Consider the following 71,876-nt stretch of genomic DNA (forward strand, 5'->3'; position numbering starts at 1 on the left):
GACATCTGAAAAAGTGTTAAAACCTTAATTTAGAACTTTTAAGATCAACTGAATAAGTAGTAGTAATTCTAGGGAAGGTAGTAGAGTGTGTGCATTCTCTGCTCTCCCAAGTGTCAAATAAATGATAAATATATCAGCTCAACAACGCAGTGCAGTGCAGAAAAATGTAAACATTTGTCTGAGCAGACACATGGACAAAAAGCCGAGCTTTGAAGCCATGGTCTTACCAGAGTTTCACATCACACATACTGTAGCTTTCCCAACTGAGCTTTAGAAACAAGACCATGTATCAGTGTGAGCAATAAGCTACCAGCCAAACTCTGACATAGGAAATGTGAGGCTTTTGAGGGATGGCTAACATACCACAAGTCATGGGAAGAGGATGAATGGAAAAATGGATTGTCGGAAACCATGCTGGTGCCCCTTATGGAGGAAGCCCCAGGGGACCTGCAAAAGAAGGGCTCAGTGTTGCAACCATCAGAGCCTCAATTATCAGCTCTTTAGCACTTGTCTTTTGTATTCTAGTCTTTTTTCACAGTTACTCCTACTCTTGCTGACATGTTGCTGTAAAGATGTGGTTGCTATTCCTGGACAGAGTCACTGGAGTCACTGTCTTACATATTCTGTTGGAAAATGGGCTCCATATGGATGATGTTAGGGCAGTGAAGCATGAAGTGCTGTAAATATCCACTTGTATGCAAATGAGTGTGTGTGCTCATGAGAATGTGGATCAGCATAACCGCCTTAGAGAAAAAGAGGAAGGACACCTGGCCTATTTATGGTGTAGTTCGAAAACGAAAAATACCACATGATCTTAAGCTTGGATTTTATACAATTAAGGATCTTAAATGTACAGTCTTATTCCGTAAATTAGTAAGCTGAACAACAAAAATCATTGTTTATTAACATATTAACATATAGATGGGCAGAAGTGGTCTTCTAGCAACTAACTAAGATTAGAAAACAGAGTGAAGGAGTGAAATTGTCTACACAAGTGGTTATCACCTGTGGATGAGTGTGCCTTGCTTATTAAAGCTTCTGATTTGATGAATGCACAATGCTGCAGCTGGAACTGAGTGTTTTTTTTTGTTTTGTTTTTTATTTCTCTTGCAGCGTTGGGCAGACCTGACCAAACCAGTATGGGGTGCCCATCACCTTGAGTACATGGCTCCTGATGCTGATATCAAAAGCCTGGCCTCACCTCTTTCCCCTGGCTCGGAGGAGAACAAGGTCATCATCTTTGAAAGTGTCATGTAGACAAAGGTCTGCAAAAGGAGGACGCCTCCAGAGACAAGCTGCAGAGAAAGCTACTCTTCCTTTATGTTTTTTTTTTTCTATTTAAATCAAATTATTTGAAAGCCAAAGTGTCTTCAAAGTCTCCAAATCACAATCACTTCCATATTTTGAATACCAAATTAGACCTTTTTGCATTTCACAGATGTGACCTCTCTTTTATTATGCAAACTCATTCTTAATATCTGGTCCATCTATTGCACACCATAAAACCAGTGATTTCACAATTCAAATCATTTCTAATAAGTTCTCTGATGTTTCCCTGGTGATTGACATCTATTCTCATCATAACCATCAGTGACATTTCCTTATATAAAAAATCCACCCTTTTTTTTTACCCAATCATTGATTTTGCTCCAGTTTTTCCAGTGTTTGTTTAAATTCATACCAGTATTTGTCCACCGTGAGTAGCCGACATGGCAGCTTGTCTCAGGAGGCCATAGGTGTGGCACAGGCCTGTGTACCTGGCATCAGGCCGGAGCCCAGCAGGGGTGTGGTGCGGCCTCCACCTCCCTGACCACTGCAGAATTCCCACAGGCCAGCTCTGTCTAGCAGCGCAGTCCGCTGGGGGCCTCCTTAATACCCCGCACTTCATAGCCAGCGTATAGGGGACGGGCAAAAGGAAGGGCAGAGGGAGGGAAACGGGGGAGTGCTGAACAGGCTGAGTGGACTGGACTGGATGCTCTGTCTGAGGTGCGTGTGCACATCTTAGGGGAGAGACAGGGACTTTCTTGACCTTTCACCTCCTCACGCAGGAAACCGCACCACCCTTGGTCACTGTCCCGGAGAGTTAGTCAGAATGCATCACCCATCCAAAAAACACTAAAATCCTTGTCCAAGTCCTTGTGCTCGAAAATAAGACGCCATTTGGTAAATGAGCACAGAATACCAGAATTCTCGTTTGAAATTTAGTTGATTATACTGTAATGCTAGTTCTGATTTGATAATCACAGTCTGTTTAATAGACGCACAGATTGCACATGCATCTGATTTGATCAAGGCCAGCTCTTCTAAAAAGTGATGGGATGTTTAGTCTGACTTATGCTGGTCCCTGACACGACAACACAGTTGCCAAACTGTCAGAGCCAATGCTTTGTCTGACGAGCACACGTTTTGTTTAATGTGTCTTTCATGATTACAGTGAACCTCAGTATTCTGTTGTAGATGTAATGATAAACACACTTTAAGTTAATTAAGTGCCAAAGGGAGCATGTTGTCTATCTCTGGCTGATTGACAGAGACTGGTTTTGGTTGCCATAAAAAATACACAAACACACACACTAAAATACAGATACAATGAACAGCAGCTGTAAAACTGTTTGCCAATGAGTAGTGCAGATTGTGCAATAACCACAAGCAGATGGATCCACACACACACACACACACACACACACTACACCATGTTTGTGTTCCTTGAGTTCCATATAACGTTTGTGCTGCAGTTGCAGTTTAGAGGGTGGACAATTAGTTGCCAAATTTTGCCTTTTTTATTAAAGAAAGATTTGTCTTAAGTCTAGCGCCCATTGTCAAATAGCCAAGTCAAACGCCAGGTCTCCCAGCTCACTGCCCTAAGAGTTCACCTGTGGGAATTCTGCTCTGTACATTAACATCATATCATTGTTACTATACAATTGAATTAGAATGTAAAATAAATTAAATAATGTATGGCTCCAGAACTACATTTGCACATTGTTGTATAATAATCTTGCTAGCACTTTACAATCGTGTTAGAATAAGATTCTCTTTGTTTTTGTTTTACATCTTGTCAAATAAATCAGAGATTTATTTTGTGAAGGCTTTTATTTTGCTTAAAACATACAAATACATATTAAATATCTTTGTGTGCTATATTTTGAAAGTTTGATGCAGTATGCGATTTTGAAAAGCATAAGTGTATCCCCCTGAATTGCTGCAATGCAGCATCAGAATGGATAGAGAGAAGGATAGCACATTGAATGGATTTTAATTTCATTTTCAAGTGCTACCGTGTTTGAAAGTGTTAGATTCTGTCTTTGTGTGCTTAAACATCAGTATTGTCCTGACCACCCAGAGCTCCACAATGGTTTTATATGTATAATAACAAGTTTCATTTATTGGTGATATTGGGAACGGTGATGTGTAGGTGTGTGAGGCAACACTCGCATCATTCAACTTCCAGCATAGCCTCACGCCTACTTTACCCATTTTAAAAGGGACAGCGTTGATTGATTAATGCTCAGAATATTCACTCTGTGATGTTCTTTTTGACCTTTTTTTTTCTTTTTGTCTACTTAAACTCATTTACCTGAAGTCTCAATAACAGACAACCTCCAATGTCAAACACATTCTCCCTTGCCATTAGCAGTCTACAATAACTGCTGTAAAGATTCTGCCGTATGTCATTCACCAATGTGTGACAGGACCAAAAACTTTTCCCCAAATTGAAAAGAAAAAAATCCTCCAACAAGCATTTCAGCTGCCAATGCCTTCCTTACTCTCTGTAGTGAGAAAGTGCCCGGAAGTGCAAGTCAGTGGACGCACAAGCAACACCAGTTTACCTGATAGTGGTGGTACAACCGTCCAACCTTATTGGAAGATATAGTCAGTGTAACTAGAATGTCTTTTTAACCTATGCCATCTATATAGTTAATTTCATAGCCTGGGTGGATCAGTTGATTTAGAATTCTAATATAGTAGTATATGTAGGACAAAAAATGAAAAATTACATTACCAAAAAAATAATAAATGTAACTATTGTCATTTATGTGCTCTGCCAAATTGTTCTTGACAGTATTTTTTCTCCAAAGGTTTATTCAGAAATTACTGCATTTATAAATAATAAAATGCAGTTGAATATAGATGAATGGCTCACTGACTGGATTCAGATTTTTCCAACTAAAGATATATCACTTGGATGGACAAGCACAATGCACAAAAAGGGACTACTCTATTATAGAAATGATAAACATCCAGTAATAAATCAGCCTTGCTTGAGCTAATTAGATTAGAGTTTATTGGAATGGATACATGGATTCTGATTTGTGAATGGAGTATTAGCATCATTTGTCAGCAGATGTATAGTCTTCATATCATACTGAGCTTTGGAGAATGATACTGTCTTGAAAATTCACATTAGCACTGTTGGCTCGCAACTTAACAGATTTTTAACCCTCATTATTGTGCTTTGTAACAAAACTGTGAGATGTAACATTGGTCTTCCATGGTCTTTCATGATCTGATGTACAGTAGTATTGCAGAGATAAATGTACTGTGCGTGTGTATAGATATATATACACTGTATACTTCTGTATGTATATGTTTGCTAACATCACAAAGGAGTTCCATCTGTCTTGCAGTTTCCCTCACCGATGAAGGGCTTCATGCTTGTGACACCACTGTGATTTTGTGCTAAAACAAGTCCACTGGCCTGAATCAAAATAACAAATGGCAATAAAACTAACTGAAAAATACTCTCACTTCTTTGTTTGTTCATGACTTTGACACAGCAAGGAGGATAGATATATATTTCCCCCCTACTATGTGTAGAAAACAAGCATGTAAAAAAAAGAACTTTTGATAAACATACCAGCTTTCCATTTCCAAGAAGTGCACAACCTTCAAGTATTTTGAAGTAAACACATTAATTTAAATCTCCTAAAACACACACGCACACACCATGGTTACATGTGACCTTACAAAAGGTAAAAAACAAACACAGCAATATCATCTCTCTCTCTCTCTCTATCTACCAACCACCTATTAAATCATCTGCTCATCTCACTCTCAGTTTGTGCCGGGAGGAGTGGGACGAGGAGGCCAGAGAACACCACCAGTGCAGTTCAAACTGGTTTTTAATGACAAATGCCCAGTCTGTCCGACGCGTCACAGATGCCATATTAAGCCAAGGCCGCTGTGCTGTTTGCCGCTGCAGAAGTTTTTTGGCTATGTTTAGCTAGTGCCCTCGGAGCTGCCACAGCTCTATTTCTGGCAGAGGAGCTGGAGGCTGCTTGGCCCTCAGTAGTGTTTGCTGGATCTCCCCACAGCAGCTGCCCCGGCTCAGTCTGGCCTGAAGCAGCACAACACAAGGCCTGGCTGTGTCCAGCAGGACAGTCGCTCGGGCTCTTAATGCGGTACAAGATCTGACTCTAATGTTTAAGACCAAATTGGCTAAAAAACAAACAAACAAACAAATAAACGCCTGTCCCCGGTATACCTGTTGTATCCTTCTCCATCAAGATTTTTTTTAATCTCACTCTAAAATTCTAGCATTTTTAGGATTTTTTTAAATTATTTTTTTAAAGAAAATGCATGATCAATGTGCAAACATTTCTTATTACAAAAACTTTATTTACTATTGCACTGCAATGTGGCTGTCTTAAACTTAAGTCTCATGACTTGGACATAAAAAACTCATCTGTCTGTGTGTGTGGCCTTCACAGTGAGGGGGGTGGTGTGTGTATGTGTACGTGTAAACTATATTTGCAGTTGTCAGACAGAGGGGTCTAAGAGTACTGAGCAGGGCTGTGGTGCTTATGACAGATTGCCATTTGTTACGATTCCATTATGAAACTAATGTCCTCGTTACACCAAACAACTTTGACAAGATTTGGGAAAGATTCTTGAAACATTGTAGTCTTTCGAGTAAAGCTTGAATGTGGGGCATTAGTTAAAAGACTCCAATCTTTCAAGAGACTTTCAAGTTGTTTGGTGTAAGGAGGCCAAGCTGCCAAAATGGATGCCTCAGATGACTTCCACCATTTCCTTGGTCTCATGATGTCCTTACTTAACCCCAACATTATGAGTCATCATTAAATTGCTTATAAATAAGTGCACATTTTACATGGTGTCATTATTGTTACGCTCAGCTCACAATTATGTCAAGTCAAGTGCTTCAAAGTTGTATGTCTGTGTGTGTGTGTGTCTGAGGGTGCTTATGTAATGTATGCTACTTAATGTTTACTTTAGACATTTTCATGCTACTGTAGGCCTCCTTTATCAGTTCTTTTGCAAGTGCCAAATACAAGAGATAAGATGAATTAATTGAATTTAAACTGGCCAAAGTTCATGTGTAAGCAGGCCTACGATACACTGCTCACGTCTGTTCTGCTTAGATCACGCGGCAGAGTCATTTTAAGATTCCGCCGTTAATATTTGATGTAATGTTCTCGGTGACATTGTTATCTGTGATGACTCGCCTACCTCCAACACGTACATATGAATTATTCACAACGTATAGTGCAGCACTTTGGACATCTTTATCATAAACGTTTGACTGCCATCTCTTCCTTGTAAATCTGATTCAGCAAAAAGTGACGCTACCAAAAAAAAAAGTTCTCAAAAAGGCCATGATACATAGCCCATGCCAACTTCCTGAATGGGATACCAACATGAACTAATTTCCCTATGCAAGCTGATCTTTGTAGGAGACAAAGAGTAAAGCTTCTCTTCTGGCCCCTCACATTCATGTTCTCACCTGGCAAGCCTCAAGCAGATGATTTTGAGATGAGTGCTGCTCAAGGAAGGGTTTCTTTTCTCGCCACCGGTGCTTCAGTTCTTTTGTTTACATTTTTCCATTCACAGACACTTTTATCCAAAGCGATTTACACCGTCAATTATATTACAGGGCCATTGTCCCCAGAGCAACTAGGGGTTAAGTGCTTTGCTCAAGGGCACAAAGGTGGAAGCTGGGAATTGAACCTACAACTTTTCTGGCTACTGCATGCTAGCCCAACTCCTTAACCACTACGCTACCACTGTCCATTCTCTAGGGTTAGTCTCTGGGTTCTGTAAAGAGTATTGAGACAATTAGTTGTTATACTACAGTATAGTATAGAATAGTATACAGAGTTGCATTATAACATTTGATTGAAAATATGAATGACACATGACATTTGTTTTTTTTTTTTTTTTACTTTATTGACTTGCAAATTACAAATGTTACAGCCAGAAAACCCTTTCACACCAACACACATCGTGACAATCCCTAACGTCCCATTCCAGAAAGATAATCCTAACAACAGCACTATGGCCATCGCCTGAAGCTACAGAGCAGGGAGTCTTCTTCCCAGGCCCATTCTTAAAAGCCCTAACCATATGCCATCGTTACATCACACAAAATAATCTAGCGTCGTCCCAGGGGGACTAACGCTTCCTTAGACCCTGTGGTGGTCAACAGCTGCCCTCATGCCCATACCACTGGGGGGGGGCTTTTCTGCAGGTGCCTATTTTTACCAGGTGCCACAATTCATGATACGAAGCAGAGGGCACTGCTGGCCGCAGCGAATGCCGGACGTGAGCTGACAGGCCGTGCTCAGAGATCACCTGCTGAAAAGGCAGAGTGACAGGTGTCAAGTCCTGCCACTCTTGGGAGTCACGCCTGGGGAAGATTTATCTGTACAGCATCCACTAGACCAGCTACCAGCTAAAAAGACAGGAACAGCGCTGCAAAGCACTGAACAAACTTAACGGCCAGCTTCTTACCAGTGATACTGTACACACAACTCGGTCACAAAAACTGGGTGCAGAGCAGTACAGAGCATACGTTGGCCCAGTCAGCCTTAAACAGAGAGCGATATGAGGCAATATAAGGAAGGGAAATAGCCTTTCACATTTTTAACAATGATTAGCAACACGGACTGAATTTTAGCAGAGTCTACCACTTTTAGGTTCGGGTTTGAGACATGGGCATGTAGGACTGGCCCCCAGCATGTTTTGAAACCCAATCTGTGGCTGTGCCCCTAAAGGCACGTTGCCCACCACTGCGAGGGCACTACACTTCGCCTGTAAATTACAGTACATGGGGCAGAGGATCAGATTATGCAGGCTCCGCACGGGGCTTGGGATCCAGCCTTAACTGGCTGCAGCCAAGTCAAATCATGTGCCTCACACTGCCATCAAACCGACCGTGAGAACACTGAAGGGGAATGATTCAGTAGACCACGGACTCGAGGCATGATGCACTTGATGATGATACACTTCCAATGCCAACATACATACATACATACATACATACAAGACCATCCATGTCTTTTGAAAACACAAGAGCGTTATGACTCAGATATCAAACTTAGGTTATATCTATAGATGTTGACAGATATGGAACTGTTTAAACATTCACCTGTAGCCACTCCTGAAGAGCAGCTAGTTTTGGTCCTATTGGACGACACTGATCACCACGTGAAAGCTGTGGAATGAGCACTCGTCCCACAGTACAGTGAGGGGAATAAAATAATCAAAGAAGCGGGTTAGCATGAAAAAGGGAATGTAAACAAACAATAATAGTAAATATAAAAAGAATGTGTACGAACTGTGTGTATATGTATATGTACACACACACGTGCATATAACAAAACCAAATCAACTGCAAAGCAGAAGGGAACCATTGGGCCAGCAGGCCATTGAATATTTGCCTTGCGTCTCCCAGATGTGTGCAGGTGGGGAGGTTTCACAGGTAGAGTAATGGACAGTGCTTTCACCTAGCGGCATAAAGCACTCACGTCCTTTATGAGCAAACAGGTGGAGGAAGAGGAGGAAGAGGAGGTCTGTGAGGTGATGAGGAGCAAAACACCTTCAGCTGATCAATTGGACTTCTTATCCTGGGAGTCGGCACTTGCCTGCAGAACACAAGATGTTTTATATTAAATATAACTAATAGTGGGTAAAGAAAACAAAACATAATGTAGAGAAAACAGTGGTGGGCGATTCTATATTAGGTTTTTGCCTCGTGTGGACTTTTAAACCCATGGCATTACTCCTAACTTCTAGTGATGGAACACAATTGAAAATGGTATTGTTCTTTGGTCGGTGTCCATCTCCAGTCAGCTCTTTAGTGATCAGGAAGCTATGGGTTGCTGTGGTGACAGCATAGCACTGCAGTAAACTGACCAATGAAACGTCAACGTCATACAGTTGGGACAGTGAAAGGGCTCTAAATTTAGAACCAGGCACACTTATTTATTTACACTTCAATCCAGAAGAGGAGACATCCAACCGTGCGCGTACGCACAGGCACACACAGGTTGGATCATTAAGTAGTCTTATTCTGGAGGTTGCAGCGAGTTCAAGGAAACCGGGGGGCCAACGAAAGCCCACGTGAGATGGTGGCGCGCACCGGCATACGTGCCCTCCTGCCACCTATTGACTGCATACCTACAGCCTTGGGGGCGTGCAGCGATCCCAACACGTAGATGATTTGCACACAGGCAAGGATGCAGTTACAGATGCAGACAGCAAAGCCCTCGGTTACTGAGACCACACACACAGCATATAGACTTACTCAGTCATCAATCTCTACTGACAAAGGTCACATAACATGAAGACACATTTGTGACGAGTACCGCAATAAGACCGATCATTACTGTCCATCATCGCTGTTTACAATCTCCAAAAATGAGACCTGTTTATGATTAGAGGGCAGATAAACAGACATAAAGAGGCCTAGCTGCTTTTCAGACATAATCTAGTGATGAGCTGCCAATGAGCTGCCGGTGGAGCTGTGGACTAATACCACAGTACTTCCTCATCTGGCCTGTTTTTGTTTTTCTCATCTTATTTCATATTAATATCTTTATTTTAATTATAAAATGTGCTGGTCCAGGAGAGGCCGACATGTCTGCTCTTGCTTTCTGGTGCACCTGATGGTATGCAAGTTGTGCAGTACCATATTAAGACATGCAGTGAATGCAGTTATTTTTACAGCAGTGGATGAGTAATACTGACTGTACTTGTGTGTATGTGTGTGTGTGTGTGTGGGGGGGTTACTTATCAGATATCTGTTGGGAAACAGTGAGTCACTCCAGTAATGACTTAAAACATCTGACCACACCTGACCAAATCCCTCAGAGGTCATACACCACCCTCTGAGTGGTAAAGTGAGTAGGATTTAGAAGACCCTTTTATCCAAAGTAAGTTCAGTTAGCGATCCCAGGGCCATCTTACCATCACTAACACTACTTCTCCCTGCCCCTTAAACTGATAAGTACAGTATGCCATTATGCAGCGGTCTGCCACCAGATAATGAATACTGTAAGTAAAAGGTTTTGTGCACCTACAGGTAGATTTATGAACCTCAAAGTTGCACTCGGTCAAAAAAATACAGTTGCCTTAGACCAGTGGTTTTAAACTGATCTGGCTTTGGGACCCCCAATTTCCCATGTTCATGAAGTTGCGACCCATATATTTTTTTTTAGCGATCAAGCCAACGGATACGGTGAGCTACATGTTAAGATACGTACACATGCAAAGTGCCTGTAGGCCTTCTTGTTTGGAACATGCTGATGTTTGGCATTACATTTGTGAAGTCTTCAATTCCTGATGTCACCTTTCAAAGTCAGGTGAGCTTTACTTCCATGTGGCATTTTTTCTCATATGCCAGCAATTCAGTGAACACTGCACACTGGGGTTTCTGTCCCATTTTGTCTCAATTTAAGTAAATCCATATCCTACCTCAAATATTTAGGGTCACAGCTTAATTGCGTTTACCACTAAAAATGACATCTAACATGACCAGTCACATAAACATTGTCTATGTCCATGACAATGACTGACATACAAATAAAGTCTATCAAAATAAAGGTCCAATATTAGATCTGATAAGGTAGCATTTTAAATGGGCGATATTTTTATTTTTCCACGACCCACCCAGAACGGTTCCACGACCCACTTTTGGGTCCCGACCCACCAGTTAAGAAACACTGCCCTAGACCAGTAATGATACAATATATGCAGTCATAAAGGACATGAACAAATGGTTCATTAACACCTGAAAAATCATTACCTTTTTCCATCCACACAGAAAGCCATACATGTATGGATAACAGTAAATCCCATTTGAGCATCTGCCTTACCTACACATCTGATTAATAAAGATGAGCCTCTCACAACATACACTGAAACCTTTTATATGGGTCAAGTTAATCACAGGCTACTAGCAAAAGACTAGCAAAAGGATGTTATTATGGACGGAAAAAGGTAATGATCTCAAAGTCTAGATATCTCTCAGTCACTCACACACACACACACACGCAATATGCAAGATGCTAAAGGACTATGTATTTATGTATCATTACTGGTCTCTAGGGTAACTATTGTTTGACGGTAGAGTGCAACTTTGAGGGTCATAAACCTTTGAGATTCATAAACCTACAGTACCTACGTGCACAACATCACATTGGGATGTAAGGCAATTTCCTCATTCATTTCATCACACAATCCAGAAACAAAGTTCACCAGAAGGCCAGTATGAACTATGAAAAAGGTCAAGACCTGACTCACTAAAGACACGTATGAAATAAATATTGGATACTAAAGCACAGTTGTGCACCTTTTCCATTCTTTACATGCAGAAACCTGTATGTTTCAAAATCCAAACAATTTGCTGTATAAGTGCAGTAGTATATCTATGTTATGAGTTAAGGCTTGCAAGTTTCACCGTTTTTATAACATATATTTACACTAGGGCTGTCAATCGATTAAAAAAAATTATCTAATTAGATTAATTAATCACAGAGTATGTAATTAAATTAATCGCATTTATATTTTTTGCTGTGAAAGTATTTTAGATATTTAAATTCTAATGAATCATTGAATAATCAGCATTAGTGACATTAAAGTTCAAAAACTCTTTTATTATTATTTTCACTGTTCAAATAATTGACATAATAATCTATGATATGACCTAATATGCTAAGGAAATAAATTCAAAAGTGCTCCGGGAAGAAGTTTTTTTTTTCACATACAAGGCATTTCATTGCAGAGGACTTTATTTTCAACACTTTATTTTTTATCAACACCATCAGGCCGTTTTTTAAAAGTAAATGTTCCAATCAATGATCCAGGCAGCACGTTTTCTTCTCTCTCCTTCATATTACAGTCTAAATTTTACTGACTAGAACGGCTCGGGGTCAGAGGTCATACGGAATCGATTAATCTGCACTAATTTTTTTTAATCAGTTATTTTTTTTTCTCAAATTAATTAATCGAAATTAATCAGTTATTTTGACAGCCCTAATTTACACCATTCCAGACAGTATCGGATTACATCTTGATACTAATTTCACCTTCACCTAATTTGCATTGAGCTCAATGAGCAACAAACCAGCAAATAGGCTAACTGAAATAACACCATGCCAATCTCTAGGTATGGTGAAGGGTATGTGATGATGTGGGGCTATTTTAATTCCAAAGGCCAAGGTAACTTTATCAGGATGCACAGTATTCTGGATCCATGAAATAACTGGCCTTTAAAAATAAAAATCTGCCTGTCTCTATAGGAATTTAACATAGGGGTGGCAATACTTATGACCCCTGTATTTTAAGGAAGAACATTTATTTATTTATGATACATTATTCATTCACTAAGAAAATGGGTGTCCTTAAAGGTTAGATATTTCCTCATTTTTCACTTAAGGCATTAAGATCAATTTCCAAAAGATGATTTTATATTCCTCTTTTCAGTCAACTTTAGCATGGGTGCCAACACTTTTGGCCATCACTGTAACATCGCTTTAAGGGCAAGCTCATTACAAAGTCAATCACTACTTTAAGCCCCTGACAAGGCTCAAATATCATTACACTTCTATGCTATTGTAGAGAGGGTCCCTGTAGACAAAACAAAGCATTTTACCTTTGTATGTATAAAGAATAAATAAATAAGGTATAAAAAAGGTCCATCTTTACAGTCAGCCTTACTGTACCTCCAACTCCTCGCAAGATGACAGCAACCGGAAGAATAGTCAGTGAATTACCAACTTCCTCCAGTTGCCGCCATCTTGTGCGGAATCGTAGTAAGATGGTGACGAATAGGTAATTAATCAACTAAGAAAATAAGCGTTAGTTGCACTTGCAGCCCTTATATTCTTTATAATCAACAGGCAGCAGATCAGTTTTAGTTTGTCATTTTGACAAGGGCTGCACAATTATCGCAATCACAATATGAACCAACGCAATTACCCAATCGCAAAAGCTACAAATAATCGTAGCTTTCGTCAAATTTCTGATTTTTATATTCATTTCATCCTTACTGACTATGCCACTTCTGATTGGTGAGCTTTACAGTCGATCGCGGATGCAGTGCTTCTTGTGCATCAATCAAATTAAAGACATTTGGAATATTTAACTGAATCAATTGATTAACATTCAAAAATAATTGCAAATCGCAATATTAAAAGTGAATGAACTAAACTAATAATGCTGCTCCATTGCTGAGGTCAAATGAAGCACCCCAAGAAAACTGTACATGGCATTTTGCAATAATATTATGAAACCTATAGTTGTTTTTTCAGATGAATAAAATATGGTAAAACACATCACAACAGGCCCCTACATGCGTGTGTTTTATTGTGATGGAGCTGCAGAAGCGTTGGCGCCTGAAGACTTATTGGCTCATAAGTCTCAGTACCTGAACCTCAAGCTATAAGTCTGCAATGCTTGTGGATTTAAAAAAAAAAAAAAAAAATCTGCTAAACATCAACCACCTTTACCTTTAATAATCTACGTGAATGATGTTTGGGGGAACAAATCAAATCACTGAGTGTCAAGCCAATACTGGATGATCAAAATGCAAACATATCCAGTTCATAGAAGCAAACTATAGCTCTGACATTTCAGGACAAATATGATTAACACAGTTGATTTCATAATTATTAAAATCACCAATGGCAAAACAACCATCAAAGAACTACATATGCAAAGCTTGACATCTTGACAGGATGTGACTGCCGGTGCATTCAAACATAGCTGCAAACATTCGCAAACAGTTTTTTTCTTTTTTGCCTTGAGTTTGACGCCAACGTTTCAAAATAATCGCAGTCTGAGAAGGTAGTTCTCTGTGTCCAGGGACACTGGATGGAGAGTTGCCCATGAAATAGAGAGTGCTCACCCAAAATCTTTCAAATCTCACAGTTATAAGACATGTTTGTCGCAAATATTCGCCTCTGTTAAAAGAATCTGAAAGCACCTCATTTTCATGACACTTGGTGAAGGGAGTGAAACAATGGGGCGTATTTCGCAACTGAGTGTGTTTGTGTGTACATACCTGTAGCTTTGCATGCTCCTCCAACAGGCGGTCATACTCAATGGTGAGGTTCTCCGCTTGCTTCTTCATGGCCTTCACATCACCGTCAGATTTCTGAAGGGCTGCAGACAGACACAATCAGAGAGAGAACATTTAAATCTATATACAGAATGAAAAGCAAAGCACTTACCATTAATTTTGTAGTGGTCTACAGAAAATCCTCATACAATGACCAGACACCAGGAACAGGACTCGGAACAGGACACCAATCCCATGAAGGCCTAAACATTAAAGGCCTCGGAACAGGACACCAATCCCATGAAGACATGAACAATAAAGGCCTCGGAACAGGAAACCAATCCCATGAAGGTCTAAACATTAAAGGCCTCGGAACAGGACACCAATCCCATGAAGACATGAACAATAAAGGCCTCGGAACAGGAAACCAATCCCATGAAGGCCTAAACATTAAAGGACTCAGAACAGGACACCAATCCCATGAAGACATGAACAATAAAGGCCTCGGAACAGGAAACCAATCCCATGAAGGCCTAAACATTAAAGGACTCAGAACAGGAAACCAATCCCATGAAGGCCTAAACATTAAAGGCCTCGGAACAGGACACCAATCCCATGAAGACATGAACAATAAAGGCCTCAGAACAGGAAACCAATCCCATGAAGGCCTAAACATTAAAGGACTCGGAACAGGACACCAATTGGTCGGTCAGTACCTTTTTTGGTGTTGTCGAGCTCATCCTTCAGCTTCTTCACCTCCCCCTTGAGGGTCTTGTTCTCCTCCTGCACGCTGGGTCCGGGCTTGGCGCCCACCTCTGGGATCTCGATCCCGGCCTCCCGAAGTTTCTGTCAAAGGAGACATGAGTGTTTGTGAGATTACATGATGCTGAAGTCTGCAGTCCTTACTGACCGTGCATGGGGTGTGTGTGTGTGTGTGTGTGTGTGTGTGTATGCGCGTGCGTGTGCGTGTGTAGTATCCGGATATATATAAATGCTTTGTATTAACTCAGTCTATCAGATTGCTTATCAGTCTCACTGTTCATAAGGATCCTGTTTAGCATAACTTTAGCTCATCTCCCTCATATCTGAATTAGCTGTGCAGTGCGAGAGAGAGTGTGTGTGTGTGTGTATGTGTGTGTGTGTGTGTGTGTGTGTGTGTGTGTGTGAGTGAGGATGAGAGAAAGAGAGAAAGAGAGAGAGAGAGAGATATTGCAGATGTCCCCAGCTTAAGGGCCGTTGGTAAGCAGACGGCCATCTGCTGCACCGGTGTAGGCTTTAGGTAAGCCATGAACCACCACACCTCTGAACTGCACCTCTACCGCCTAAAGCTGAATGCTTCTCAGAATCTGAGAATTTAAATTTAAAACCAAGCACTCACTTTCTGTCTATTATGAGGGCATTTACTACTTTCATCTTCTTTGAAAGCTTGGCAGTAGGGAGTAGGGACTGTTCCCCACTGCCTGTTCACGAAGTGCCTCATTAATTACAGGGTATTAAAAATACCACAAGTACACTTTGGGTAACCTGTGGCATACTACACTGACAGACGTAGTTTGGACGTACTATGTTGTATAAAGTCCTGTATTTAGTCCCATTCTAAAATGTCAGTGTAACCTGAGTAAAGCTATAAAGGCCATCAGCTATTATGAAAGCCGCCATGGCAGCAGCAATCTTATTCCCCATCGTGAATCAACACATCTTGGTAAGCAATGCCAGTTGCAGCACTACTGAAGTAAAACTGCACCCATGCCAGCACGACTGTGTGGTGTGCCAAATACAATTAGCTTGGCACCGTTGGCATTGCATGGTTTTCCAAACTGTACCCGCAAACTATCGAAATACACATGTCCTTACCAATAAAATGGGAATATATTAAGAGCTTGGTAGCTACTTGGAAAGAGTTCTGTGTTCTTGATATAGGAGTACACAGATTCCACCGGTCGACTGGCAACAACCAGCCTGAACCAGTCTGATGTGGGGGAAAACGGAGAAGGTCAGGGAATGACCACTTCAAGCACTTCCCCCAATAACATACCGACTTCCTGGAAAGGAGAGGGCCGTATTATTGGTGGAAAATGGCAGGATTAAAGGTGAGAGAGTCATGTTTTGGTGCCTGGATGTTCATTAGGGCTTGGCACTCGGAGACGCAGAACTTTCTAATGAAGATTCGATTACACGCAAACACCGGGGGAGACATGGTTATGGGATCAACTTCTGAAAAACAAAATACATCTTAAAAAAGTGTTCTAAGAAACACAACCAATAAACAAAAACACCACTGAAAACATTAATTGCTCAATAAATACACTAAACAAGAATTTAAATGCAACATCTTACATTCCCATTTTTCATGAGTTATAGTAAAGGATGTGATCTCTTCTATATACACAAAAGGCGTATTTCTTTCAAGTTTGTTAACAAATGTGTTAAGGTCTATGTTGATGAGCACTTCATCTTCATAATCCATTCACCCAACACATGTGGCATTATCAAAATGTAAAAAAATATATCAACCAGAGTGGTTGTGTGATGACAATTTTTACATCACTTCTGAATCACAAAAGATAGCAAGGTCATTAGGTCAATCACTGCACTGAATTAAGTTGTAAGAGATGTGGTTCTTTGGTTTATTTATTTATCTTTTATTCTGCCCTTTTATTTCTTCAGACCGTCAGGGCTACTGTCGCATCAACAACATTATCATAGCCATAGCAATGCCACTTATTTCTCCTGCAAGGCAGGCAGAAACCAACCACTTAAAACAACCTGATAACGAGGCACTTCTGCACCACCAGTGCAGCGTCAGGACACAGGAAACACATTCACTGCTGCTCTTACATGAAGAATCTGCGGACAATTTGGACGTCTGCCTTTGATTGTAGAGTAATCTGACAATATGTTAAGTTCTTACGGGGGACATTATTCGCTGGTCTAAGCGAATCCAGAAATAAGTAGTTTTGTAGCTGGAGGTTTAGATGAGAGTTCTCTGTTCAAATCATTTTAAACAGAATAAGGTTAAGGTCTCCCTGAGGGGAAAAGACTTGCTTTGTATCTGGGTCAGATGTTTTTCTATGTTCTTTGCTGGCAATTTCAACCTGCATCTAAATTTAGAAATAAAATAAAAATCACCAGCTTTGTTGGAGTTTAAACATTAAATGACAGGAATGTTATACATAGATGTGATCCAAAAGTGTGAGAGTGATACGTTTGAGACAAACCAAAGATGGCAACTGAGATGTATATTATTGGACTGGACAACATAGCCATTGTCAATTATCAGTGCTCTCAGGGGCTCGGTTTTCAGGTCCAAGTACCAGTGAATTAAATTTAGATATTCACCTTTACATCGATTCTAAACCATGGTTGCATGTAAGATTCTATTTGACTACTGCTGAAATATTGCTAATTATGTCATTATTCTCTAGGACACCAGGGAAAATTACCTTCATGGTCTGATAAGAGAATAATATCCCCTGATAGGAAGGAATGATATGGACAATGAGAAGCAATGCACTACAAAAGTCCATGCTTAAATTGCATGCACTGCAGTTAAGGTCAGGTTACATTTTTCACCATCAAGTCAACCCCAACCCAGGATTGAATGGCAGATGGAATGGCAACGAGTCTGTGGCAATAGGGGTGAAGCCACAGGGACAAAGGGTCCAGCGGCACACCTGCACAGGGGTCCCTATCAAAGACCCATTCTGTGCATCTTTCACAGTGATTGCTTTAAGGGTGCGTGACTCCTGGAAATATTTCATTGACAGACTCCAGGGGGGTGTTCCAGAAAGGAGGTTTAAGAAACTCTCTGTCAAACCCTGAACTCTGGGTTGAGTGACCCTGAGATGGGAAACTGAGATTTTGGTTCCAATACAGCTGATCTGGGTTAGTTCAATCAACACAGTTGAAACAGTTGAGTTTGTTCACTTTGAGTTCAGCGTGTGCGTAATGACTATGAAACGCAATCATCAATGGGACACAGAAATGACGTCACCATGGCATTAGAAAAAAAAAAAAAAACTTTTCTCCACTTCCTCCATTTATGCCTATGAGTACAGTGCGCACATTTTCGAAAGAAAATGAATCACAGTTGCAAATCTGCAAAAAGGAGAAAATGACAATGCATGTCCAATAACTGCTTAGTGGGAGGGAGGAGATATAGAGACACATTGGGTTTGAGTTACATATCTTACTGGAATGGAAATCCCAGTTTTCCCTCATTTCAGGGACTAAACGACTAAATTGGCAATGGCATGTGATGACGGAGTCATAACGATGCCGATTTCCTAAACCTTTCAGCTCGAGTTTGACCTAGAGCATACAGGGGATTCATCTTCCTCAAGATCAATACAGTGTCTGGGCTGACGCGGTGATAGGGGTCGCAGTGACAGACCGCATGGTGCGTGATTTTTTTCCTTGCGGAATGACAAAGTTATTCAAAAGGTGAGGAACAGTGATGATTAGACCAGCACAGTCCCATGTGCAGTCAGCGTGCACCCCATGACAGACTATCAGCACCACCAGGGCCTCTTGGAAAGGGCATGTCACCTCAACCCGACCAAGGCTGACCACATACGGCTCTCGAAAAAGACCACACATATCAGTTTCTCTCCTCAGCTGTAAATTCTTTCACTTCAGCCACCCTCCCACCCACCCACCCCTCTACCCTACTGGTTCAGAGAACTGCCTCTACCTCGATGGAACTGAAATAAGATTTCGTAGGCCCTTCTGTCGCGAGAGAGCAAGCGCTCACGTTGCTCACGTCGTTTTATGGCTGCGGTTGTGCACTGCGCCAGCCCCGGTGTACAAGTGTAACTGTGGCATGTGGGCGCCACACGTGGTAGCTGACGACGACCTTCTGGGCCAGGACGCAATCTAGGAGATCAATGTTCTCAGTTATGAATGTGTGGGGCAGATGGGGGTGGCAAAAGTAGCGCACAGCATGCGAGCGGAACAGTATTGCCCTCGACAATCAAATCAATGACAGCTGCCCGGTGCTTTTAGTAATAAAAGTCACACGCAGTGAGATGCAGCTGAAGTCCTTATAGAATTTATGTGCCCGGTGCTTTTAGTAATAAAATAGTCACACGCAGCGAGATGGAGCTGAAGTCCTTATAGAATGTATGTCCCCTGTTACATCACAATAGCGTTAGATCTGTTGGAGGTTGAAGCGAGGCCAAACAGAAACCAGTTTTCACCTGTCTCAACTCACCACTCGGCAGCTAGCGGCTCACATGCCTACAGTTCGGCATTTTAAGTACCCTGTAGCGTAATGACTTTAATGATCTGGTACAACTTCAATTTATAAAAGGCTGATCCACCCTTTTTGATAAACTGAGCATGGGAGCAATTCCATTCAATCCCCATATGTACTTTATATTCATATACATACAATATACACTTTCAGATGAGTCAGGTTTTTTCTGTATTTTTTTTGTTTGAAAGAGAAAGTACAAATTTTGAGTTTATCACTGCAACAACACCAACTGATCACAACCTATAGCACAAACCAAACCGTGAGGAGGGTAAAACCATTACATCAGGAGTAAGGAGACTTAATCTGCCTGAATAGATTGGATTAGAACAGACCTCCTGCATACAAGCTCGATCATTGATATCCCATAAGAGCCCATGGTTCATTCTACCCAGAGAAAGTCTGAAAGTCTGAAACATGCTTTGCTGTGTGGTTCTCAAAATCCAGTCTGACTATGATCCATTACAACTAAATCACTACAATTAAGTGTTTTTTATGAGTTATGGTTTGTATATTATGGTATTTGTTTATTTTTTATTAGGCTATTGATCATTGATATTGCATTAACATTATTGTTTAATATTGCTATTTCCTTTATGTAGTCTTACCAACATTTTTAACTATTGCATTGTTATTTGTAAGTCACCTCATCATATAATGTTGAATATTGAGGTATATGCAGCAATTCTGCACATGAAGACCTCATGATCATCATATGAAGACTAATGAAGAATAAGGCTAGAAATTGGATTGGAAAGTAGCCTACTTTATCTTTCAAGGCATGCCTGTGTTGCAAGTACAATTTTGTACTGTAATGTTCACAACGCAGGTGTAGAAACATTGTGCAAACAAGCATAGAATACACCTCTGCAAAAAGCAGCAGACAACATTTCCCCTCAACATTTGCACTCTAATCGGCACACATTCATATATTCCTAGTGTGCAACATCGCCCCCCAGCAATTCAGATGGGCATAGCATCCTGCAGAGTGCACCGAACCCACAAGTTGGAGAAGGTCTGGCCAACACCTCCCACACAGAGGTATAATACACCTGCCAAATATATGCTGAACTGTGCTGTTCTCATTAACGCATGGTTTCTCCATTCAAATGAACTGCTAGACTACAGAGTGTGCTTTCTACAATTTCTTCACACTCTCTCCAAAAGCTTGCTGTACTTGTTGTTCCGTGTCCCCCTCATCATCCCTCTCCCTTCCCTTCCCGCCTTCATTTGTGCTGACCTCAAGAATGTTCCAGTTCTTTTCATACAGTCTATGTTCTAGTGCACACTGTGTGCAAAAACCATTGCGTTTCGTTTCAGTGTGTGTGTATGTATGTATGTGTGTGTGTGTGTGTGTGTGTGTGTGTGTGTGTGTGTGTGTGTGTGTGTGTGGCCACATTGGAGGCCGTGCCGTGGGTTACGCTATGCCATGTTAGACTCACGTCCTGCAGCTTCTCGTTCTCCTCCATGTACCTCTTGGCAGCGTCGTTGGCTCCCTCGGCCTGCTTCTTGAAGGCCTCGTTGGAGGCCATGAGCGTGGCCTGCTGGGACAGTAGAGTGGCCAGGCGTCTCAGAATCCTAAACAGCACCAGGGAATGCAGATAAGTCTCAGGGACAGTCTGTATATCAATGACACTGGAAAAATACAGACAAACTACGCAGGCATAACCTCATGACAGGATATAGTACACTTTATAATCAAAGGTTAGCAAAGAAGCGAGGGCCAAACAACCAGGTGTACATTATGATGGAGATCCAGGTGTACATTAATGTGCATCACTGTGTATGTGCATGTGAAAGTGTGAGTTATCTACAAAACAAAATAAAATCAATCATCTTAAAGCATAACCTTCCAGTGGCTAACCAGTATGGGTATGGTTATTTTATGCTTCAGATAAAAGCATGTGGTACATGAATAAATGTAAGTGTAATCTTTCCAGTCATTATGGCTCAGTATCAAAGGCAGTGTATGGACGATAAAACCCAAGAATATGACCTTGGGTGAGCATATGGAGCCCCATATGCTGACGGAGTGCCACTTCATTTCCACTGGGATCAAAATAAAGAACTCATGGCATGCATGCACGCACACACACACTCATCAGAGACAGAGCTGAACATGTACAGAACGGTACACACAGCACCAATGATCTGGTCAAGCTCTACTAAGCATAGGTGATTCACTTATGGCCTTTATGTACTGGACGATACTTAGAAGCCTCCCCTGCTGCTGCATGGACATCACAGTATTTAGGCACTTAATCTAGTTTTACAATACTGGATTCACATCAAGCTGTTACTGAATCTTCACTGGCACAGGAGCGCCCTCCATGGAGAATATTTTTAAACTGATCGATGAAATAACATCTCCACCACCATGACTCGAGTACTGCTGGAGATTTGATTACAGAAGATGATTCAGAGAGAGAGCTGTGGTTCCAAGAAATCAAAAACTTAGTTCACTTAAGGATAAGGTCGTCAAAGGACTTGCTCTAGTATACAAATAATTTCCGCACGGGTAAACAAATACTTTTGATCAAATGTTAACCTCAGCTAAATGTTAACCTCATTTTACATGTGGTAGGCTCATAATGTACAACATGCTTGTGATTTACAGTCACTGTGTTGGAACACAAGTGTACTACTTTAGTTTGCCATTTTACTTCTATCATTTACCGCGATGTTCCATTTTCTGCAGTGCTTGAATGGGAACTAAAACCCAGCGAGCACTTCCCCATATGCATCAGAAGATCTCATACTAATACTCCACTACAAGACTGCTTTCACCAGCAACATCTCTTCCGGCACGATCAGCCGCTGCTTACGTCACAACACTGCCTTATTATTAACACCCCAATCATGGTGAAACACTTGCATACCATCAGCACATATCCACACTCAGCAGATCCTACTACAGCCATCTGTCTCCCAAATGGTCATTTCCATGTTGTGCAACCACTAAAGGAACGCTGGCAACTGACAGGCTTCCTTACTGTAAGAATGCACATGAGATATATGTAGCAGGAAAAGCCATATATCTGCTCCGAAGTCATCATCACAATAACACATGCTGGTTGATCAGCGTTGCCACTCTCGTATTACAGGAGGGTTTGAGAGGGGAAACCCACACATACACAAACCACACGCGCCCAATCAACCCTATACATTCCTATACATTTAGCCTTGCGACTGGCTGCCATTTGTTAAATAACACAGTGTCCACGCATTGCCGGGTCTTGCCAGCGCGGCATCAGTCACCCAGCATGTGACGAAGGTTGGTCATGCCGGTAGCATGCGTGTGGGTCAACTAGACCCAGGCCGTTGTGCAACTGGAGCCTCTCGGCTGTGCTGTTCCAAAAGGCATGACATCCACTCGGGGGGGACTAAATATAACGTCCGTCACCAGTTGCCCGATCACATGCTCTGCTATGACAGGCCGCAGCTGTCCAGACCGCTATGGGCCGAACAGCCAACCCTGGCAAGAGGAGCAAAGTAGTAGAGCAAATAAATGTAGTAGACCCAGGCTCACAGGGGCTATTAATAGGGCACCATTGAGAGGAACATGACTGGTGGGCCCTGTAAGGAAGAGCTATGCAGAGGGGCCGCATGAATGAGGGGATGGGAGAGCTAGTGGCGAGCGGAGCGATGGCAACCAACGCCCAATCAATCGGCCGGCCCGGGGCTTTGCACCTCTGATGAGATTTATGAATGGAAAATAGCTCTAGTCGCCGTTTAACAGGTCAGCATTCCTTCCACTGCTACTGTCCAGAGAGAGAGAGAGAGAGAGAGAGAGAGAGAGAGAGAGAGAGAGAGAGAGAGAGAGAGAAAACGAGAACAAAAGTGAAAGAACAAGAGAAAGAACAAGAGAAGCCGAGACAGAGAGAGAGAGGAAGAAAAAGACAGACAGAGAGAGAGAGAGAGAGAGAGAGAGAGAGAGAGAGAGAGAGAACAAGAGAGAAAGAGAGAAAAACAAGAGAACAAAAGAGAAAGAAAAAAGAGACAGAGAGAGAGAGAGAGAGAGAGAGAGAGAAGAAAAAGACAGACAGAGAGAGAAAGAGATAACGAGAACAAAAGTGAAAGAACAAGAGAAGCCGAGACAGAGAGAGAGAGGAAGAAAAAGACAGACAGAGAGAGAAAGAGATTCCAAACATACAGTGTGCTTTGATCTATTTATGGTGAAGTAACTAGGGCAGATTTTTCTTATGTAGGAACTCATCAATAGTCCGACTGCCACAATTTTTGTTGTATGACTCTGTTGCTATGTGTGAGCAAACACCTAGACACACTGGGGATGGTATTTGTCTTGTTGAACTCAATGACTAACACAGAGTAATCAATACAATGCCAGCGACACATTTTCTCACATCGCAGCATCAATTCTTGTTCTTCCTGTCAACATCCCACTCAACTTGTACCATGACAGAATGAGTTCTGTTGCTATACTGATCTGCAACATATCCAAAATGCATTACTTTTACAGATGTTTGCAGATGTGAAAAGCTCTTTGGATATAGCCAAGTCATTTAATACAGCATTAATAACTGTAGCATACACAGAGCTCCTCATTTTAATAAGCATTGTTTATTATTGACATTCTCATCCACTATTTAAAGGTGCGATTTGTAGGATTGTTACCGAACGTTCTGCAGGCCAAAATCAAAACACTGGTGAACGTTCTCAAGACTACCAAAAGCGAGCCTCTTCTGGGTTGCCAGATGTAATTAAGACTTAGCTAACGTTAGTTGACCTGCAGCTGCTTTAACGTTTCTCCAACCATGACCCAGCTACACATTACGGAAACAGTGAAAACAAAAAATACCTCTCTAACCAACGTAACATATTTAGCTGAAGTTAGCGATGCAGATGGAGTTTAGCCTAGGCTACCTGTTGTGGAGAAATATGGCCAGCTCTAAGGCCAGACTTGATATTCTTCGCTTGATCTAAGACGCCACCATCTCAGGAAGCTCCTCCGATGTCCACTTAATTTGTTTCTTGTTTAAATTTTGGAAATTTGCCTGCCCTCGAGGGCTGCTCATGACTACAACTGACAGCTGTTGACAGTTGGCCTTTGCTAATTTGGCAACCCAAATAGGAGGACGCTAGCTAGCCCATTATTAATAACGCTTATTCTAGAATGAATCGTTCAAAACATAAACTTAAAAAATTCCAAGACATCTACCCGTAACTCATTTTTTTTCATGGGTTTTACGGGGTTTTACGGGTTAGAGTGATGTTGTCAAATAAGCCATTACTTCAATTCATTTGTTTCCTTACTCTCTGACAACATATGGTGATCATTTTTGGAATGGTTACAGTTTATTTTCCATTATTTCCTACATACTGGACCTTTAATGTATGTTCCTGTCCTGACTACATTTCAACACAATGAGAATAGATCCAGTACGACTCAACACACATGACTAACTGACTGACAGCTCCGGACCCCATCAAGCTTTCCAGCTAAACAACTGACAGGCGGTAAGGCAGAGACCACGAGTGGTTAGTCATGGTGAGCCAGCCAGGCCAATTCTTTAGAAAGAATACATAACATGAAAATGGGGTCAAACTCGAGGGTTTCAAGGGCTGAGTTCACAGACATGACCTAACGCAAGGAAGCACGCCTTGCTTTGCCGGGGGATCCGGGGTGAAGTTGCATTCCATATGGCCACACTGCAGAGCACACAGAGTGAGCCCACAGACATGGCCTCTTACATCACCACCAAGCCTCACTGCCCATTATAGAACAGCTCAGGGGAGAGAATGGCTTGTGTGTGTCTGTCTGTGTGTCTCTCTGTCTGTGTGTGTGTGTGTGTGTGTGTGTGTGTGTGTGTGTGTGTGTTGCATCTTATCCACATTGCATGCGTCTCATGTCTCACTCTGTGCTTTATTGCACTAACACACTCTGAAGAGTGAAGACAGAGAAAATATGACGGCTGCAACAAAAGCCTAGACTGAAAGCCGATATACAAAAATGTTAAATTATTAAGGGAGGCAGGCCATTTTTCCATTTGATAAGAAGTCTCTATTGAAACATGAAACTTCAGGACATGATACCAGTACTAGTGGAGTTTCTTGTTTTGAGGGGACTGATGAAGATGTTGGTGGTGAGCATGATAAAGATTACTGAGTATATGGAAAGCAGAGGTAAGAAGAAAAGAGGTGTGGAGAAACAGACGCGGAGCAATAAACTCCATCATCAACAGCAGGAGGAGGATGAGGATGAGGGAGAAGAGCAGATTCCAGTGACTGATGGTGCTTACAGGAGAAGGGAATATAACATGTTATATTATATTGTAACTAGTCATGCAGAGAGAGAGAGAGAGAGAGAGAGAGAGAGAGAGAGAGAGAGAGAGAGAGAGAGAGAGAGAGAGAGAGAGAGAGAGACACATTTACGATGGCAAATGAAAGTGGAGAAAGAGGCCACTCACAAGCAGAGGAGCAGAGCAAAGCCTGCGATGTACTCGTTCCTCTGGGCCCTGAACAGCTTCATGTGGATGTGCTCGACGGCCACCGGGTTGTTGGTCAGGTCAACTGTATCTTTCACACTGTACTTCCGGACCTCTCGGAAGGCATCTACATACAGGAACAATCACACACACACGAACACGCGCACACACACGCACATGAGGAAATCTGGTGCAGGACAATTAGGCTTTATTTATTTCACTAAATAGAACTAAACGTGGGAGGCCACATAAACATAATGAACAGTAACGTCTCGAAGATATACACTTACCAATGAGAAGAAAGACCAGGATGGCAATGGCCACCATGAAGGCTGTGTTACCATAATACGTCACCGTTTGAACAAAACGGGATTTAAAGAACTTGTTCCATCTGAGAAAATAAATATATGATAGTATGACCAAATGTTAGTTCATGCAGACAAAGATGAATGTTGAAAGGGTGGTTAGAGAGTTATTGCTACACTCACAACCCAAGAGAGAAAAACATGTTTACTGTCTGAATTAATTACTGAAAAGGAAAAAACACTAGGTTGCTTAATGAGTCTACAACAACATCAGCAGTGAGCTTGTTTACACTTCTGGGAACTGATGTTTCAATTGTAGATATCCTAGCAACCTTTAAATCAGTTGAGTGGTCATGAGAGTCTTTCCATCAGTAAATAAATTACAGCTTCTCTATTCCTGTTGCCATTACATGCAAAGTGTGGGTAAATGGATCCAATTAGATTAGCCCAGCACATACTCCTGAGTGCCTTGTTTATGAGTTTTCTGGAGGACTCTGGACTAGGATGTGATGTAACATTTGACCTATTACATACTAAACTGTTTTTAGGTTTCCATTGATGCCAGTGATGTGCAACAACATTGTACCGCCCCCCTGTTTCTATTGCCACACTGACTGACTGAACTCCTGAGGTTAAAAAGCACTGGAAACAAACAAAAGTACTTGATTAGCCTAATCAGTGCTTGGGTTATCAAGAACAAGAAGAGAGGTGCCCCATGTGCTTCTACAAATCTCTAGAAGCAGTACTGAGAAACACATCAGATTAGGAATAACTGTCCAAAACATGACAACTCTATGGAGTCCCGAGGACCAGAAAAGATCAATGATTGCTACTGGGCATGAGTTTGAGGGTTGTGGAATCTTGCCATCTAATTCGATTTCAACACAGATGCCACAACTCTTCCCAAGTTCCCATGGACAAATGTTCCCCTTTTGAGAGGGATGTGGAGTGTGGATGGAGGCCAACCTTTTGGGCGAGATGAAGGGTACACACAGCAGCAGCACAGCAAACACCTCCGCATACAGGAACGTCGCCACAGCCGTCCACTGCAGACTCATGGCTGCTGGTGGAGATTCTGAGGAGACAACAGATAAATAACTTGAGTCTGAATGTCAGCCAAAGAAGTTACAGTAAAACCCACTGTACATTTCACCATATTACATTCTAGCCATTACAACAAGAGGAGAGTGGCACTTGTAATACATCATACAGCTTAAGAAATGGTCAGTACATTCGAAGCCATGTGAGGCTGTTCTACTGTTGTCAAACAAGGCTATTTTGAACAGTGTTGTGGACAGTTCACACGGATGTCGGATATCCCGTGCGATGGTGTGAAATATTGTTTAGCCGCTGAGGGCATAAACGCCCAAGCCGCGTCAGAGCTGTACTGTACCGAGCAGAAGAGCAACAGCACCATCTCTTGTCATCAAAGACACCATTGCACTTCAACTAACCTGATTGAGAGCTTGTTGAGTTGCATGCCTCAACTATCTATGCCCCAACTAACCTGGTGAGGAGCTTTTCAAGTTGCATACCTCCACTATGCCTCGGGTCAAACATCAGATTTTCTTTTCCTCATTGCACTGATCAGGTTTAAACTGAGTTAGCATAAATTAACTCTTGTTGAGAATTGACCAATCAAACAGCCTGTACAGGCCAACATTACAACGCGTGACGCGTCACGACGAATGTTATTTGGCAACTCGCATATTACACTACGGTATCAATAGTACGTTGAGTCCTGCGCTGTCCATTATAAATCCTAAATAAATCTAAACTCTAATCTACCTCAATTACTATACCTGGTCTACAAAATGGTAGCCTACGCCAGAGGCTAACGTCATATGGTAGGCCTGGAGTTAACATTAGCTGGATTTAAAAATGTACATACCCACTGAAAATAGGTTGTTAAATACTAGTAATACCTCCTACACTTCGTATCTAAAATCATTTAAGTATTAACAACTTACAAGAGCCCGGAGAGAGAAATAAGCGCAGGTACAGACTTCTGCTCCAACTGAGAATTTGCGTTGCCTGATGCAAGAAAACTATCGTACTTCCGGTATATGAACCACCGTCAATAAGCCACGATAATTCTTCCGGTTACGTATTACTAAAAGTTCTTCATTATAAGAGTCTGAGCGTATCAATGATTACAGGTATAAACCTATTTTTTACAGTCTATGGTATGAACATAGTGGTTTTGGAGAGTGCCAGTTGAAATATATGTGCAGTGTGCAACATGCATACATAAAATATAGTTTACAAAGTAATTGCAGCATACTTAAATAAAAAGGAGAGTAAATATTGGCCTTGCCTATGGCTTTCATAACAAAATTTTAAGGAAAGCTCATACAGATCGTTTCACAAGCACCTCAAACGCCATCGCAACGTCACCTCATCCAGCATGTAGGTAGCCTAGAAATCTAGACGCACCCTAGCGGCAGCAAAGACATCTTGATGTGGGTCTGGCTCGTCAGGCTAGCATGTAGGCCTACTTGGTGTACAATAATGTACCGTGATGACTCACTGGTGTGCAACAAACAAACCTGGCAAACTGGCCTGTCATCTTTCATTTTGAAACTTTGCGGATGGTTGTAGAGCTCCTATGCATTACTACAGAGAAAAATTGTTTAGAAATTAACAATTATTCAGCTTAACCACATGGCTCCCAGTCAGATTTTTAAAAATGTTTTATTCTTGTGCCAGTGGAACTATCAAAGCAGTTTGCAGCATGGGCACACATTTACATACTTGGAATCGTCTAATACAAAATACTGGCAAATGGAGTGTTCAAACATACAATAGTATATTCAATCAGGTTTGTTATTATTAACTTTCATATATTGCACAGCAAACATATACACTGCACTGCTGTGAAATACTTGAAGCTGAACTGAAATGTTGTAGGAAATAAAGACATTACTGTCTGATGCTTTCATGTTTTTAGCTAAAGATATGCATTAGTGCCAGAGGGGGGCGCCAATATGCAAAAGATCAAGTCACATAAGTATACACACCCACTGTTAAGAGTCTTTCTCAAAGCACCAATACTGTGTTCAACAGTTATGAGTGAGTGTGTCACTGAATCAAAAGCATTGCTTAAACATGCACATTTTAAAGACAGTTAAGTGAATGCGCATAGAGTGCCTATTGATACATTAAATCTGCAGACAGATGTAGTGTAAGCAGACAACCCAACATAAACCCTTTTTTAAAAAAAAAAATCATTTTCAATGAGGTAAAAACAAGGTAAATCATTAAAATATGTTACAACCGTATATAATAGTGTCATCATAGAATAGCATCAAGCAATTTAACCATTAAATGTCACCTAATTACATGATCAAATTCAGTATACTTAGTGGGTGTCCATACTTTAAGTTTCAATGTAAAAAAGATTTCGACAAATCCAAATAAAAATATTGTATTGTAGATCAGTGGAAGGTAGAGTCATAAAGTAATGCTTACACTAACTGCTACAACTTACAACTTACAATTAACCACATATCCATTTCTCCATTTTGCTTTGGCAGGGCTTTCACAACTTTAATTATATCACTGATGCAGGGATGTGATAATTTCAGCTTTCCTTTTCTTTCACAGAATTCCTAGAAAACCAAAAAAAGAGAAGAAACATATTAGAGAAAACCAAACAAGTCAGATAATAACACACAAGACATCAGTTGCAGAGGTGAGGTGCAAACTGGTTCTGCAGAACTGATGTGCTCTGGTTGATAAAGAAGCTCAATATATTCATCTTAACAGTTGAATTGCTGCAAGACTCACAGCTTATTTGTATCCATTTTGATGTATTTTACCATGATCATTAGATCAAGACACTATCTCGATCACCATCATGCATTTGTCTCAATTAGGATTATCTGGGGTTAAAGAAGTTCAGTTTGTCTCAGACACACTTCCTGGTTAGTGATTAACAATGCAGGGAATTATGAAACAAGACACACAAGGTAAGTCCCAGATTTTCAGACCATTTCACTTCTTGGTAGTCTACGGGTAGTCTAAACCTCATCTCGCCTGAGACTACATTAATTGGTTCTCATTATTTACGGTATTTATTTATTGACATAATAGAATTAAATTACTGAAATAAGATGAATTAGGTCAAAACACTTTTTTCAAGTCCAAGACAACATTCCGCCTTTCTGAGAATTGAAAAAAAAAACATTTTAATGCATTATAACTATGGAGCATTATTCTTAGACTAGAAAACAGAAAAGTACTAAAATACAGATTGTCTTTAAATACGAGAACAAGAAAGTAATCATACAACTCTTGATTTATTTTATTCACCTTTTCCATTTTTTCATGTTTACATCATATATCATGTAAAACAGTTTAAAATGTTTTGTTTTTTGTATTTAAAGCATGAAAAAATATGGAATCAGTTTATTTACAAGTCAAATTTGACACTAATTAGAAATAAGAAAATGTTGACTAATTTATGTCATTTATTGTTTACCTCAAGAAAAGAGGCAATAATGAATACACAGCCAGCCATTGGCTGGTAAAGTGAGTCCACGATTCATTCATGTATGCATTTCAAAACCAGAGATTGTGTCAAGTTAACACGGGTCATATTATGTATTTTTATGTAGTAGCAAAACTCTACAGTGGAGATATGACATGACTGCACTACTTTTTCTGAGACAGACTGACTAGCTGTTCATGGTGACAAATCACTTTGATAAGATTAGGCCAGACACAATAGGTAACATTGAAACATACAATCCACACCTGAAAACATTTCAGCATATTTGCGCCTGATGTCACAACAGTGCTTAGTCACAACTCCAATAAGTAATGAGGAAGAATGATGCATGAAAATCACAGCTGCCTGCAGTCATTGACATTTACCAGATCAGACTCCATTGATTAAATTGATCCCACCATTCAAGTTTTTTTTTCACCCAGTGATGCCGAAGTTCTTTACCAGTAAATACTATCCGATTAATTTCCCAACAGAGGTGTACTCAACACCGCTTATGATTATGAAACTTAACATACCCCTGCCATAAAACCGCTTACAAAAACCCCACCCAACAAACTTGTGGCTACCATGTCCATGAGACAAGAGAATATGGAACGTTTTGATTTCACTTCATGGATATCCATTAACATTCATTAAGTCTCAGCTGATGTCTTTTTAAGTCATCCAACGAGAGACCACTTTTGGTATAACCATAACAAAAATACCCAAACATAAAAACAAACCCACAAAACCATAAATAGATAAACTCTAAATTAAACCTCAGAGAAATAGCATTTTGATACTTTATACATTTTTTTTTTTTTTAAAGGAAAGCTCTTATTGACATTACAGTTCAGCACAGTCCATTGTACATGTGGATCAAGAGAAGGCACGGTATGTCCATTGGTGATCTCAGGTGAAGCAGACACACGCTCCGCTTCCTCCTTCAATCAGCCATTTATAAGGTGCCGTGTTGGATGGATTGCAATGTTTACAAATCATCCCAACTTCAAAGAAATGCTTTACCTCATGGTGGTCAGAAGAAAAAAGACAAAGCATTGTGTAGGTACCAATTTCTCTGCAGCATAATATGAGATAGTTCTGTAATGGCCCTTTACCACTGCAATTTCAGTGCACTTGCACTGGCTATAAGCCACCATTTGTTAAGGTTTTCGATAGTTCTCAAGATTTGGGTCTACTAAACCACCAACACATCGGTACGGTGGACCCGAATCTTCCTAACACCTATTTCTGCAGTGTTAGGTAGTCTGTAGTGTTGCTGTGGCACAGAATCTAAGAAGTGTGCCAGAGTAAACATTGCTGGTTATTTCCACCTAGCTCCTATAGTAGCAGTGAATATTACTTCAAAGACCACAAAGATGACTTTGCATTGGCAATCACATGATGACCTTAATGTCAGCTGGTTGTAAACTTAAACATAAAATATCTCTGATATACTTATATGGCCCATCTATCCTATACAACTATACAGAATAGTTCATCTGATTTCTTTACATTTTAATTATATACATGTTATGAATCTCTACTTAATATCTAAGATATTTTGGAGTACAAATTCACAGTGGTATAAAAGTACTTATACCATTAGTTATTGTTTGACATAGAAATATATTGCCAGTGGACAGAAATAAAAGTATGATTTACAAGATCTTGTTTTCAGAAATAATAATAAAAATAGAGCACTGTGTTTGTTCTGATAGCTGGATGGCTTGTGAACAAGAGCAGTATTACAGTAAAAGCTGTTTACTCTGATTTTATACAGACAATGTGTGTGGCAAATGCCCAATTTAGTTATATGCTTTCTTTGGGCATCAGACAAGCTGAAAACCTACATCATGATCTGATCATGACCAGATTACTGACCCATTTTCATATGTGATAAGGCATTCCACTGATCTGGAAAATAATACACTTTAAGGCAAACAGGGAGGCTGTGAATATGATACAAAATAATTCAAACTAACACAACAAAAGAAAAACACTTACTGTGACATGAACAATTATGCCATGAAACAATAATGGTCATCCTATTGCCATGACAGAATGTATAATTAGTATGTTAGACAAAGCCTGATGCGTGTTTTGTACCTTGTGCTTTTCAAAAAAATATAGAAAACACACAGTAAACAAAAACTGCAACATATGTGCCAGGCAGCCCCCATTGTGTTATGTGGCCTGAGAAAGAGCAGGAGGGGTCTTTTACAACAGACACATGGACATGGTTTCATGCCGACCATGATTTCCTCAGTCAAAAACGCTGAGAAGTGTTAGAGTTCAAAGATTTAAAAAAAAAAAAAAAAAAAAACAAGACAACAAAAGTTGTCAGGAAAGAACAGGTCATGAGAAAGTTAGAAAATCCAGTGAGCTGTGAGAGGTTGTTACAAGAGGAGAAGGAGCACAAAAGGGGGAACAAAACAAAAAGGGGTGGCTTAAAAAGGCTTAAAAAGAGAAATCATTTCACCACAACTGACTTGGAGAGAAAAGCTTCCAGCTCTGAGTCTCCTCCTGGGTTGCTTCTTCCGTGGCTCATGGTTGAGGCCGAGGAAGAGGCAGCGACACTCTGCTTGGGCAGACTATACATGTACACGGCCCCAATGACCAGCCCTGCACCCAGCGTGAAGACCAAGTCCACGTGAAAGCCGAAGAGGTAGACGGACATGATGGTGGACACCACAATGGAGAAGGAGGTGGCAAAGCCCTTCAGGATGTTGTCGGCATACTTCACCACCACGGCCACCAGGAGGCCGCCAAATGCCTGGTTGAGGATCACGCCCCACACCATGGGCGTGTAGCCAAACAGGAAGCCCTTCTCGGCGATGGCGGTACCGTCGTTCCACCACAGGCCCAGCAGGCCCAGGACTGTGCCAAAGATGCCCAGCTGCACGTTCCGCAGCCACACCGACGCCGAGCTGCCCTTGAGGATCTTCTCAAAGTAGACGCCGGCGAAGCCCGACGACAGGCAGGACACCACCACCGCCACAAGACCCTTGCCGTAGCTCTGGCTGGGGTCGGCCGCTGCGGCCTCCTTCTGCTTGCCACTCTCCTGCTGCACCTGGACAATGGCCACGCCGGCAAAAAGCAGCAGCAGGGAGACCCACTGCACCCGCGAGAGGCTCTTCCGCAGCATCAGCACGGAGAAGAGGGCTGTGGTCAGGATCTTCAGCTGATACGTCACCTGGAGTCAGAATACATACAGGGGAAAAAGAGAGAGGACAAAGTGGGTGAGGGGGAAAAGCAAGTAAGCAGAGTTATCTGCAGAGGAAGCACCAACTTCTCACAATCAGGCATGCGATTTTAAGTTCATCATCATGTTTACAGAACTCAAAGCACCAGACACCCTGTCACTGGCACCACTTATATGTTATGAATATAGGAGGTTGTTTGGGACCTCAAGCTGTAAATGACCGTAATCAACTCTGGAAGAATCAAGAATCAACTCTGGAAGAATCTGGGGCATTTAGATAGGGTCTACATTAGAGGGGGCACAATAACCAAAGATGAAAGAAGAAAATGACAGTGAGGGAGAGCCTGAGGACAAAGCAGTAAATTCTTCTTCTCCTTTTATGTCTTCAGATATAAGGCTCCAGGCTACGGCAGTCAGAGGCTAGGCTAATCCATCTCACCTGGAATGTGGCTGCTGGGAGGTTTGAAATGGCCACATATTGCAGGTTGTTCTGGAGTGTGTAGATAAGGGATGGGACGGCCAGTTTTAGCGTGTCACTGTACTGAACGACTATAGAGTTGTACAGGAGAACCCCAAACTCCTTGAGGTTACCTACAAACAGAAAAAGAGGGCAATATGAACATGCAAGCTTGTTTGTGCATGCTTGTGCATTCATTCAAACATTAGTTTCATGGTGCATCTCGAATTCTAAATCGGCAGGACCAGTCAGGGACCTTAGGATGTCAAATGTTGGTTTTATTTAACTACTGGCATAATGGCAGGAGAATAAATGCTCTGCCTGCTATAGACCCATTCAATTGTATAAACAACTGTGCGTTCCTAAGACATTTCCGGTGGCAAAGAAAACAACATTGAGCTAATGGTAACAATGGTAGGAAAAAAATGTTTAAAGTCGACGTTTTGTAGAGCATTATGCTAAAAGCATTTCAAAGTATCTGCGTTGGTTTTGAACATTTCGACCGGAAATCTTCTAGGAACAGACTAAAAGGGTCTATACAATACACCAGAGAGAAGAAACATTAAGCATTAAGCATTTTTAAGCATTATCTAACCTCACAATCAAGTGGCAATCATAGAGACCTACCCCTTTTTTGAAACAAAATGATGAGCAGACAAGTGCAGCCTTTGAGAATCTCTGCCATGACGACAGCCGAGGTCGCAAAGAAGCGATCCCCCGGCAGTGTTCGAACATACCGGATGCTGAGGATGAGTGAGGCATTCTGGATCACCAGGATAGCCAAACTGATGTACTTCAGCTTCTTGTTCACATCTGTGTAGAAGGGCAAAATGACAAAACAAAATGAATCGTCAGTGGATGCTGCAACTGATGATCGTTTTCACACAGTATTTTGACCGTGCTCTCCTCTCTCCTACATGTATGGACTTCAATGTACAGGGAAAAATGTCCTTGCTGAATGGAAGAGTAAATCTCAAGATTCCCTGAACTGATACTTTCATTTCATAACAACATTACATTACATTACTTATTCATTTAGGTGATGCTTGGGACTTGTAAATTAGTGACTAGTGTTCAAGCTGCATTGCAAAGGAGACTTTCGGCTCCTACACACAGTTGCGTTCAGTCAACGCATGCCAGTGGGTGTTCCCGACGGTAGCTATGCAAATGACTTGAAGTAAAACCGTAATGTGATTGGTTGGTGCCGTCCGTAGATTGGCTTGATTGGCCGGTGCCGTCTGTTGGTGCAGCAACAGCTTAACCAAAGATGGTTGATTACGAAGATACTTAATGAGAGGCCATTTCCTGTCCCTGGAAATTTATGCAAATAGGGTAGCAGTACACGCCCCCGCACATTTATGCAGTGATCGGCTCTCTTTTTAACAGTGAGGTCTATGGCAGAATCTAGAGAATTCCCCAGAATTTGTCAAAGCCTTATTTTTCTGAGCAATGGATGCACATTTCGGACACGGTATCATGATCTCCAAACCCTCCTCCCTATTTCAGTAGAATGTCGCGGATAGTATGACCCTCCAGTCGGGAGAAAATCAACATTAATGAAGGTGTACACCAAGTTTATTTTGTACTCGGCTTGTCTGGCGTGGAACCGAAGCGTTTCAAGCGTAAGTCATACGTCAGTGACACGCCCCTGTGCAGGCGGGAACTGAACCAGAGCCAGTTTCTGACTGAACTCCACTTTGCCCTCATAGACATGAACTAGGACGACCCATCTTGCTACGCATTCATTATCTTGAACTTCTCAACGCGAGCGACGGGAGAAACGCGACGCGACGGACCCACAATTCAGTTCGGCAACGGATCACGTGAGCCCATGTAAAGTGAATGGGATGCGTCTCCAGCAACGCGATGCACGCAGCTGCGTGTAGGAGCCGTTTGAAAGGAGACTTTGTGTAACAATAAATACTTTTACAAAAACCATCAGATTATTAGAGGATGAGAGTGCAGAGCTTTAAGCACTAGTCAAAGGAAACAGTAGTAGGAGAAATAGGTAGAAGGGAGAAGAACATATACTGAATATATCATATGTTCCACAACAACTAATGCGCTACATAAATAAAACGGCCTTGCCTTGGTTACAGAAAAAAAATGAATTAATTACACAAACTCCCAAATGTGTCAACTGTGAATGTATAAGAGCAAGCTATTTGCAACCCCCTTGGTAAACAGCAAAAGGTTAAACAGACATCCATTTATAAACGCTCAATAAGGATAGTGTTCTCGAGGTAGACAAATAAAGGTGCAGTCTAAGGAATGCATTAAGTATAAAACATGACGCATTTATAACAGCCATAAATGCTCATGTACTCAGTAAAATCTATTTCCTAAACAATGAGAACGAATGTAAATACTAGGCTAGGCTATTCTGAACAGTCGTCTAACTTGCTGGTCGTGTACCCAACCCACCAAAGATAGTCAGCTTCCTAGTTTAAGTCTCAAACAAGCTGCTCAAAAAGCTTAATATTTACCTTCTCTCATGTTCACCTCTAGAAACAAACGTGTGCATAGAAGTCACTATGATTGAGGATAGATGTCCGGGTTTAACCAAATATTCTTTAGTTACCGTTTCTGGTTTAACTCTCAGACCAATGGTAGTGGTCCATTATGAATACTAATGAATTGAAAACATACTGTGCCATACATGAAGGACGAAATATAGATTATGCTTTACAGATTAGCTAGAAGATTGTGGTTTTGTGGACTGCGCTATCATGTTAATTTGACGTTAACGTTAGCTTGCTGTTTATCATATTATGGCAAATTGTCAACTCTGGAGTTGACAGCGTAGAATGGCCCGTCAATCCAGCCAGCACTATCAATAAGTAATGGTAACCATAGCCTACAAGACTCATGTAATATTACCCACATAACATTAATAATACGGGTTCTATCCCCCACAGCCTAGCCGAGTTTCCACATCTGGTAGCTTAAGCTACTAAACTTCACTGTTAAGTAGAAGTCGCAGTGTAACGTTAACGTCATCAAGTTAGAAAGAATGTGTTATACAATAGATGCAATTTCATCCATTCAGATATGTATAGTCTAAAAATAAACAATTGCTACTTGTGCTATTGTGATCCTCCCCAGTTAACATTAAAACACCCAACGTTAACGTTAATTTCAGACGGCTAGAGCTAGCTAAGAAGGGAACAGATAACGTTACGGTCACTAACTTTAAGTGTGAGAACGTTAATCAACATAATACAATTTCGCAGATTACCATTAAAGTGTCTGAGTCTTACCTTCGTTTTGTTTACTGCGAAAACTCTTATCTTCACCAACTCCAGAGCCTGTGTCATGGCTGCTCCCTGCCATGTTGGCATTGACGTTTCAGTGCAGAGAACTGGCTAGCTAGCTAACAAACACCAGCTTCTCCAGTAGGCTAATGTCCTGGCCAGCTAGCTCTGCTCTAATACAGCCCCTACTCAGACTTCAATCAAACTGGACCTTTGAGACTGCTGCAGTCAAACTAGAAACAGAGGCCCTGATATCGTAGGCATGGCTGAGAATGTAACAATGTTAAATGCAGTGTCAACCTAGTTAGGTCTGTTACTATACACGTTTACATTCATCTCCTCTCTAGCTACATACATTCAGCCTCTTGTTGTCTCCGTTCCTTTATTTCCGCCTTGTCTGTCGTGTCATTGGTCCATAGAGCGGCTGATTTAAAAAAAAAAGATTTTGCTCATCTGCGGCGAAACCTTAATTTTACCATCTAGAAGAAAAACACATATTATTCAGCTGTTGCAAATAAGGTCGTTAGCAGCACTTCCTGATTGTGTTTAAAGTGTGTGTGTGATAGTGTTGTTATTTTGTGAAGAAAAGAAGCGTGATGAAACTTCAGTCAGACAGTTGAAAAAGCTAGACTCAAGCATTTCTCCACGTTCATCAGCTAGAACTAGCTAGAAGCTAGTTGGTAAATAAACCTCCCAAGCAGCAGTAGGAATAGTTTTTTGTTAACTGATTGTTGACTGAAGATAAATGTGGAATAATGAGGGTGGGAGCAAATAGACACAATTTATTATTGTTTGTTTTATTGGTGAAAAGGGTCATCTGTCATCATCTGTAGTAGATGTTTTTGTTTTTGTTTTTTTAAATGATAAACCACAACTTCATCGTTTAAGCAAATTATTGTGCGGGCCCCAGGTTGCGGACCCAGGGGTTCATACAACTTTAAGAACCACTGGTTTAAAATACTGCCAAATATTTTTGGTAAAACCAAGACCTCCCCAATTAGTCCATGGGCCAGGACCTAAAAAATCACATATCGGTATCACCTGAGGTGGCAAAATCTACCAATGATTTTTGTAATCCTCCATGCCTGAGGGACATTATTTGGTATGATAACCCTCTCTAAGTGGTAGCTTAGTGGTATTTTTCCTAGCTTTTATACCTGCACACAGTAAATTATACAATACAAGCCTATGTACAGATATGGGTGCCTCAAAGTCTGGAGGAAGGTGGGACATGTCTGGAGGAAGGTGGGACATGTTATATCACATCTAGATGACATAGGCATAGAAAATATAAAATTTAGATGGATGATTTAGTTTTTCATTAATGATCCAGGCTAAATTAAATAAAATGTACACATTTTCGCCTATATAATACATTAATATATACATGCAAAAGGATGGAAAAGGGTGGATCAAGTCCAAACTCATGTTTTGTGACATCTAGAGAGTATGGGCTTTTATAAAATATATGGATTAAATGGCTGAATAGGCATGTTATGCTTAGAGACCATAATGTCTTGGCTGCAAAAATGGCTCAACTTTAGGCTACAGTGGAATTTATAGGTTGATGTGTTCAAACGTTTGAAGACAAGATTAATGAGGACTCAAAAATATATTTTTAATCTTCATCACTATCATCATATTCATCCAGACTGGCATTTATGTTCTCCTCATCATCCTCTTCCTCCATCTGATTGCTACAAGTTTGTAACCTACACAATTCCGTGCACTTTAATTTGTTTGAAAGACAGGAGCAGTCAGGAAGTTTGCAGGTCAAGTTAGTTTCATCTTTGTCTATGTCTGAATCTCCCTTTGTGTACACCCTGTAGCAGGATCTCACCCATCACCCTCAAGCACACTGGATTTTTTAGTATATTTAGTATTTAGTTTTGTTAGTTTTTCTTATCTCCTACTGTCTCTATTGTACAGTGGAGTTTGGTTATATGTTTATACTTATATTTACCATTTCTGCTGTAAGTGCATGTTGTGTGTGATGTCTGTATGCTACTGAGACCCTCCTGAATTTTCCCTCGGGGATCAATGAAGTATCTATCTATCTATCTATCTATCTATATCTATCTATCTATCTATCTATCTGTCTATGGTAATGGCCTTCTGCTGCTACTAAGTCACGACTGGCTATGGATAGTACTCTTTTGTAACCTTTCCTGACGGCTGCTCTTCTGATTTTGTCATCAGGTCTTAACTCTGCACATTTTGTTAGACTCTCTTTTGTCCTTTGACCTTTCAAATACTTGCTACATTTGTCACAAAATACAGGTGCTGGTCATATAATTAGAATATCATGAAAAAGTTTATTTATTTAAGTAATTCCATTCAAAAAGTGAAACTTGTATAATGTATACATTTCTTCCACACATACTGATATTTTTCAAGTGTTTATTTCTTTTAATTTTGATCATTATAACTGACAACTAATGAAAACCCCAAGACACAAAAGGTCATTGCTAAAGAGGCTGGCTGTTCACAGAGCTCTGTAAGCACATTAATAGACACCCATTCAAAAATGTGGGGGAGATTCACAAAGAGTGGACAGCATCAGAAGTGTCTGGGCTAAAGACAAAAAGGACTGGACTGCTGCTGAGTGGTCCAAAGTTATGTTCTCTGATGAAAGTAAATTTTGCATTTCCTTTGGAAATCAAGGTCCCAGAGTCTGGAGGAAGAGAGGAGAGGCACAGAATCCACGTTGCTTGAAGTCCAGTGTAAAGTTTCCACAGTCAGTGATGGTTTGGGGTGCCATGTCATCTGCTGGTGTTGGTCCATTGTGTTTTCTGAGGTCCAAGGTCAACGCAGCCGTCTACCAGGAAGTTTTAGAGCACTTCATGCTTCCTGCTGCTGACCAACTTTATGGAGATGCAGATTTCATTTTCCAACAGGACTTGGCACCTGCACACAGTGCCAAAGCTACCAGTACCTGGTTGAAGGATCATGGTATCCCTGTACTTAATTGGCCAGCAAACTCGCCTGACCTTAACCCCATAGAAAATCTATGGGGTATTGTGAAGAGGAAGATCTGATACGCCATACCCAATAATGCAGAAGAGCTGAAGGCCACTATCAGAGCAACCTGGGCTCTCATAACACCTGAGCAGTGCCACAGACTGATCGACTCAATGCCATGCTGCATTGTAATTCAGGCAAAATGAGCCCCAACTAAATATTGAGTGCTGTATGCTCATACTTTTCATGTTCATATTTTTCAGTTGGCCAACATTTCTAAAAAAAACTTTTTTTGTATTGGTCTTAAGTAATATTCTAATTTTCTGAGATACTGAATTTGGGATTTTCATTAGTTGTCAGTTATAATCATCAAAATGAAAATAATTAAACATTTGAAATATCAGTCTGTGTGTAATGAATTAATATAATATACAAGTTTCACTTTTTGAATGGAATTACTGACATGATTGAACTTTTTGATGATATTCTAATTACAATGAATGAATGAATGAATATAACATACAAGTTTCACTTTTTGAATGGAATTACTGACATGATTGAACTTTTTGATGATATTCTAATTATATGACCAGCACCTGTATACATTTGGCCTCATAAACTCTTAAAGTCATTGGACCTTCCCTTTCGGTCCTCTGTAACAGACGGTTCTGCAGATATGTCTTTTGCAAGGATCTTGTCAAGCAGTTTCCTTATAGTAAAGATGCTACGCCATTTTCTGTGATACAATATGGATGGTATTCTACCCTCAGGGAGATCTTTAGCAAGATCAAGGATGGGGCGATAGGCTCTTATTTCAGCTGCTCTCAGTAGTGTGTTCCATGACTTTATGTTCATACAGTAGGTGCCACAAGATTTATCATCTGAACAATGTATTAAACACTCCCCCTGAATACCACTACTTCCTTCTGCGATGCTTCTCTATTCTGGGATGTACAACAATTTAAAAGCAACAGAGATATATCAGGAATGATGTGCTAAAATGAGGCCTTTTCCTACTCAGCAACAGTGTGTGTGACTGTGTGTGTGCGAGAGAGGGAGAGACAGAGGGAATATATGAAGTGTGTGTGTGTGAGTGAGAGAGAGTGTAAGAGAGAGAGTGTGAGAGAGTGTGTGTGTATGTGAGGGAGAGAACATGTTTGTGTATGTGAAGTATGTGTGTGTGTATGTGAGGAAGAGAAAGAGAGTGAGAGTGCAGTGGCTTGAGCTGTGGCTTGACTGTGCATCATCAGTATTCTGCCACTCTCATCAGTATTCTTAGCCTGACGAGCCAGACCCACATTAAAATGTACGGTCTGGGCACTCACCGTTCGCAGTGCTCAGTCCGAGGGACGGGATAATCAGTTGTCTTTCAAATTCCCTCTGCACGCAATAGGACAGCGGCAGCGCTATGAATCCCATGCCTTTCCCACCAGCGGAGCTAGTTGGCTAGTTCAAACGTTTGCCAACCAAATAAAAGCTTAACTCGTGTCACACTGTTCGCCAACAGCAACATCCATCTTATTTGTTTTCAAGTAGCAAGGAATTCAAGCCAAACCGTTGCAACTCTGCCATCAATCATTATGTTAAGCCCACCTAACGACTCTATACAGGATTTCATTGGCCTGATTGAGTTTCGAACGGAGAGTTGCTAGACTAGCCCTTGCTGCCGCTAGGGGCGCATCTAGATTTCTAGGCTACAGTATTCTAGTTTACCAACTGAAACTGCTCTCTCACACATAGGCTACATCTCTGTATATTATTTAAGTAAGTATATATACTCTTTTGATCCCGTGAGGGAAATTTGGTCTCTGCATTTATCCCAATCCGTGAATTAGTGAAACACACTCAGCACACAGTGAAGTGAAGCACACACTAATCCCGGCACAGTGAGCTGCCTGCAACAACAGCGGCGCTCGTGGAGCAGTGAGGGGTTAGGTGCCTTGCTCAAGGGCACTTTAGCCGTGCCTACTGGCCGGGTTCGAACCCTCAAGGTTGCAAGTCCGAAGCGCTAACCAGTAGGCCACGGCTGCACCTAATTTTTGTCCTTTCTTTTGTTCACACACAAATTGGGGAAGTCTACAGTACGGTTTACAGCATACATCATTGCTTGATAATGATGTTAGTACCTGGGCCGGTTGGATTATTATATCTAGTCTTTCGCAAGTAGCCTAGTCACTGGTCATATCTTTACTCATTCTCACACATCTGAATCATAACACAAATAAAAATAAACAGGACTCACCTTGTAATCTGTTTTTGACACTACAACAGCCATTGTTGTTCTGTAGCCTGACTAAACTGCTTCCATCCACATACTGGCCCTGTGGCCCAGCAAACACCAACACCAGGGTTGCCAGATTGGGGTGATTTCCGCCCATTCACGCTGAAAAACCCACCCAATCTGGCAACTCTGATAAACACTCTAAAAGTTGGCAGTTTATATTTGTACTGTAGAATGTTCAGAAAAGAAATCTAGTTCCAGACAAATTGAAAAAGCAGAATTTAGGCCTAAAAGTTATGCAGGACCTACATGCATTCTCTTTAGAATTGAAATATCATGGCATGTCCGATCATTATAGTTTTGGTATCATTAGGGAAAACAGATTAATTATCCTAAAATATATTTTTCTGAGAGGTCTATATATTCTAGATGTGATATAATGTGCATTGAGACATCTCACAACTTCCTCCATACCACTATACCTTAGTTCTGTAATGAATTTTGCATTACATTGAAATGCATTGATTTTCAATGGACAGCTATTAGTTATGGATCTAAAATAGCTGTGTAAAGTGTATTCAGCTAACCCATATATTTGCTAAAAGCCTACACTCTCTAGATGTGATATAGCAAGAGTTTGGATTTGACCCACCCACTTTTAGTCTTTTGCCTCTATTTAATCCTATATTAGGTGAAAAAGTGTATGACGGATGCATTTTAGCCTATGTAATTCATGAAAAGCTAAATTATCCATCTAAACTGTATATTTTCTAAAAGCCTATGCCATCTACATATGATATAACATAGATGAAGACATATCGCATCATCCCACATACTTGCATACAGCTATACCTACACATAGGCATGTATTGTGAATTGTACTGGGTATGGGTATAAAAGCTAGTAATAATGATACCAACTTCTGCTCTGGCCCATGGACTAAATAGAAGCTTGATACAAAGGTCTATCAAAACATTAGATGATAATATATGTGTTACTATGGATTTATAACAAGTTATAATGCAGCAACACAAAACTTGTAAACATAAAACGAACACAATAAGAGGGTTAACTCCCCATAAATACCCCCTAGAAAAACCCAGAAAGTGCTATGTCCAGTAAAGTGCTTGGTGCAATAAATTAATAAATCTGATAGAGGTAGGATTGTTGGAGAGTTTTTGCAGCAATGCAAAGTCCAGGTCACAGTTATTGGGGGTTATGGACAGAGGTATTATGTCACAGAGGGATGTCCGATGGGGAGTGGGGTGGGGGGCAGACTGTCCATTAGACTGGGGGTATAGACTGTTGGCCAGCCTGCTGGTTTTGACCCTGATGGACATATCTTCTCCCAGAGGGCAGTGGTTGGAAGAAATGGTGTGCTGTAGATGGTCCTGGAGGATGTTCCTCACTCGGTTCATGCAGCGGGAGGTGTACACAGCAATGTCTGGGAGGATGACCCCAATGAGACCCCAATGTAGGGCCTCCTTCTCTATGCTGGTGCAGGCGGCAAACCACACCAGTAACCCATAACTAACTCGGTCACACACTCCCTCTCACACCAACCAAGTTTCTTGAGAACTTTAATCGTCCAATGGCAACACATGGAACTAATTGGTTGCCCTGCAACATTGCTCAAAAAGTTTACCCATGCATCACCTAAAGCAATGAAAAATATTTATGCCCATTGGCGTCAATATAACGCCATTTAGCACTTGCACGGTACCCAGTTACTAAAAGGGTCATGATCCTACCTGATCAACAGTGTTACACAGTGCAATATTAAGCAATCTGGGCATGCACTGACAATGTCAGAGACTTGTTTCCACTTTGTACCCCCTGACAAGTTCAGTTGTGACTTTTTGAGTGCATCTCTAAGCTATGAGATGTGACGGTCAGCATAGTTGCCGTTGACTGTTTGCAGGTTGTCTCGTAGGCAGAGTATTTTTAATAATAATAATAATAATAATAATAATAATAATAATAATAAAGCTTTATTTGTATAGCACCTTTCATACACAGAATGCAGCTCAAAGTGCTTTACATTTGAAGCATGTAACACAATAATAGTCAGTCAGTCATTATCAATCACTTTTCTTTGCTGTTTATGATATACTCAGCAACATATCAAAAATATAGAAAATTACGCCATAAGACTGGCCTTAACCCTCTTACCCCCCAAGCAAGCACCATATGGCAACTGTGGCAAGGAAAACTCCCATATTCCAGGAAGAAACCTTGAGCAGAACCTGACTTAATAGGGGAGCCCATCTGTTTCTGGCTGGCTCGCCCTCCAATAGTAGCAGATGTAGAATAATCTGAAAATGTAGTCTACAGGATAAGATGAGTTAACTAAAAGCTTTCCTGTACAGGTATGTTTTCAGATCTTTTTAAAATATTTACTGAACTCGCCTGCTTGATGTACAGAGGCAGGGTGTTCCATAGTTTGGGGCATAATGGATAAACGCAGCTTCTCCACTTTGTTTGTGGAGCACTTTGGGTGCGATTAAAAGATTAGAATTGATGATCTAAGTTTCCTTTGTGGTTGATAAGATATTAAAAGCTCAGAGATATATGAAGGTGCTATGCCATTCAGAGCTTTGTAAGTAATTAACATAACCTTAAAATCAATTCTATAGGAAATAGGGAGCCAGTGCAGTTCAGCCAACACAGGGGTGATGTGTTCTCTTCTTAGTCTTAGTTAAAAGTCTAGCCAAGAGAGTTCTGTATGAGTGCCAATTTCTTTAGATGTTTTGGGAAGACCAGTGAAAAGTGCATTGCAGTAGTCTAACCCTGCAGTGATAAAGGCGTGAATTAGTTTTTCTGCATCTTGTTGAGTTAAAAGGGCCGCGACTTTGGCAATGTTTCTCAAGTGGAAATAGGCTGTCTGAGTAACTTTACTGATATGGGGCTTAAAACTTAACTCTGCATCTAAGATGACACCAGGCTTGTTACTTTTTGGTTTGACCTGGTGTGCCAAGTTCCCCAGATTACTAAGAATAATATCTCGCTTTAGTTTTGGTCCAACCAGAAGTACCTCTGTTTTGTCATCATTTAGTTTCAAAAAGTTTTGCTCATCCACTGATTAATGGAGGTTAGGCATGCAGTGAGGGAGCAAAGGCCATCTGGGCTAGTTGGCTCCTCAGAAAGATACAATTGGGTATCATCTGCATTAGCTGTGGAAGTTTACATTATGCTGACTTTATGACGTTTCCCAATGGAAGCATATATAGAGAAAAATAGCAGGGGACCAAGGCAGCTCCTGGGCCACACCAAAAGTCATGTTTTTCAGATACATGATCTCCTAGACTGATATAAAAATCTCTGCCAGTAATGTAGGTTTGAAACCAGTTTAGAGCATTATCAGAGAGACCCACCCTTCGCAAGGCGTGAATTAGGATGCTATGATCAATGGTGTCAAATGCCGACTCAAATCCAGAAGAATAAGGATTGAGACTTGGTTTGAGTCGGTAGCTAGTCTGAGATCATTGACTATTTTTACTAGAGCCGTTTCTGTGCTGTGATTTGATCTAAAACCTGATTGGAATTTTTCAAGGATACTGTTTTTTTGAGGAAGGTATTTAACTGATTACAAACAACTTTTTTTCAAGTACTTTGCTCAAAAACGATAGATTTGATATAGGCCTGTAGTTGCTCAGATTGGTATGGTCAAGATTTGACTTTTTAAGTAAAGGTTTCACAACAGCAGTTTTAAAAGCAGTTGGAAATATACCTGTTTCTAATGAGGTATTTATTACCTTGAGAAAAAGGAGCTAAGCCATCATATACTTTTTTGAGGAATGTAGTAGGGATTGGATCTAAAACACATGTTGAGGAGCCGGTTTGAGTTATAATTTTACCAAGCTCAGATTGAGTAATAGTGCTAAAGGACCTTAATTTTGGGGGCTGTTTTGGGTGTACTATCAAACATATTACTTGTGTTACCAATAGCCTCCCTTATAGAAATGACTTTTTTTTGAAGAAGTCTGCAAATTCTTCAAGATCTTAGAGAGGATGCCTGACTGAGTGTATCAAAAGGTGTTTGATGCAATAGCCTATCAATGGTAGAGAACAACACCCTAGAGTTTCCACTGTTTTCAGCAATTACCTTAGAGAAGTGGTTCCTCCTCTCATTCGAATAGCTCTATTATAATTTGCAATTTATTCTTTTTAGAATGGCACGGTGAACCTGTAACTTAGTTTTTCTCCATGTTCTCTCAGCTTTCCTACATGATCTTTTTTAGATCATGGATATTTTCGTTCATCCAAGGTGTCAGTTTGCTACAGGGCCTTTTTTTAGTCTTTAAGGGTGCCACTCTGTCAAGCAGAGCCTAATTCACTTCCATTGAGAGCCTCTACCATTTGATTAATGGGATGATGTAAAATATCTAAATTTATGGAGTCTATAAGAGCTATGAACTGCTGTTCTGCTCTAATGTCCAAGAGTCAGCGATTTGATTGCAATTTCGGGATGAATTTTTGGAGTATGTAGTACAATATTAAAAGATACACAATGATGATCAGACATATTTATATCATTTACTGATAAGTCTGTGACTTCTATCCCTCTGGAAATGACTAGATCGAGGGTGTTGCCAAGGTTGTGGGTGGGTCCTGTAACATGCTGCTTTAGCTCTAAACTGTCCAACACATTAAGGAACTTACTGGCTTTAGCATCAGTTGTCTTATTGACATGAATATTGAAGTCGCCATTTACAATTATCCGATCATAGCTAGTGATGATGAGCGACATAAGTTCAGAAAAACTGGTCGAGAAAGCCAGTCCATAGTTTAGGGAGGGCGGTATAAGGTTAATAGAAGTACAGCTGGGTCAGCCTTCAGAGTGAGGGCAATATACTCAAAGGAAGCGAATTTCGCCAAAGTTGACTCGTGTGCAACTATATTTGTTTGAGAGAATGGAGGCAATTCCACCACCTCGTTTGCCTTGTCTAATTGAGTGGAAGAAATTATAATTTGGGGACAAGTCTCAACAAGAACAGCTTAAGCTGTCTGAAGTCAGCCAGGTTTCAACAAGAAACAGAAAATCCAATTTTTTTCACTAATAAAATCATTGATTGCAAAGGTTTTGGTAGTAAGTGCACCTATATTTAGTAAACCCATGTTAGCTGAAAATGCCTCTGGCTTTTGAGGAATATGCTGAGGTATGGAAAGAATATTTGTTAGGTTTCTAGTTTTAAATTTGTCTTTTCTTTTTACTATACGTTGGGTAGAAATCAACGTTGGAATAGAACTATAAGCATAAGTCATGCTATTGCATGACACAGCTTGATCTATGGTAGTAGTATTGTATGTTACCCTGCAGAAAACATTCTCAGACTCATCCACATGTATAATGCCATTCGAATCAATACCTGGGGGGCGTGAATCTGTAATATTTTCTACAGAATGTCAATGTCTCTTTAAGTCTTTTTAGTCTTTTAGTATCTTTAAAATGCAAAAATACAGTATTTTATTTTGATACATGGTGTGGCTACTGTATTTTGTAGTTTATTACTTTTAAATTAAGGTATTTTATATTTTACCTTAAAATAAATTTGTATGTAGGCCTATTTTTTTTTTTTTAGTCACTGGTGATTTCATTAAAGCAAAGACGAACTGTTTTAAATATTTAATTTTAGATTCAAAGGAACATATAGTCTCAACTTTACTTTCATGACTACCAATGAAACACATTAGACTACTATTAGTGCCAACCAGGTAATTGAAAAAAATATGCATTAGCCCAGTGGTTCTTAAAGTGGGGTCCGTGAGCCATAGTCAAGGGGTCCGCAAAATAATTTGCTTTAAATGATAAAGTTGTGGTTTATTATTTTAAAATCATATCTACAGATGACAACACTTTTTAAAAAAAAACATGTGTGCAGCTGTGCACCCACATTTAACTTGAATCACTTCAATCAGGTCAAGGAACCATTGCTGCTGCTTAGCTTGACTTATTTGACTACATAGAGAAATGTTTGAATCAGTCCATGATGTCAAGTGACACAAAATCCAAAGGTGACAAAAGACCAAGTTACACACCTGCCAGAAAACAGTGAACCTAGCCACAACAAAAGGGGTCCTTGGAACCAGTTTGAGAACCCACATAGCCCATTATTTTATACAGGTTTAATTTTGAGTTTTACCCAATTATTTTCAATAGGGGGCGCTACAGACCAAGGCTTTCTTTCAAATGAAAGATACAGTACCCTCCAGAATTTTTGGCACATCTGCTAAAGTTGACTAAAAACAGGTATAACAAATCATCTGCTTGTGATTTATTGTAATCTCACAATTACAACAATGAGAAAAATCCAACCTTGAAAGGAAGCCAATTTATTTAAAGAAAAAGGAAATAACACATTACTCAAAATTATTGGCACCCCTGCTTGTAATACCTTAAGCCTCCCTTTGCCAATAAAACAGCTTAAAATATTCTTCTATGACACCCCATAAAGTTGGAGAATACAAAGTCTCCCCAAATCGTCCACGTTCCTACACTTGTGCATTCTCCTCTTTGACTCACCCCACTATTTTTCTATAAGGTTTTGATCAGGGTACTAGATGGCAATAGCTGAAGCTTGATTTTGTGTTAAACCATTTTTGTTTTGATCTGGACGTGTTTTGGCTCATTGACCTGATAAATGATCCAATCATGACCCACTTTTACTTGTCTTGGCAGAGATTGACAGATTTCCTTTGAAAATGTTCAGGTTTTTTAGGGGGTTCATGATACCATGCACCTTAATAAGGTTCCCAGAGCCTTTGGGAATAAAAAAAAACAGTCCCACAATATCACAGCCCGTCCACCATAATTCTCATTAGGCATGGGGTCAGTCATTCTTCTGTGTACGTCAAACCCACCTAAAGTGTTTCTTGATAAAGAGCGCAATTTTCATTTAATCTGACAATAGACCACTTCCAGACAAAGTCACTGTACTATTCAGTAACTCCTGATGCTTACATTTGTATAATGACTGGAAAGGCTTTTACCTGTCATGCCCTCTAAATAATATATTAACAGTGAGGTCACTTCTGATGATTTTTGGGGGGACTTGGTGACCCCAGGATGATACCTTTTTCTGTAACTCTTCAACAGTGGTTCTGCCTATCTAGATAGATAGATAGATAGATAGATAGATGGATAGATAGATAGGTAAATATAAGTATATACACATAACAAAACTCCACTGTACAATAGAGACAGCAGAAGATGAAGACGCTTCCAGTGACAGGGCCAGGACTGGCCTGTAGTTCTGTGTGCATGGTAAGGTGCTCAAGAGAGTGAGTGTCATGGTGAAGGTGCAAAAAGCAGTCCAACAGTAGTCTAACAGTGCAACAGTGCAAGAATAAGGTCTAGAGACCAGCATAAATAATGTAGACAAATAAGAGAGTAATGTATAATGTAGACAAGGTAAAATAAAAACTATGTAAAAACTATGTCAGTGCAAGAATAGGTTGAGGTAATAGGGTTACAGCCATTCAGTATTGTAGCAGAAGTCATTGGTCATGTGTAAAACAGTAGTAAGACATTAGGCTGTGGACAGTAGTAAAACAGTAGTAAAACAGTAGTGGGCAGTCAGTACTCAAACATGGAGAGGGTGGAGAGGCAGAAGCATTGGCCCTGGGGACAAATGACTTCCTCAGCCTTGTGCCTCAGTTGTGCATGGCAGTGAGCGAAGTCTCCACCTGATCAGGCTCTTTTGCTTTATAATAGTGCTGTGGAGTGGATGACATTCACCAAGATGTTGATCAGTTTGCTCAGGGTCCTTTTATCTGATATTGAAGTGATGCACTCCAGTTCAGCTCCCACGACAGAGCCAGCTTTCCTTACTAGCCTGTCTAGTCGCCCAGCATCCTTCTTCTTTGGGCTTCCTCCCCAGCATACCACAGCATAAAAGAGGACACTGGCAACAACAGACTGGTACCTCTGCAACTGGCTACTGGACTTCCTCTGTCAGAGGCCCCAAGTAGTACGTGTTGGCAACAATACCTCAAGCAGCATCACACTGAGCACAGGGGCCCCAGCTGCGTGCTCAGTCCGCTGCTCTTCACCCTGCTGACGATGACTGCACTGCAACCTACAGCAACAATCACATAGTGAAATTTGCTGGACGACACAACTCTGGTGGGTCTCATCACCAAGGGCGGCGAGACTCAATACAGGTTGGAGGTCGACCATCTGACCCGTGGTGCAGGGACAACAACCTCCTGCTGAGCGTCAGCAAGACCAAAGAGATTGTTGTTGACTTCGGAGAGGTCACACCCAACACCTGCCACTGACCATCGGCGGTGCTGTGGTGGAGAGAAGCGAGCAGCACCAAATTCCTGGGGGTGCACATCAGTGAAGACCCTCTCCTGGACCACCAACACTGCATCACTGAAGAAGAGCTCAAGCGCCGCCTGTACTTCCTCGCGAAAACTCAGGCGAGCAAGTGCTCCACCAGCCATCATGACCACATTCTACCGAGGCACCATTGAGAGCATCCTCTCCAGCTGTATAAGCTGTGTGGGGGCGGAAGCTGCACTGAATACAACAGGGAAAGCCCTGCAGCATAGTGAACACAGCTGGAAGGATCATTGGTGCTTCACTCCCCTCCCTGAAGGACATTTACACCACCCACCTCACCCGCCAAGGCGACCAAAATTGTGAGTGATGCAAGTCACCCCGCTCACAATCTGTTTGATCTACTGCCCTCTGGGAAGAGGTGCAGAAGCCCTCGCTCCCAAGACTACCAGACTCACTAACAGCTTCATACACCAAGCTGTGGGATGCTGAACTCTCTCCCTCCCCTCCCCCCTCCACCCTCAGCTACATAACATCCTGGACATTGGACCCACAATGGCCGCCTGCACTCCCACCTGCACACTTGAACACTTGCACACTTGTACACTTTACAACTTGGTGTTGTTGTCCTGAAAACACAACACTTCTGCTGCTCTTACATAACTTGCACCACTATGCCACTTTCTTTATTACTTAGGTCAAACAGTATTTTATAGTATTTTACAGTATTTGCACTAGTATTTTATTGACTGTCTATGCACAATTTCAACAAAATTTTGCTGCTCTTATTTTTTCATTATTATTATATGTGCCCTCTTATTTACTTATTTACTTACTTTTTTGTTTACTTGAATGTTATGTTTGTCTGTGGACTTAAAATTGGTCAAATATGTCTTGTCTTCACCGTGGGATAGTGAGAAACGTAATTTCGATCTCTTTGTATGTCTGGAACATGTGAAGAAATTGACAATAAAGCTGACTTTGACTTTGACTTTGACTAAAACATCCTGAGGAGCTTACTGCAGACATTGAAGGACCGCAGCCTCCTCAGGAAGTACAGCCTGCTCTGCCCTGCTTCAGTGTTTGCTGAACAGTCCAGTTTATTGTCCAGTTGTAAGCCCAGATCCTTGTAGGTATTTACCACCTCCACATTGACCCCATTAATGGAGACTAGTAATTCACCACCATCTCCTTGGTCTTCGAAGTGTTGAGTTGGAGGTGGTTGAGTTTGCACCACTGCACAAAGTTTTCCACCAGGCTTCTGTATTCATCCTCCTGCCCATCCCTGACACACCCCACAACTGCAGTATCATCCGAAAACTTCTGCATGTGGCATGACTCAGTATTGTAGCAGAAGTCAGATGTGTACAGGGTGAACAGATGATGGTTTAGGTTGTTGGGTGTCACCGGGATGCAGAGCTGGAGAGACTGGGAGGCTGGAAGGTGGGGGTAGGGCAGGCACGCAAACAAGTGTTTTATAGGCATTCCCTGACTTACAAATGTCTACACACATTCTTTTTATTTCATTTTAGTATATTCTCGTCTTTCCGATGTTGAAAAACAACTCGGGATTTGTGTCACTTTAATGTCATACCTTAGTTAAAAAGAAAGAACTCTGAAAGTTCACAGACACAGTGATTAACTTAAATAAGTTCAAATTAGATAGGAAAATGCTTCTGTTACATTTTGAATATAAGATTTTCTAGGGGTGCCAATAATTGTGGGCAACACGTTTTTGTTAAGAATATTTATATATTTCTTTATGAGATTTCCCTTTTTATCAGAATAAATTTGCTTCCCTTCAAGGTTGGATTTTTCCTCATTGTTTTCATTGTGAGATTACATTAAATCGGCCATAAAAATACTTAATACCTGTTGTTAGTCAACTTTACCAAAGGGGCCAATAATTCTGTAGAGGCAATAGAAGCACTTGGCTTTCAAATCAAGTTCAGACTCAAGTCATAGACTGTTGCTAAAGTAATATGTATAAAGAAAGTTACTATACATGACATTCTGACATAACACTTCCTTACAGTTGCAAGTAAAGATATCAGGCAAGTGTTATTTAAATAAACTCCTGGTGTATTTACAAACTTTTCAATGCCTCGTTTTATGAGTAAAGAACACAGTTGTACTACTGTACAAGTTTCGTACCATTCAGGGCATTATTAGGTGTAATTTACGAGATAAAAGTTGGTACCATTACGACTGCAGAAACTCATTCGTTTCTGACAGCGCTACTCGACCAGGGTTCAACCAAGGGAAAACAGGTTCTGGGAGGGTATTTGGCTCGGGGTCGTGGTGCAAAGGACCCTAGGGTAAAATTACTCCAAACCATCGCTTTAATTAAAAGTATGAACATATACACAGATATTCAAAAGCTACTTTGAAATAGTGTTCCGCATTGTTGAGCTTTATTCTAATGCTAAAGAACCTGTTAAGGAAGTCATTAACAGGTCTAGGCCTATATAAGGAAATGTATGGAGCTTGATAATAAACCAGACAAGTGTAGTAGGAGAAATTAACTGTGGCAGTAGAATGAGAGACCCTATTTTATAGTCTATGGGGGGACCATGCAGTGGAGTAGACATATTGTTGGAGTAGTTTACAAGTCCTGGCTTAGAGGCAGAAAATGAAGAGTGCTCATGGTCTGGCCTCCCTGTAGCCTGGCGGGCCATCCTATATCATTGAAATGTATAGTCTGGCATCGAACCATTCACCTCGCTTAATCCAAGGGGCGGGCAGAGAATTGTCTTTCAAACTGCCTAGGCATGCAATAGGCCAGCCTTCACGACCATATCCATTATCCGGGTCGGCAAAGCGGCAAATACCTCCCTCTTGAAAGGAGCGACTTAAGTGCATTGTGTTGCTCAACTTTCAAAGAAAAGCACAAGTCCAACAAAGTTGGCCTTTAGCGCCGATTCAACGCTCTTCGTTCGCCATAGCCACCTTCCTTGTTGTTCACCGTCTTGGGACTGTCGTTATCCTGTTAAGCCCGCTTTAAGACTCTCTAACAAAATAGAAGCTGTGATTGAATAACATCCACGGTGTTAGCCAATAGAAATCCCTATGGTTTGATACTAGACGTACAGGCTGAGCAAATTAATTTGCCGCCGCTAGGGTGCGTCTAGATTTCTAGGCTAGCCTCCCTGTGGACCCTGAGGGGTGGTCCTGGCATGGCCACATGAAGGTTAGTTTGGAGCTAAACTTGTGCCATAGGTCGACACAAATATTTGCATACAACCACATATGTAGCATCTGAGAAAGTAAGGTATATCTCTACATCAGCCTCCCCATTAATTAAAAGCTTAAGAATGTCCTTTTCTTCGTAAAATGTGTTTCTATTGCTGACTGGATTATGCTAGTTTTCACATAGTTGTGTAGTGTGTAGACAAAACACACAAAATAGTTAGTTAGTTAGTGACAAATATTGTTTTATTTACAAACATTGTATATACAGTGTATAGACATTCAGGTGAAAATCTTATTTGAAATAAATAACATTCCCTAAACAAATTACAGTAAACAATACACAAGTATTAACGAAAAGCTGTTGCAACCCAGGCTAAACAGCCCAGATTTTCAAAAATAACTTAAGGGTGACATTGCTTTTGTTCAATTCCTTCCAACTTCCCAAGCATCTGGGCTAACAGGCACTTCTATCAAACAAATAGTTGAAGCACAAATTAAACAGGACTTTAAAAAATGTCAACCCATTGCAATTCAAACATAAATATGATATATGTTTTAATGGGGGTTTATCCACTGAACACATCACTCCCAGGAGTCTTGTATATGTGATATTGATCAAATAAATCTGTAACTTATCCAACCTAAAGAAAGACATCTGATCAAATATACATTAAGTTCTGTTTGAAATTGAACTTGCTGATACACAGATATGTATTACACACTTGATGGCCATGTAGACCATTCTTAGCCCTGGGTTAATGACTCCTTGTTTAAGGTTCCTTCTTTAGTATTGACAATTTAAATTTTGGAAGGGAAAGAAATCCTATAGGTTAGCTGTTGATGTTGCATGAACAAAACATTGTAGTTTGAAAAAGAAACAACCTCAAAGCTTTTCAGGAGAAACACAAACCTCTTTTTAAGTCTAGTGATGCCACTCCCAAGCCCTAACGTACTTCAGGTCTTTTAAAGTGGTTCAGTAGTGCTCTGTCTTATTGTTATGTGAGGTGGGAATTGGAAACTGGATCCCTGGTCTTTGTTACCTCTTAAAACAAGGTGAAAAATCCTTTAGATACAACTGCCTGTAAAACCAGGTCTTAAGTATCAGTTTTGGTCTTAGGGCAAATAAATGCCAACATTCTTGGCCTGCATTTGGAGTACAATGGGAGGTATCAGAAACGTGTCCATGCCTTAGATCAATAAATAACATTCCATTTTGAAAATAAATAGTAACATAATAAACTCCCTAATAAATAAAGAATCTTCTGATTTCCACAATTGTTTAACATTACTACAAAATAAAGTAACATCTAAGATAACCCTCCACATTGTGCTAGGCCCAAACAATCCTATGGCACAGTGTAACTCACAGAAGTAACAGTCAGTGAGGACAAAATGAGAAGCTGGACATGTGACGTTTCTCTGACCGCCCAAAGTTATCCAGAAATTAGAGGCTTGGTGTGATGTTTTGTTCCTCTGACAAGTCTACAATATCCTCAGAAGTCTCCATCCAAGGATGCAGCAAGATGTCTTCTAAACTTGGTCTGTCTTCTGGCCTATATGATAGGCACCATAGAATTAATGACTGGCACTCTGGAAAAGCAAGAGGGGAACTTCAGGTTAGAGTCATGCAAATGACAGACAGTACATAATGTGGCAGCAGGAATGTTTTTTTTTTTTTCATTCCTTACAGCACTCCAGGCCAAGAAGACTCACCTTTTGAGATGCGTTTAGTGAAACTGGGATTGGCCTGCACAATCTCTCTGTCCCTTTCAAAAGGGATGTCGCCACAGACCATGTCAAAGAGGAGTACTCCAAGTGACCACACAGTGAGAGGCCTGGCATGGTAGTTGTGGTGCAGTATCCACTCAGGAGGGCTGTAGACTCTTGTACCTGTAACAAAAGAGCAAATGAAGGGACATTTGTTAGCAATGCAGTGCTAGTTGTGTCTTTCATGCTCAAGTGAGATCTGACATGCGGTTGCTGATGATTTGAAGTTTAACATACCTTCAAAATCTATGTATTCACTTTCTTTGATGAGAGCACCAGATCCAAAGTCAATAATTTTGATGTTTCTGGTGCGGGTGTCCACAAGCACATTCTCATCTTTTATGTCCCTGTGTACAATCCCCCGGGATTCACAGAACTGCAGAGCTTCCACTATCTGTCTCAGAAACCTGCAAAACATGCCACCAATGTCAGACCATGTTATTGACTTCCAAAGTCCAACCCATGTCAAATTGAGAACAAAACTATTTGACATAGCAACCCAACTCTACCTTTGGGCAATGTGCTCTTCCAGACATCCTCGCTCTGTGATGTAGTCAAAGAGGTCCTGGCAGGGCTGTGGCCTCTCAAAGACAATAAGAAACCCACGTCCTGGCAGCTCAAACCAATCCAGCATCCGAATGATCCCACTATGAGTTTTGCCTGAGTTTGTTTCACCCCCCAGACGCAGAAGCAGAGCAATCTCCATGGGAACAAGGTTTGGGTTATCAGGCTGTAACAATGAAAAAGGGAGAGCTTGATTAGGCTACTTAACTTAAGAATATGAAAATATATGTAAACAGCAGAGGAATCAATTTAGTTTATTTGTCACGTAATAGTAGAAAAGTAGAAATTATTCTTCTGTAATAATACTGTAATAATCAGGATTAAGAAATAGCCTAAAAAGTATAACAAAAGCTAAATATATTTAATTAGATTCATGGTGAATTAATCAACAAATAACAAATTAAGAGTAGCCTAATCAAATGAGACCGTGGGGTTTCTGTTCTTGGGGAAATTATTCGCAAACGTTGTTTAGGAAACTTGTTATTGCTACGTCATCCAAAACAGTTAGTTTTTTCCCTCCCTTCCGCTATTTTCCCACCAGAGGGAGCAATGCACCACACTGTACACGTTGACTTCATACGAGGACAATAACATCTAAACAAAAAACAAGAATAGAACAAAAACAAAGCGGAAAACGCAATCTTACCAGTCTTGCCCACTGCTGTACTCTATCAGAGGATATCTGTTTGATCGCCACCTAAAATGGACGGAAAGCAAGTTAAAAGTTAATTAACGTTAAGAGAAAATAAGACAAGAATCGTTTCAGTTGTCCCATTTTAGCTAATCAAATAAAGACCGTATTCTCTTGAGGGGGGTATTCCAATCCAAACTCACCTGCAAGCCGTCTGAGATGCGCTGGCCAGCGAAGACAGACCCGAAACCACCGCTCCCCAGCAGCAAACCAAGCTGATATTGCGTCTCAAAGGGCTCTTTGCCTGTTGTTTGTGGGAGGAAGTTATGAGTTAAGTAGGCTAGTAAATACCTGAACAAATGCCTCTAAGAACACTTCTGACAGAAAATTACTTGTAAGGGTTATTAACTTTTGAAATGCTGCGTATAAGTTACTGAGCCAACGTCCATCACAAGTTGCAGGTTAACGTTACAGCTGATAAATCAAGTCAAATAAAACTAGCGATAACAAGGCATATATCGATAGGTAGGTAGGCTAGCCATATAGTCCTATGTAATTGTAGGAACGTAAATCGAACAGAGCAGGTCAGAAGAGATGAATTAGTAGGCCTGGGCTACTATCTTTGATACAATTATAAAAAAAATATAGTAAAAAGGCTTTCAACTTACCATGTTTGCCCCTTAGATCCTCTGCTTGTTCCAAATGGATATCGACAATGCGGTTGTCCAACATCTTTGTTCGGCCCTTTACAATTTTGAAAAAAAATAAATACACAAACCGAAGGTAGTTTCAAGATAACATCCAAGTTCGACCAACTTCAGTCTAGTTAATCCACCAGAGCTCCATTTAAATTCACGAAGACGTTGGTGCAATGTTCACGATGGAAACACATGTCAGAATAGTGAGCGCTGAAAGTTTGTTGCTGTTTTAAGTTTACATCGGTTAACACGCCCAGGGAGAGGGTATTAGCCAATCAGAATCATACCCTTCACTGTATTTTGAACCGTCTTCCAATCACAACGTACCTGTATTTAAATATGAGAATATTCATGAGCCAATGTTTGGTTTTTCTCAGAATTCAACCGCTCAAAATAAACTAGCCTACCTTCCAGTAAAGTGGCGCGTGTCTGCTGAAGAAGGAAATGCGTCGGTGAATCGTATACGTTTTCGGTGTTTCTGTTTTTCTTTTTTGAAACAATTAAATCACATTAAGTTTAAGTAGCTCATCTTGTGTCTAAAGAGAAGCTGGTTCGTGTCTGATATAGCATTGTCAAACAGTGTTAGATTTCAAATGTGTAGGCCTAGGCTACAGGAGTTTCACACGGGTTATTGGCTTTAAATTATAAGGTTATTTCAATGCGCGTCTTCAAAACATTGCTTCAAACACAGTTCTGTGTAAAGCACATTGGGTAGGCCTACACCAAACGTGAACGCAGGCGCGTCTTTTAGACTGGGAATGCACGGTGTTCCCGGGTCTAATTGAGAAATCGGTGTTTCTGTCTTGAATTTGGCATCAGTTATGTAAAACTATTAGAAGAACTTAGGCTACGCCCATGACTCACTAAAGGTGTGCCTGCTCGTTGCCAATTAATTTCTTCATCGCAGCGTGCCACGATTAGGTAGATTGTAGTGGTTATGCCTACACATTCTGCACTGACCCGAAGTTTCTTTTTTCCCTAATAACCCACAGAACTACAGAGAAGTCAAGAAAGTATTTCTTCAGAAAGTTCTTCTTTATTATTCCCAGAAAAAAATGTATTTTCATCCAAAACAATAAAAACAAAACAAGCTTATATTAATCATTAAGTGTATAATGTATGACATGACATCTTAATTAAGTCTTTTCTTGTTTGTCTGTTTGTTTTTTTAAATGATATTTGTATGTGTGTGTGTGTTTAAACATGCACCTAAAGAAGTCCAATGATTGTGTGAATGGTATTAGAAAGAAAGGGGTTTGGAGAGTTCGAGAATGAAGGATCTTTATTGGTAATGAGGAGAGGTGAAGGTGGAGATAAAGAACGAGTGAAGGAAAAGACAGGATTGGTCTCCTGTTCTGCCCTCTCCATGTTCTGCCCTCTCCATCAACTGTTGTCCGGAGAGGGCTCTCTATGCATTGAATTCTTCTTCATGCTGTCGAGGTACTCTTGTTGTGAAACTGCCAAGACGGAGGCCAAAATCTCGTCATCTTCCCAGTCTGTCAAACCTGGAGATGAAAACAAATGTTTAATGTTTGTCTTTGAAGTACTATCCCACAAAATGAAAATCGTTTCAAACTTAGGAAGGGCAAAATCAGATGTTGTTATTTTCTTCTATGGCAAAAAGAAAAAGCTTCAATAAAAGTTTTGTCAAAAAATATGTCGTCATGGCTCAAAGTTTGTATTCCAAAAATGTATCTATACCAACCATCAGCATAATCACTGAGGTTAGGAGTTACCTAAACAGCTAATTAAACAGCACATTTATCCAACAGTATTGCTTTATGACTTTCAATAATTAAATCAAGGCTGTGCAAAACTACTGTTTTGTTTATAGTGTACTCTGAATGGACAGCTAGTAGATTGTGAGATGTTTGCTTAATGTGACAAAAAGTGTAATCGCTTACAGTACGTTTAACATTCAGAGGGAAAGAAATACTTGGTGAATAACAGCAAATTTAGACAGTACTCTGACCAACTATACCCCTTTGAAGCAAACTGGGTACGTTACAGATGTTTATCATGTTATGAAACTATGTAGCGATACTTGAAAACAAAGTGCCGCCACCACAGTTTTACATCCAGGACTATTTGTAAAACTGCAAAAGGCATGTTGCTTGAGGTGCACCAGGTGTGAACTTGTGCTCAGGTCACCGAGGGTGAACTGGGTTCTCTGTTATATTGCTCTATTATTTCCTTCCTTCCTTCCATAGAACTCGGTCATATCTGACATGAAATCAGAGTTACATCATCTTTCATTCACACAGCAAATGACAAATTCCATCTTTCCACTGAGTCTGTATAAGACCGGTCAAATGCAGAATCCTGATGCAGCCCATAGACAAGACCATGCACGAGTCAACGCTTAACGAAATGTGACAATAAGTTGAGATGCACATCAAGAATGTATTTGCTAACAGTCGAAATTCTTTTTGAATGAACTGGACGGACAAGGTGATCAGGAGCATGCCTCACCAAAGGCAGTGGGTGACATTTCCTGCATGATGGCACGATACCCCAGCGCTGGGTACAGGGACACCAGAGAGGAGGAAGTGGGCCTGTCTGGCCCGACGCACGCCTGGTTACTGGGACCTACGGCACAAGAGCACAGGCTCGGAAATCACCCCCTGTGAGCTCAGAAGACAAGTCCCACATTCCCACTGGGACCTAAGAGCACCTGTGATCTCTGCCCTTAAAAAATGTCTACAAGCAAACGAGTCAACCAAATACCCAGGGTTTATCCATTTTCCTCTTTCCACCATGAAACAGTCTGAGCAGGAAGTACTAGAGAGTGAATGATGGGAGTTCCTAGTTGAAATGTTTACGGGAATCATGAACCTAGTGTAAATTAGAACCTTGGAACATAGCAGTAAGATATTACTGATTTGTTCCGCTAAGACGACTTTGCATTCACATGTTCAGAGTTGTACCAGATTTAACATTTGTACGGGATTCAGAGTCATGCTCACCTGGTGCGCAAGGTGAGGGGGGTTTGGAGATGGCCAGGGCAGCTCCTGCCGGGGAGGGGGGCTTAGCAGCGGTGTCTGAGTGGAGAGGGTCGGGGTTCTCTGGGGAGGGAGCGGAGCTTCGTTGGCGTGGAGAGCGGGCACTCCACTCTTCTAGGCCACTGGAGGCTGCAGCCGTGGCAGAGCTGCAGGTGGCACTGGCTTTACGAGGCTGCACAAAATGCATACACAGCACTCAGAACACTTCCAAACTATTCAAAACTCTTTGAAAGCATGTGATTACATAGAAAAGAAATAAAAGGAAACATTTAAAAGTTGTCGGTGGGGAAGGGTCTTCTTTTCTTGTAGGCACATCAAGAACGTAAATGCAGCAGTTACACCAACACAAAACTACAGGGCGGTTTGGGAAAGATGAACAGGGTAGCCAATAGAGTTAAACCAGAGACTTTCTAATGAGGAGACACAGCACTCCAAAAGTCCTCCATAGAAATGCATGGGGTTAGTTTGTAACACCAATATGGCCGTTTTCTACGCATATCACACCCCTTCCGCGTCAAAACGTCGACATGTGAATACCTTGAGCCAATCATGTGCTGTGTTGTGAATACATTGAGCCAATAATGTGGTGTGTTGTGAAGACATCATGCCAATCATGTGTTGTGATCTCGCCGCTGGAGTAAGATTGGTGTCGTGAAGCCTTGCGCAGGCGCATTTCTACCGAAATAGATGCCGATAAGTGCCTAAAAAGCGTTGCAATATGGCCGCCGAGTGGAGGGACTTGCCTAAAAGGACTTTGGTTAAACATGGCACATCTATGAGTAAGTCAGGCACTGTACTAAAAAGAGCCGATTACTTCTTTGAAGAAGGCGTATGTGATGTTTCCCTGTATTTGTTTATTTTAAGCATCACCAAAGAAGCAGCCAGCTCAAAAATCTAACAGATGCACAGAGAGTAGCATGAGTTTGAAAATGACAATTGTCTTGCCGTAAATTAACATAATATGACCATTTTATATGTCGTTTTTGTCCGTTTTAACATTAATTCAAGGTTTTTTCAATGTCAGTCTGACATGTTAAAACTAAAATTAACTTTAGAGAGGAACATGCTCCGATCTGGGGTGTGACTGAAATAACTGCCCAGGAGCAGTCTCAAGAGGCATAAGGAGATGAAGGACTTGACTGGAAGGACTTCGGCAGTAGCGATAAGTGCCACCTGTTTGCACATATGCAAAGGCATTATCTAGTATGCGTGTGTGTGTGTGTGTGTGTGTAGCTGCATTGAGAGAGCAACTGTGTGTCTATGTTATTGTTGTAAACTGTATGCTATCTATGCATTTAAGCCGGTGATACCTTAGCAGTAACTGAAACCACCGTAACAAAGCCCAGCCCTTTTGAAAATAATCTGACACTCCCCAACTAAACAAAGAAGTGATGAAATCCGTAAACACATAAACATTACTCAAGGTATCCAATTGGTTCATGTCCAAGCCAAGTTTGGATATTGCAACATCACTGTTGTGACTTGCAGACGGCAGAGTGTCACTCCTTTTGCATGTCAAATTGTGTTATTCAATTACTGGTAGTTTATCTGTAGTTTACTATGCTCCTCCTTTAGCCAAAGTCAGAATTCAAATGAGGCAATAAAGCAACTAATCTCCTTTGAAGGTTTGCGAGCCGACAGATCCTTTTTTTCTCATATTGCAGGTAAGCCTTCAGGGGCAATGCTTCAAGAGTCAAACAGTATCACCCTGAAACGACTGAATTAGGGCCAACTTTACATGTAGGTAACAAGTGCCAAAAGCCAAAGTGTGGGAACTAAGGGTCTTAAAAGAATGACTAAGGAATGCAAATTAGTCATTTTACAATTTGCTGACAAGAAATGCCACAAGTGTCACAGGGAACTCACCTGCCGTGCCTGCTTCTCTTGGTCCCGCAGCCACTGCAGGTAGGACTCGCGCGCCACCTGCTCCTCGATGGCCTCGTTGGTGGCCTCCCAGTCGGTGGCCCTCTTCTTGTCCTCCAGCATCTGCTGCTCGATCCACGACTCCTCCGACGTCTTGATGGCATTCTTCATCAGCGACGTGTCAGCATACTGCCAAAGAAAAGGAGCAGAATACCTAATGTTCTACTTTTCTGACAGTAACATCCAAAATAACGTAGCAACATGGTACATACAGTAAGTGCTTTGCTCAAAGGCACAACGGTGGAAGCCGGGTATTGATCCCACAACTTTACAGGCTACTGCATGACAGCTCCTTAGCCACTACGCTACTAACACTCCAGGGTTCAGTGTATAAACATATTAAAGTTCAACACCACCTTAGACAGAAAACGCTTATTAATTCATTTTGAGGACCTCTTTACGTCTTTACATTGGAATAGAATGTCCTACATTGCCCTTTTCCTATATCATTCAGTCTTTTCTATAATTGATGGCTGATGATCATGCATGCTCAAGCACAAGCATGATGAAATGTGCCCATTCAGTGATCTGCATGTTGCCCTGGACACAAGCATTGGTCTTCGTCTCCGCTTCATCAGAGCTGGCAAATCGTTAAAACAGAATCTGACTGGGTGTTAGTGATAACTGAACATGTAATACTATGCAACTCTCTACTAAATCACATTTCCCCTCCCTACACAGGTGTTTTCTTTCCTGTATGAGAAACTGTTCTGTTCAGACTCCAGCCTCTGTGTTTTGAACGGCATCTGAATTGTAAGCATGTTTACACTATCAAATCATCAACAGTAACATGACACAGGACATTTTGCAGATCAAAACAAACAAAAAGGTCTGCTTAGGACCTGCTTAGCAGTGTCTGATACATACCCAGGACATGCTGGCTGAACTCAGTACCGATAAAGGCTTCTTTGGCTTTCTCACATTGAATAATTAAGTTCTATGTTCTACTTCACTTAAAAGCCTTACAACTTGGGACTGCAGTGGTGCTCATTGCAAAGAAAAGTTCTCAACACCTCCTCATTCAGTTGTTCCAAGTAGAACCAGTGTTCTGCAAAGAGTAAAATGGCCCTGCAAACTTATGAAAAAGTGCTCACAGATTGATCATATTTTGTGTCCCTGCCTTTCCAACAGATCAACAAGTGTTTCTTCCGGATCCCATGGATGGTCTTCTAACCTGCCAAACCGGCAGCAACAAGGAACGGACTGACCCAAATACGGCCAGTCAACAGCCGCCCCTCCAAATAACAATTCCAAAACTGGGACAAAAACGCCTGTGTTTCACAGTGAGTAACCTAGATACCCCAGTGTTACCACCTTTATCAGCCACTTCATGACCAATACAATAGTCAAGCGTGCCTGCTCCTTGGCATTTTATCTGGAGGACAGTGGGTAAGACTACGGTGGTTTCCTGGAGACTTAACAGATAAGAACACAAGGTATTATCTAAGCATGTTGATTTTGTACATTCACTGTGTACTGGGAGAGGGAATGTATTTTACCATCAAACCTTTCCACTTCACTAGTTTACCTAGCCCCCTGAAATTGTGCCACTAGCAAACATCAGCTATGACACATGCAGTTTAAACACACGAAACAAAAACTCCAAAGCAGGGCAATCACCATTTGGGAAATGGTGCGTCTGTTCTTTCGAACACTTGACTACATACTAATGCAACCGTAGGGCTTTAAGGTTGACCAAGTCAAAGGAAGAGGAAGCACACAAAGTGTTCTTTTTTCTTCTAATTACTTAAGGCTATTTCAGCACAGATGCTTCATTGCCTGTTGACCAACACACAGTGTTATCATTAAGGGTGTCTCCAGCCTAAACAAGACAGTGTACTGCTAATAGGCTTTCCCTGAGAGACAGGGACGTGTGGAATGTTGGCCTTGTCCGAGCTGTGCCTCCCAGCTCTTTGATGTTCATGTGTCCTGGAACAGGGACGGGTCTGGTGCTTCCTCGGTCTCTGATGAGGCTTTGATGAGCTGAGGACTGTCACGTAATTCTGACTTCTCCGCTCCGTAAACACGGAGGGCCTATCTGAGTCAGGTGGCCACACTTGGTTTCCTGATGACAAAGACGGAACAACGACTGCTTTACACAGCAAATGCCTAATAATGATACTGAAACACTTAGGCACAGGAGCATTATGAGTATCTCTAATGAGTTCGTTAAACACAGGGGTAACAGAGATCAGGTTTATAACAGCAGTCTAGACGGACCAGTAGCAGCAGACCAGACTTAAGTAAAAGTCCTTAAATACAGTATGTTGCCAACAATTACTTCTCCTTCTGAGTCCACATCACCCTGAATAGGCTGGAGGTTGGAACTCACTGCTTTTGATTCTGAGCCAACTGTACCAAGCCTTGCTGCCCCCTAGGCACATACTGTAGCACTACCCTCCCCCGATATCGCACTCAACTGTAAGATCTGTGTGTGCTACATCTCTAAGGGGGTCCATCCAGCTGACAAAGGGCGGACGTGCACGAGTACACAGAGGCATCAGTCACACCCATGTGCTCTAAATCAATCACTCTGACAGGGGTCAATCAAGGTCAGGAGAGTTTATTTCAGACCCAGCAGCAAGGACTTGCTGGCATGTTTGGGGAGTATCCTCCTAACTCTGTTTGTAGCGCATGTCTTCAAAAGCACCCATGTGTGTGAGGTTCCACATTATATTCACCATACAACAAGAGAGGCAATGGGTGTTTAAAAACTTTTTGGAACACCTGTAGATACACGTTAACGTTTTTGACATTAGCAATTCAATTGAGACCAAGGATGCCTCATTTTGTTCTTTTATCACACTATATTTGATCACAACTACAATTCCAGACAGACTGTGGAGCATGCTGTAAGTCAAATGTATCTGTACCAGCAGTCATTGAGAAATTTGATGCTACGTGTATGTGCAGGCCAAAGCAGACAGACAGTACCCACCCCTGGTTTGAAGGCAGGAAGCCCGAGCCCAACTCCAATGGTGGCTTTGTTGGGGTTCACCACAGAGTTGTAGTGAATATTCCGATGGTAGCTAACTCTGATTGGCTCATCGTGGTTCTGATGAATGCCATGGAACGTGTTGATTGGTTCTGCACAAAAAAAAGAACAGAGGCCTTTTACTGTGATGTCCGTTACAGCGTGTGCTCCATTACAGACAGACACAGACAGACTTTTTTTTATGGCTTTGAGCGAACTTTTAGCTTTATTTCAAGTCTCTTGATCCCCTATGTTCCGTCAAGGGCTTTATGGTCCTCAGATAAGCTTTTGTTGATTTTAGCTGGGTCTAATTTTGAATTAAATACCGAGTGAGATTTCACGGTTACTAATCCTAAACTATTGATACGGAACAGTCTCCTATCTAATAAAAGATCTGTTGTCCATGTGGAAAGTTTTAAAAACAGACTAAAAACTCACTATAATATGCTAGATTTCCCTGGGTTTTAACTATGTGTTTTTTGTAATTGCATTTTAGTTCAATTTGAGTTTATGCTTTTGTTTCATTCAGAAGTTGTATTTTTCGGTCATGTCCACTTGTGGTTCTGATGTGTCATGTTCATTTTATTTGTCTTAGATGTTTTCATTTTAGTTTTGGCTTTTTTCATTCTGATTCCTTTTATTATTATTTAATGTTTATTTTATTCATCACTGGTGCATCACTTATTTTTTGCCTTTCACTCACTTAGTTGTTTATTCACTACGTCATGTTTTTCATTTTATATCACTTCATTGCCTTTTCTTTTTCTTTTTTATTACTTTTATATGTTTTTTTAAACCTTTTAAAAGCTAGACCCTATTATCTTTATATTCTTGTTATTCCTTTATCCATAAATTGACTTGATATTGTAGTACCATCAACATTCAGAACTATGAAGTGGCACTGGATACTGAGGTTCCTGCCAAACACTTATTTGATACACTCAAGTCCAGCTGAGAGGCTTCATGACCCTTGCATCCACACCTGTGCCATACTGGTAAACTTCCACCGGTCGGTTGTACATCTCCGCCATTGCCTGCATTTCGATGTGGTTCCCGTGGCAGTTGTTTTTTCTCTTCCTGTTTATGTATGTGGTGAAGTCTTCTGTCACATAATTTGAGAAGTAGTCTGCATTTTTCATCTGAAATTAAACCAGGACAGTTTGGTTAAGGATCAAACTGCAACAATTTAAAAACCATGTGGTTCACTAGACTGGTATTGCAGCTTAATGTTTGGACAACCAGTGAGTGACTTACCAAGTAATCCATGCAGTGCTTGCGAACAACTTCGTGCATATCTTGGTCTCCATACACTTGATCAGCTGTGCAAAAGAGAACATGTTTATTTATTAAATTAATATTACTTACATTTTACTGTTACAATAACTATAAACTCCTCGTTCTGCTGACCACTAACTGGGTAAGATGATGACTGTATCTAACATCTTTAACCTGAAATAGCATGGTTTAGAAACTCAAAGACTTTAAAATGCATTATGTCCTTTGAATGCACTACAGCTAATTCTCAGAAGGCAGATGGTATTGTTAGTTATGGGTAATATCTAAAGTAAATAACGGCCTTCTTGCAACCTGCGGCTCATTTTTGGCGGGCTTCGTCTATTTGTATGGCATGGTTCAGTTTGAGTGACAGCTGAAGAGGCAACAGATGTAAACAAAGTGATGTGGGCATCTCATCTTACTCATCTCGTTCCCCACTCACTTAAGCATTGCGGCATGCAAATGAGCTCTGCTCCCCCCGCCCACCACCACCACACCTGCCGCAGCCACTTCCAACAAGTCACATGACCCGTTCGCGCGCTATAGTTCTCAGAATCTTAGTCAACTACTTCCTCTTTCGCAGCAGTGGCCTGAAAAAGGAGGCAAAATGCAAAAATCTAGATCAGCGAACTACAAACACATTTTTTTTTTTTTAAATAGTGCTATTTTCAATTTCAAAGTTAGACAGCTTCAAAGAACTGCAGGGTAAAAAAAATGCAAAATCTAACTTTGGAAAGGGTGTTGTTAAAAAAGAGGAAAAATAGTCTAGGCCATGGCCTTTTTTGTAAAAGGCCATGTCAATGAAAAATGTATTTTTCATTCAAATTCAAAACAACACCACGTTGCCAAGTCCCAGCAGTTACTGTGGAGACTGAACTATTTACTATTTGATGCTAATGTGGTTCCTGCATTTGATTTGCCTGGAGAAGTGCGAGTAAAAGCTTTGTGTAGCACCAGTTGCTGTTCCATGAGCCTGGCAGGTCCTGTGCCGAAACATGAACAGAACACCTTGCCGCCATACCCCAGGGTTGGAATAAACCAGCAGCCTGTGCATGCTGTTCAAAGGACCATTTCTTCGTAGCACACCACCCCAGAGGTGCCCGTCTGTTCTGGACATAAACAGAGGAGAGTCACATTTTTGGCAAGACCAGACCTCTGGATTCTCCATCGGCTCAACCACGCATGACTTCATTCCTATGGGCTTGAGAGCAACAAGCCCAAGCAAATTCAGGAAGAAGCCTGTGCAGTAATTAAGAGGACACGTCAGACTGTAGAGTATGGGCTGGACCTCATGGGGTGGGTGATGTGGCATGGAACAAAACAAAACAGAAAAACCCACACAAAACCAATTCGATTCATCATAAATACCTGGGGTTTTAACCGGACTGATTACAAATGAGTGGAGGGGAAGAACCTGGCTGGAGTTTTTAGTTCCTGCCAGGGAGTGGAACCGTGTAATTTCCGTCTCGTTTTTGTTTTCGTTTGGCGGCCCTGAGGTATGTGTGTGTGTGTGTGTGTGTGTGTGTGTGTGTGTGTGTGTGTGTGTGTGTGTGGGTGGGGGGCAGGACCTGGTCGTCACACACCGGCACACTCTTTTCGCTGACTGCATGGGTGGTCATGATTGGGATCCCCCCCCCCCACGCTCTATTTTGCATTATTGTGACTCATCTCCATCAAATCCCGACCATGTTGCTTCGTTCCATCTGTGATCTCAACTACTACGTGACACTTGTTCAAATTCTCCCTGTGTGGGTTGGTCACAAGTCAGAAAAACACCAAGCAATGTGGTTTCTAGGTGCACATCTGCATCAACAGGAGAAAAGTCGTTTTAAAGAGTCTGTAACTATTAGTGGCAAATAAAACTTTGAGGTGAAAGTGTCCCTTAATCCTGATCAGATATGGCAGGTATTTTTTTGTAAACATCATGACTATGGGTATGAGCTAAGTGAGCTATGGGTATGAGTCTTCTGTCCATTGACATTGATGCCTTGCAGTTTATGGTGTACTTTATGCTTAACTGACACTATTACATATTACCTTCAGGAAGTTTTGTGAACCATCACTGTGTCAAGACACAGAGTCAGACCTCACGTGACCACACCCTGATCACAACCTGTCAGCACTACTACAATACTGGACAAGGTATGGTCTGGATGACTAAAAGGTCAGTCACTTGTCTGGAGCCTCAAAGAAAAGTCACACTCAACAACTACCTGGACAGAGCCTTCAGAGGCCAGTTTCTCAATCACACAAGAAGTCATCCTGGTGACCTTTTCCGCCTCGACCCGTCCTTGATGTGAAATTTTCGCCAGGACTCAGAAAGAGGAAGAGCCGAACCTAGTACTGAGAAAATGAGCGCCGTAAAGATAAACTTCTGAAGAAATGAGAATGTGTACGGCTGTGGAGGAGAAAAGAAACCACAAGCGCGCCTCCACCAATGTGCAACAGAGATAGCGCCCGATGCTCGTAACCAACCCGCACAATTCTGAGAAAGAGGCCACTCTCCTCTCACACTGCAGAATGGCGCGCTTCTAAAGAGCCCAGCCTAACCTGGCCTGCGAGCGCCTGATAACGGCTATCCATGCAGTCCTGGAGCAGTACTTTGGTCACTCCTGACGCCATTTACTAGCACCCCATACTATTATGGGAGGTTTCCCGTGGTTTCCTGGGTCAACCCCATGGATAGTTCATTCACAATTTTTTTTTCTAGTTCCGCCGCTGACTTTAATATCAGGAATTGTGTCGTCAGCAGAGTCCTACTTGCGGTCCTTGACAACATTCTATCCAAGAATGCCTTGCCTTGCAAAATGTTTCTCATTTCTGAAATCTAAAAAGCAGCTAGAGATGACTGATTCATAGGTTACCGTAACAGTTTAGACAACAATACCATATTAACTGCCATATTAACCTCATAGCTGAAGAAATTTCGCAAAATCAATGTATAAGCCGCGGCTAATAGTTGGGAAATTACGGTATAATTTATCCATAGCACAGTTCACTTATCCTTTGTGTGTGGATTTTAGACACCTTTAGTTGCACAACTGACCCCTGCATCAAACACATGTATAGTTAATTCATAATTAATTTTATCGTACCTGTTTATATAGTGCATTACATGTTAGGGGTTGCAGATGGAGATATGGCTGGGTAGAAAAGGGGTTGTGGAGTGTATTGTAATTCAAATGTATTTATGTAATGTATGTCTTTATCTTCATAATGGGTTTCAAATAGACCTAGATTTAAACATGCATGCTCATGGTCTTCAAATAGGTTGTATACATGCACTTAAGTTCATAATTGTAAACTTCTTGTGAACAAGCCAGAAGTATGGGAAAGTCTTATGTCAGGGTTTCTGTGAGACTCCGTAGGCCTATTCAATTCTGATGGTTATTAATGCACTAACTTCCCATGGGTTGTTAACTTAAGACTGAAGTTCAGGCATATTAATGCCATGGACAATCATATGGACGTTTTCTCACTACTTACCCAAAACATATGTTGCTTAAAATAAAATGTATAGTTAAATATGAATGTAATGCAATGCTATTCTTTACTACGAAATTGGCTTTCTTACCATGAAATGTGTCTAATCTAAAATGTTAACTTCCTGTGCTGGATTGATAGTGAACTTATGCATTTCATTGGAATGATCCCCATTTAGAGTTGAGGCCAGATAACATAGAAGAGACCTCACCACAGTAGCCTGACCCCGAGAGTAATTTCCTAACAGTGTCAGTCTGCTGGTGGGTAAGAATACGTGCCAAATGACCGGGCGTATTGCCTCATTGGCCATGCATCTATTCGATTGACTGAAAGTCAGCCAGTTGAGTATTGGTGTAAAAGCTCTTTGGCTTTTATATGCAGACTTTTAGTTACTTAGTAGCAGCTGCTGAAAAAAACAAAGACAAAAGGTAAAAGCAAAAGAAGAAAAATGTATCTTAATATGGTTTTGTTTCTTTTAACTTGCATAAAACACTGTCCTGCGGCTTATACACAATGCGGCTAATACGCAGGAAATTACTGTAATGTAAATGTTCTTCACCTGCAGGTGAAGCTAAGAAAACCCCCAACAAGGCTGTCAATAGCTAAAAACATGTTATCTACATTGAACAATTGCTCTCATTTTTGACACCACCACTCTGGCCTACCTTGGCCTGGTTGTTACTCTACTGTTTGGTTAATAGTGTATTTGACCGCTCTGATGGTCGCCCTGCACTGTCAGGTTTCAGTGACCAGGCATCTCCACCTTTTCTCCTCTCCGAAACAAACACGTTAATTAAATCAATGCCACAAAATCAATACTAACAACCATTCACACAGTCCAACCAGATGCCCTGTGCATCAAATGGAACAATGCTCCTGAATGCTTTTCACCACTGACATCTATTCAACAACCTTATCTGATCACATTACATTCTCAGACAGAAAAATATATGCTGTAAAATAGACTTTAGCAAAATCAGAATTTAAGATAGAGCTGCACAATCTAATTGCGATTTTTGAACATTGGGACAATTTTCTGACAATTAACAATACAATTTTCAAGCTTCAGTTTAATATTTCAATTTTAAGTTGGGTCACTTCTGACTGCTAAGCAAGCCTAGTTCATGACAAGCACAGCACTCCTTTAAGGTGAGCTTCACTGTCTGTCACACAAGGAGGATGACAC

General features: G+C 41.0%; 5 protein-coding genes across 7 annotated transcripts in view; 1 reads left to right on the forward strand and 4 right to left on the reverse strand.

The window, feature by feature from the left end:
* slc6a8 (solute carrier family 6 member 8) overlaps window positions 1–4,742 on the forward strand; it is a 31,933-nt gene extending 27,191 nt beyond the window's left edge. Inside the window, exon 13 of the mRNA XM_048240854.1 lies at window positions 1,114–4,742. Coding sequence (XP_048096811.1) covers window positions 1,114–1,257 — 144 coding nt within the window. The 3' untranslated portion in view covers window positions 1,258–4,742. The remainder of the gene's footprint in view (window positions 1–1,113) is intronic.
* Window positions 4,743–7,162: 2,420 nt separating this feature from the next.
* On the reverse strand, window positions 7,163–28,522 carry bcap31 (B cell receptor associated protein 31). Its single transcript, XM_048240857.1, has 8 exons — window positions 28,278–28,522; window positions 27,274–27,382; window positions 26,293–26,393; window positions 25,985–26,129; window positions 20,999–21,134; window positions 15,019–15,148; window positions 14,306–14,406; window positions 7,163–8,885 (listed from the first exon to the last, which is right to left on the reverse strand). Exons 2-8 carry the CDS (start codon window positions 27,363–27,365, stop codon window positions 8,850–8,852), a joined length of 741 nt encoding a protein of 246 aa, XP_048096814.1. The 5' UTR covers window positions 27,366–27,382; window positions 28,278–28,522; the 3' UTR covers window positions 7,163–8,849.
* Window positions 28,523–28,982: 460 nt separating this feature from the next.
* Window positions 28,983–38,207, reverse strand: slc35a2 (solute carrier family 35 member 2). The gene is made up of 5 exons (XM_048240856.1): window positions 37,722–38,207; window positions 35,089–35,274; window positions 34,444–34,595; window positions 33,292–33,995; window positions 28,983–29,918 (listed from the first exon to the last, which is right to left on the reverse strand). The coding sequence occupies exons 1-5, from the start codon at window positions 37,792–37,794 to the stop codon at window positions 29,891–29,893; spliced, it is 1,143 nt and encodes a 380-aa protein (XP_048096813.1). The 5' UTR covers window positions 37,795–38,207; the 3' UTR covers window positions 28,983–29,890.
* Window positions 38,208–54,594: 16,387 nt separating this feature from the next.
* pim2 (Pim-2 proto-oncogene, serine/threonine kinase) lies at window positions 54,595–58,244 on the reverse strand. The gene is made up of 7 exons (XM_048240562.1): window positions 58,004–58,244; window positions 57,539–57,639; window positions 57,351–57,401; window positions 56,650–56,870; window positions 56,378–56,547; window positions 56,087–56,263; window positions 54,595–55,963 (listed from the first exon to the last, which is right to left on the reverse strand). The coding sequence occupies exons 1-7, from the start codon at window positions 58,065–58,067 to the stop codon at window positions 55,818–55,820; spliced, it is 930 nt and encodes a 309-aa protein (XP_048096519.1). The 5' UTR covers window positions 58,068–58,244; the 3' UTR covers window positions 54,595–55,817.
* A 1,053-nt stretch (window positions 58,245–59,297) lies between these two features.
* Window positions 59,298–71,876, reverse strand: part of otud5a (OTU deubiquitinase 5a) — a 24,512-nt gene continuing 11,933 nt past the window's right edge. For 2 of the 3 annotated variants that reach the window (XM_048240559.1, XM_048240558.1), the window contains exons 3-9: window positions 67,187–67,251; window positions 66,915–67,071; window positions 65,897–66,045; window positions 62,902–63,087; window positions 61,000–61,207; window positions 60,506–60,622; window positions 59,298–59,538 (exon numbers count right to left, since the gene is read on the reverse strand). In XM_048240559.1, coding sequence (XP_048096516.1) covers window positions 59,417–59,538; window positions 60,506–60,622; window positions 61,000–61,207; window positions 62,902–63,087; window positions 65,897–66,045; window positions 66,915–67,071; window positions 67,187–67,251 — 1,004 coding nt within the window. In that variant the 3' untranslated portion in view covers window positions 59,298–59,416. The remainder of the gene's footprint in view (window positions 59,539–60,505; window positions 60,623–60,999; window positions 61,208–62,901; window positions 63,088–65,896; window positions 66,046–66,914; window positions 67,072–67,186; window positions 67,252–71,876) is intronic. The other variant, XM_048240561.1, reaches the window with a different exon arrangement.

The sequence above is a fragment of the Alosa alosa genome, chromosome 4 (assembly GCF_017589495.1).
Source record: "Alosa alosa isolate M-15738 ecotype Scorff River chromosome 4, AALO_Geno_1.1, whole genome shotgun sequence".
NCBI lineage: Eukaryota > Metazoa > Chordata > Actinopteri > Clupeiformes > Clupeidae > Alosa > Alosa alosa.

Bases quoted from the DNA above. Each gene is read 5' to 3' on its own strand.
- bcap31 (XM_048240857.1), bottom strand. From the start codon at position 27,365: ATGAGTCTGCAGTGGACGGCTGTGGCGACGTTCCTGTATGCGGAGGTG. The intron at 26,394-27,273 runs GTTGGCCTCCAT...TTATTTTCTCAG, and splicing joins CCCTTCATCTCGCCCAAAAG to ATGGAACAAGTTCTTTAAAT. The intron at 15,149-20,998 runs GTGAGTCTAACA...CTCCTTTGACAG, and splicing joins AGAACGAGAAGCTGCAGGAC to AAACTTCGGGAGGCCGGGAT.
- pim2 (XM_048240562.1), bottom strand. From the start codon at position 58,067: ATGTTGGACAACCGCATTGTCGATATCCATTTGGAACAAGCAGAGGAT. The intron at 56,871-57,350 runs GTAAGATTGCGT...TCATTGTTACAG, and splicing joins TACAGCAGTGGGCAAGACTG to CCTGATAACCCAAACCTTGT. The intron at 56,264-56,377 runs GTATGTTAAACT...CTTTTGTTACAG, and splicing joins TGAATACATAGATTTTGAAG to GTACAAGAGTCTACAGCCCT.
- slc35a2 (XM_048240856.1), bottom strand. From the start codon at position 37,794: ATGGCAGGGAGCAGCCATGACACAGGCTCTGGAGTTGGTGAAGATAAG. The intron at 33,996-34,443 runs GTGAGATGGATT...TTCTGACTCCAG, and splicing joins TCCCAGCAGCCACATTCCAG to GTGACGTATCAGCTGAAGAT. The intron at 29,919-33,291 runs GTCAGTTGTGGT...TTGGTTTTCTAG, and splicing joins CTGGAAGCTTTTCTCTCCAA to GAATTCTGTGAAAGAAAAGG.